This window comes from Natrix helvetica (genome assembly GCF_964273705.1).
Source record: "Natrix helvetica genome assembly, chromosome: Z".
Lineage (NCBI taxonomy): Eukaryota > Metazoa > Chordata > Lepidosauria > Squamata > Natricidae > Natrix > Natrix helvetica.
Genome location: NC_138554.1, coordinates 27,320,654 through 27,391,772, shown reverse-complemented (window position 1 = coordinate 27,391,772; position 71,119 = coordinate 27,320,654). Strand labels below are relative to the sequence as shown.

Here is a 71,119-nt window from a genome sequence, read left to right as displayed (position 1 = left end):
AGCCTCGCCCCCTTCACAAAAATAGACATGAAGAGGGTTTGGAAGGCCTGCAAAGTGCTCCTGGGGGCTGGAGAGGGCAAAAGTGAACAAAAAATGGGTTGTGTTTTGCTTGTTCCCCCCCCCCCACCCCCCAGAAGCACTCTATAAGCCGCCTAAAGGCTATGCATGCCCTTCTTTTGGCAAAAAAACGGGCCCTGTTTTTGGTTTTTGCTTGTTTTTGCGCCCCCAGAAGCACTGCAGGCCTCAAACACTACATGCTCCGTTTTTCATTAAAAAAATGTGGCGTGCAGAGGGTTTGGGAGATCTGCAGAGTGCAAAAACTTATTTTAAATTTACCTCTTCAAAATCTTGGTGCGTCTTATACTTTGAAAAATATGGTAGTTTTAATTGCCTTGGGAAGTAGTTACCTTCATTCACACATTGGGATTGTGACATCTGGAATCTTTAACCAATATGGATATTAAGATCGACAACACTGAACTGCAGCTCCAGTATACACTTGGGACAATAGGTTTAGAAAAATGTCAGCTATAAACTCAAAATCTCACTAAGTCAAAACTCAACCGATTTCATGTGTAATTTGAATTTTATTGCCATGGGGCCATTTGAGTCTTTTGCCCACCGAGTAGCCACTTCCTTAGCTGGCATGAGATCCTGGCATTCACACATAGCCATAGAGCACGGGCATCAAACTCGATCGTGTCATGTGACACATGACGTTTTTGCCTTTGCGGAACCAGGGTGGGTGTGGCCTGTGCGTGATATATCTGACTCGCGTCTGCCAGTTTGACACCTGCCATAGAGTGCCAAAATCATATTCTTCCCTCTAATTGTGCCCCATTTTCAAGGTTCTCTGTTTGCTTTTTCAAAACAAGATGTCCTTCTAATTTTTTCAAGTAATGGTTACTGAATGACGGGTGTGGCTTTTTTGTATAATTTTATTAAATTATTTTTTAAATTTTTTTTAAACCTGTAAATTGATACAAACTAATATGCTGTACAGTAAGAAAAAAAATAAAAGCTAAAAGTGCAAGAAAGAAAAGATACAAATAAGTATCTTCTAAAATTTACAATAGTTTTGAGTACAATGATAAATTTACCTCTTACTGGTTGCAATATAATTCTTTCTATATTCTAATTATCAGAATCATTAATCATATGTTCATTTCTGTTTCATACATAAGTCGAGAAGAAGTTTTCATTCACCAATAAACACATATTGTCTTTTCTTTAATCAAAAAAGTCAATATAGCCGTCTCAGCAAATTTTTATCACTTCAGCAACCTCCATTGGAAGAATAATGCTGAATGTTTCCATTTTTGGTTGTACATTTTGTTTTCTTATTATGTACAAAAACTAAAAAAGGTGTTTGGAGATGTAGTGATCAGATTCTTTAGGGTTGAATTCCGGGAGTTGAAGTCCACGCATCTTAAAAATGGCATAAACCCTATTCTAAAGTCAGCATCTTTCTGCTTGCAGCAAGCCTTTCTCAACCTTAGTCTCCACCAATTCTGTTGACTTAGTGAGTGAAACATTTTGAATTTGTGTCTTCTGGGTGCAAAATAACACTGATCTTTCAGTCTTATTAGAAGTCTTCTGAACTTGAAAAAATCTAAAATGGTCATGACATCCGGCCCTCTTAATTCCTGATAAATAGATGGGGAAGAAATGGAGGTAGTGACAGATTTTATTTTCCTGGGCTCCAAGATCACTGCAGATGGGGACTGCAGCCAAGAAATTAAGAGACACTCCTGGGGAGGAAAGCTATGGCAAATCTAGACAGCATACTAAAAAGCAGAGACATCATCCTGCCAACAATATAGTCAAGGCTATGGTTTTCCCAGTTGCAATGTATAGCTGTGAAAGTTGGACCATAAGAAAGGCTGAGCACCAAAGAACCGAGGCCTTTGAACTCTGGTGCTGGAGAAGACTCCTGTGAGTCCCTTGGACTGCAAGGTGATGTAACCGGTCAGTCCTAGAGGAGATCAACCCTGACTGCTCTTTAGAAGGCCAGATCCTGAAGATGAAACTCAGAAACTTTGGCCACCTAATGAGAAGGAAGGAATCACTGGAGAAGAGCCTGATGCTGGGAACGATTGAGGTCAAAAGAAGGAGGGGACAACAGAGAATGAGGTGGCTAGATGGAGCCATTGAATCAGTAGGCGTGAGCTTAAATGGACTCCAGAGGATGGTAGAGGACAGGAAGACCTGGAGGAAGGTTGTCCATGGGGTCGCAATGGGTCGGATCGACTTCGCAACAAACAACAATAAAATGGTCAGTACAGAACATTTCTGGCAAAGTCAAAAAAGCTGTTTCAAACTCAACAGCTATCTCGGGTCCAAAACATTTTAAATTTCAAATGGTTGTGTGCACTTGACAGTTCCACTTTTGGTTTGCATGGGCAATTGGTAAAATGAGACAAATGGCAGATGTTCCATAACATATAATAGCTATCAACAGAGCATTTCCTGCAGATGGCTAGAGAGGATGACGTTGGTTCTTATCTGCCATATTTGGAGGACCAATAGTTTGTGGACATTATGGAGTTAAATGGGGGAAAAGGTACAACAGAATTCCAAATGCATAGGGTCCAAATTATCGTGAGGAGAATAAATTGAATCCTTTGATAATAAATAGCAATAGCACTTAAACTTAAATACCATTTCTACAGCCACTCTAAGTGTTTTATAGAGTCAGCATATTTCCCACAACAATTTGGGTCCTCATTTTACTGACTGGATGGAAAGTTGAGTCGACCTTGAGCCGGTCGGGATTGAACTGCTTGTAGTGAGCTGAGTTAGCCTGCAATACTGCATTCTAACCACTGTGCTCTTGATAAACAGAAAAATATGAAAAACATACATACTTGAGAATCAACTCATATGAAATGTTTTTGATTCTTGGCAATCAAATGATGAGAAATGCTCTGGAATATAGTTTGACTCTATCTGGAGGAATATCAGTGTCGACTTCCATTCTAAAGAAACTAGAATCTCATAGGACAGCGATGGCGAACCTTTTTTGGCTCGTGTGCCACAAGTGGGGGGAGCGCGGGGGGGTTGTGTGCAGGCGTGCCGCACTCATAATGCAAAGCGCGATCCCCAGTGCGCATGCGCGCACAATGCCCCTCCATGTTTACATGCTTTTTTCGCCCTTCCCAGGCTCCAGAGGCTTTATAGGAGCCTGGGGAGGGTGAAAAGAGCCCCCCCCAAGGCCCTCCGGAGGCTTCAGGGACCGTCCGGACGGTCCCTGAAGCCTTCGGAGCGCTTAAAACCACCCTCTGAGCAAACCAGAAGTGACTTCCGGGTTGCTCGGAGGGTCATTTTAAGCGTTCCGAAGGCTTTAGGGAAGCCTCCGGATGTTCCCTGAAGCCTCTGGGGGGCGGGGGGCTTTTTCCGCCCTCCCCAGGCTCCTATAAAGCCTCTGGAGCCTGGGGATGGCGAAAAATAGCTTTTAAAAAGGTGAACTCAGCTGGCCAGCGCGCGCATGCGCGCTGGCCAGCTGACAGGGTAGCACCTCGCGTGCCCTGACAAATGGCTCTGTGTGCCACTTGTGGCACCCATGCCATAGGTTCGCCATCACTGTCATAGGATGAAGCAGCCTGCCTTAATCTGTGGCCTTCAGGTGTTTTGGACTTCACCTTCCATATTCTACCATCTAACACAATTGCTGGGAATTATAGAAAGTGAACAGATCTGGAAACTACCAAGTTGCAGAAAAGAATAGAATAAGCCAATAAGGTTGAAATGCCAGTCATGTTAATGAATGACTTCTCCTTAGCAGGTTTTCTGCCTTAGTGAATTGCTTCCCACTTACCCCCAATAAAGTGCTGAAACTGCACCTTACTGGGCTGTGTTTGCACTCTTTCCTCCACCCTCCCCATCTTTCCAGCTTGTTCCCATACGCAATGGGATAAACGCCAGATGCTACATTCTCAAAGGTGGCACTGTGCCCTTCAGACTGAGCTGGTGGCATGCTGCATTGTGGGGTTCGTTTAATGCACCGGAGGGTATTAACCCTCTGGAGCCCCCAAGTGACAACCCAGAAATCCTCATCTTCCAAGACAGTCCCCGAAACCGCTTCAAAGAAACCCCAATCTTCTTCTAATTCACTGAACCTGGATGATGGGAAGGTTTTCCGCCTCAAGACCAAATGGGAACTCAGTCGTGGACTGCTGGTCTTCTTTCTCTGTTCTTCTCCATGGCTGGTGCAGAAAGCACCAAAGGTGAGATTTTGACTCCTGATCTAACTCATAACCCATTTTGTCTCAATTGTCATCTATAATCTTGGGTTTCTATGATGTGAGGTTGGAAGGATGTACCAGAGAATTATTTTAATGATCTTATCAGGAAATCAGTTTAAATGATAAACATGTAATTGGTTTATTAAGTTTTGGAAGTCCCCTTGTTATCTCCACCTGAGCATGACCCTGGAATTTGCCCCCAATGACTTAAACCGAGTGCCCTATTGATTGGGGATGTGATAAGAGTTTTTAGAATAAATTGTAATTCGTAGTAATTTGTGCAAAGTAAGTAATAAATTATTTGTGACACTTGCACAAATGACTAAAGATGGTTATGACAACTTCTTGCATAGATTGCAGGTTAATAATTGGTGTTAAAGACTGACAAACGGCAATTGGAAGACTTTTTTTGGTGGACTAAAGTCCATTTTCCAGATGCACAAATTATATCCTTTTTGGGATAAATTATCTGTAGTAATTAATTTGTTAACAGTTAATCTATAGTCCATCTGTTAACTTTTTAGGTGTCTCAAGATGGACTGCGCCATTGAGCCTACAAAAATCCAGATAATCACTAGATGGAGGAAAAGGGATATAGAAAACTCTCTTTGTTTCCATCATCTGGATTTTTTTCAGGCCAAATCTGGTAGCCTTATTCAGGGTTCTTTTTCCAAGTAAATACAGCTTCACATTTGGAAATTTCCCATACAGCCTCTATTTCTCTTTTCCCTCCAAGCTCCTTTCTTTCACTCGGCGCATTCTGGGACGTCGTCTCTGGACCTCTGCACTTCGTCTTACTTTGTATGGGCAGTTTGTGGCTGGTGAGACCCACAAAGAGATCAAAGAAACACTGCAAAGACTCCAACACTTGGGGGTCCGGCCTCTCCTTGCTGTCCCCATAGAAGAAGATGTAGGAGAGGAAAAAGAAGGGTAAGTATAGGTGGAGGAAGAGATGATAGTTAGTCTAGCAGTAGAGGAGTTTTTGTACAGATGGAAAAAGATAAGGCAAAGTGGTCTGCCAATTCTTGACCATAATCTTATTTCAATTTTATTACAGATGTGCTTTTCACTACAACCTGAGCTTTAATAGTTGCTTGCAAAATAAATAACAATTGAGGTGATAAACATAAATCACTTTAGACAGCAATCTTAATCTACCTAACAGTAGAGGTTATTCTAGAAAACAAATTGGAGAACAGAGAAATTGTACCTAGAAGAATACATATCTGCAGAAAGAGAGTAAATTCAGGGATTGGGAGAACTTTTTATGTGATCCTAATTTTGGATTTATTTTAGAATCTTTAGGATCCTGTTTTGGTCATGGGAGTTGTACACACAGCAGCTCCAAATTTTTGTACAGTATAAAGGCAAAGCATTTTGATTCAACTTCTTTTTAAAAAGTTGTACTGGTAGATGTAGTAGCCTTCCCTTTATTCCCCCCAATATTTACGGGTATTATAACTATTTTAGTAATAAATAAAGAGTGAATCTCATTTCCCATGTTATACCATTCTTCATCCATCATCATCTTCTGGATTTGCTAACTGGCAGATAATGGTAGATGTTTTCCAATTCATCTGGTGGACATTAGAGTGGGGGAAGGTTGCTTTACAGTACAAAAAAATTATCTACCTGGCAGTTTGTGGGTTGTAAATCATTGAGGGGGTGTTTTATGGAGATACGGAGAGCTCACACATCTTCTGAAAAGGTGAAAAGAGTCACACAAGTTTTGAGCTTAAGAAGGGAAACATGATTCATACATCCTCTTCCGGTGCTTCCAGTATGTATTAAGACCATACAGAGATATCTACAACCTTGGCTTTCTGTTTGAGGAAGTGGTTATCAGTGTTAAGAGTAATTTCTCACACTTTAACTACTGTAAGCTTTGATGTAATGCACGGAACCCTGTTACTCAAAACTAGAAAAAAATGAGAATAATTAATTTTTTCTGAGTCTAGAGAAAAGAAAGTCCAACAAGTCCAATTGACCAGCTGAATAAAGCCTGTTTTTTGGGCAGGAATATCCTTACCTTCCTCCAGCAATTTTGATTTTTGCTGGGAGATTTGAAAACTCTGTTGAATTTTCCTGGTTAAGTATTACTCATAATCTCATCATTAATTAATATAAATCAGCTCTCTCATCATAAACCAGACTCCCCTAGCCTGTTTCCTTCTCTAGGTCATAAGGATTCTTCAGAGTTCCTAGTCAGTATATCCCCGAGGACAGTTACTTTGGTGTGATGGTTAAGGCATCAGGCTAGAAACTGGGAGACCATGAATTCTAGTTCCATCTTAGGCACAATGCCAGCTGATTGACCTTGAGTCAATCCTTAACTCAGCCCTAAAAAAAGCAAGGCAATGGAAAACCATTTCTGAAATCTTGCCAAAAAACCCCCACAGAAACCTCTTGAGGACAAATAAATAAATAAATAAATAATCAGCAAGATGGCCATGGGTGAACTTTATCTCCCAGAATTCCCCAGTCAGTGTGGGAATTCTGGGAACTGAAGTCCACCCATCTTAAACTTGACATCACCCAAGTAGATGGAATATTCCATCACATACTAGCATAGCAATCATATGAAACCAAATCCAGAGAAAAGGATGGCATTAGATAGATAAGAGTTGGTGAGCAAGCAGCAGAAATACCAAAAGCCAGATCTGAAAGGGTTCCAGTGCTACCCTTCTGCTCTCTCCTCACCAGGGAAGGGTGGTATGACAAGAATGCCCACTCCATGATTACCTGCCTGGATCTCTCAGTGGGGGGTGCCCCCAATCCCATGATGCAACTGAAGGTGACAGCCCTGATGGCAGCTGAACTCTGTGTGAGTATTTTGGGATGCCTCAAGCAGTAGCATATTGAGAGCATGGAGTTAGTTTATACTTTGAAGACAATATTAACACAATTAGTTTTGGCATGCAAACACCAACCCAAGTTGGCAATACCAACCCCTCCCAGCTCCCAGCAAAACAATCTAAAATGAAAGAGAAGCTATAAATACTACCTACTCCATTGAGCACTCAGTGCTAAGCAAGGTGGAACATGATTCCCAAATGTGGATTGGCTGATGTGGCCAATTTAGTCATACCTGCTGTGGCCCAGTTGGCTAAGGAGGCACCATCACTATTATGAAGCCAAGACCCTGCTCTTTTGATGGAAGGGCGCACGGGATATTAAGTATTTCTTCCATAAAAAGTGGATGGAGGCATTGTATTCCCCCAAAATGTGATCTTTGACTCAGTTACCTTGCCAGCAGAAAGGATTAAGGGCTGAATGGGTAAAGTATATTAAGGCAGTGTTTCTCAACCTTAACAAGCTTAAGACACAAGGACTTGACATGTGCATGTGCATGTGACAAGTTTGTGTGTCTTAAAATTGACAAACGTCATGATGGATTCATTTCTTTTTTTTTTAAACTGGTCAAACTAAATTCAGCACTTCAGGAAAAATAACCCTATAGTCCTCACTTATTGGAACTGTCATTATGTGATATAGTCATTAAGCAAGTGACCATGATGGACTTAACAATGTCATTTCCCATTCTGTTATTAATTGAATCATTGTGGGTTGTTAAGTGAGGCATCACATGACCATGACTTGCAATTTTACTGCTGGCTTCTCCTTTGATTCTGCTTGTTGAAAGTCAGATGTGAAGCACTTAAATGTCAATCATGTGTCTGTGGGGACATCTGCAATAGTCATAAAAGAGAGAACTGATTGTTAAAGTTATTTTTTTAGCACCATTGTAAGTTTGAATGGCTGGTCAATAAGGCAGTTGATGAGCAAGGTCTACCTCCAATCCAGCACAAGTCAGTTCTCATATAGTAACTACCTGAGGCAGACATCGTTCACAAATACAGTGGTATTAAATGCTAGTAAAAAATAATTTCCCAATCACTTAAGTTCAAATATCTGTGTCTAACAATGTCAGAGAGTCACACTGGAGCTGCTGCAAGAAATAATTTTATATAAATGAGACACCAGTAAACAGTGGTCATAGCAGCAAATCTTAGTGTCATGGTTCACTTAGTGAGTATTTTGTCCACTGACCATTTTTCTGAAATAAAATTTGACTACTAAAAAGAAGAGGATGTAAGTGTGCTAGATTTCAGCTTATGGTAAGAAGATTTAAGTGAAAAATTTGCAAAGCTATAATACAGGTAGTCCACAATATGCAATAGTTTGCTTGTGATCGGTTTAGTTATTGTTTAGTGCTGGTCCCTACTGCCCACTAGTGGGCGTTCCAGCTTTCATGGTGGGCAGTAGGGATTTGCTGTAACTCTGCTTTATAAATTTTATAAAGTAAAGTTATTTTCCTACTTTATAAATCACCATTATTGTGGAACCGGTGGGCGGTTAGAAAATTTAACTACTAACAGAGATACAAAAGTGGGCAGTAGGTATAAAAAAGTTGACTACCCCTGGTTTAGTGAATGGTTGTAACCGTTCAAAATTACAAAGACACTGAAAAAAGTGACTTATGTTGTTTTTCACATTTACTACCATTGCAACACATCCATAAACAGGTCTCCAAATTTGGACCCTTGGCAAATGGCTCATATTTATGTCCTGGGATGATGTGATCACTCTTTGTGACCAGACAAGCAGAGTCAAGAGGAAGACAGATTCACTTAAGAACCATGCTACTAACTTAATAATTGGCAAGAAAGTTTGTAAAATGGGACAAAACTCACTTAACAAATGTCTCAGCAACAGAAGTTTTGGGCTGTCTTGTGGTCATAAATCGAGGGCTACCTATATTTCCTTGACTATAAAAAAAGTCATCATTTTGGTTCCTAATTCTGCAGTATGAGATGAGAATGAAGACAAGTACTCTGATCTTATTTAGCATAGATTTATTCTCTCTCTCTTCACAGAAAACAATTACCCTCTGTTTACAAAACAAGGAGGGAATATCGGATCTCAGCATCGAAAAAGTCATGGCTGCCATGTCAGGACATGTGAGCAGATCCCATTTCATGTTTTCTTATCTGTTTCCCTGTTTGCTTTGATTCCATCCTTTTCACTCTCTCTATGGACAAAGAGTTGTTTTTTAAATGTATATGTTGTCTGTTCTCTTCCATTACCAGGAAATGTCCTTCAGCTGCTTGTCCCAAGAAGAAAACCAGCATTTCCAAAAATCATTGAGGCGCCTGAATTCTGTAGCACAGGTACCAAGCCAACTAAAGTTTCACCCATGACATTTACATTGGTTTAGACCGTGAGGTTATGAAAATATAACTCGTTCTGACAACAGTATTAAAGCTTTTATGAGCTGTGGTGGTGCAGTGGTTAGAATGCAGTACTACAGGCCACTTCTGCTGACTGAAGTTCGGCAGTTTGTTTCTCACCAGCTCAAGATTGATTCAGCCTTTCATTCTTCCGAGGTTGGTAAAATGAGAAGCCAGGTTATTAGGGGCAATATGCTGACTCTGTAAACCGCTTAGAGAGAGCTGTGAATCAGTATATAAGTCTAAGTGCTATTGCTATTAAATTGCAAAGTCATAACCTGAGTTGTCAACAACAGATCCAATATTGAAGCCCAATAATTGAGCTATGCACAATTGATTGTTTTAACTCAGCTGTTGTCCTTTGGACAGAAGCTTATATGTTCCTTGCCAAACATTAACAATCAAAACCAATCCTTGGCCTTACCATTAGATGGAATGAGCCTCCATAGTGGCATTTTAAAAATGGCAACCAGGACTCATGATCAGTCCTGTCCCTTCAGTATGTTTGTTGCACTTGATTTTTTGAATCCCTTTGCCCTTCTCTCTTTTGTGCAAAAGACTAAAAAAAAACTGTCCAGTTTTTTATTTGTTTATCCTGATTGAGAAAGGTGATTGGGAGATTGTCTTTTTCAGTTGCCAAAATTTTTCAGTTGTGGGATATTGGCCCTATTCCATTCCTTGAGGTGCAGAGTGTCATTCTTCCCAAGATCATATAAAAACCCAGATTCAGAAGCAAGACAAAAAAAAGTTGGTAATATTTTGAATGCACAGAAGAAGTATAGAATAGAACAGAAGGGAAGAGAAGAGAAGAGTACAGAACAGAATAGAATAGAATTTTTTATTGGCCAAGTGTCATTAGACAACAAGGAATTTGTTTTTGGTGCATATGTTCTCAGTGCCCATAAAAAGACAATATACATTCATCAAGAATCATAAGGTACTTAATGATACTCATAGGGTACAAATAAGAAATCAGGAAACAATCAATATTAATTTAAATAGTAAGGATACAAGCAACAAAGTTACAGCCCTGCAATCATAAGTGGGATGAGATGGGTGATAGGAATGATGAGAAGAATAATAGTAATAGTAATGCAGCCTTAGTGAATGGCTTGACAGTGGTGAGGGAATTATTTGTTTAGCAGAGTGATGGCGTTTGGGAAAAATACTGTTCTTGTGTCTAGTTGTCTTGGTGTGCAGTGCTCTATAGCATCGTTTTGAGGGTAGGATTTGAAACAATTTATGTCCAGGATGCGTGGAGTCTGTGAATATTTTCACGGCCCTCTTTTTGACTCATGCAGTATAAAGGTCCTCAATGGAAGGCAGGTTGGCAGTAATTGTTCTGTAATTCAGTAATTCTGCAGTTCTGATTATCCTCTGAAGTCTCTGTCTGTCTTGTTAGGTTGCAGAACCAAACCAGACAGTTATAGAAGTGCAGATGACAGACTCAATAATTCCTCTGTAGAATCACAAAGGATTGCAGTTGCAATAAGAAATTAGAGAACTTCTGGTTTGAACAGGATGAGGCGTATGGCTGACATGGGCCCTTTCCTCACTATTGAATTCTTTCTCATTCTTGAGTCAGCAAAGAGCTCTCCAGCATAAAATTTGCTCCCCCGTTGGTGATCTTTATTCTGCATCTATCACCTTTTCTTTGGGTTGCTGCCACATATCCTGATGACATGGGTGTAAGTCATGGGTGTTCATGGGTGTGAAGGGAAATGGTGTTGCCCTCTTGCTTTCTGAATGTCATCAGCTGGTGGGAAACCATCCAGAAATCAGGATGGGCTGGATTAAACTTGGGGAGATAGCAAGGCTTCACAGATGGTTGGTTTTATCACATATGTTAGAGAAGGGAACCGCATAGGAAAAGATGCAGAGATGGCTGCCTTTTTCAGCATGAAGAAGAAGAAATACTACCATCCAGTCTAGCCAGAATGGCCAATGTCATTCTGACAGCTGTAATCCAAAATATTTGCAGGGCATACTGTAATTACCTGTCTGTGTTTTAGACATTACCAGGTTTACCAGCTAATCAAATATGCCTTTACAGTTACTTAGCAAGCAGAAATAGGTAAAGGAAAATTAGGTGAAGATCAAGAATACTGTATTTGGGCGGCATAAAAACCAGATTACCATTAGATGGGAGCAAAGAGACAATTTTTTGTAGCTTTGTCAGAAACAAGGATGAAAGTCCCCTACCAAAGTATAGCCCAGGTTTTAACCAAGTGCATTTAGAAATTCTAAACTCTTCTTACACCATATATTTGATTCTTTTGGCTGCTGCTTGAAGATATCCATCTGCAACATAATGTTCCACATCTCTATAGTTGGGAGAAAATGCCTTACAGAGGTCTATTTTCACTGTTGGACTTTGCAAAGGGACCTTCAGGAATCTGTAGTTCTTTACTATACAATAAAATATTCTTAAATCTCAGTAGGTTTCTGGGGGATTGAATGGAACTAAGTAAAATCTTCAGCAACCCCAGTATCTGAAGGCCAGATAATCAATCACATGTCTTCTGTATGAATCATGTGGCATTTCTTCTCTCCATATAGTATGCTGTAGAAAAAGGAGTCCGTGTTCTGGTAGATGCAGAATACACGTACATCAATCCTGCCTTGACATTAGTCACCATTGCAATGATGGCTACTTGGAATACCGAAAAACCTTGGATTTGGAATACATATCAAGCATATCTCAAGGTGGGTCTATTCTGGGGTGGGCTGCTACAGGTTCGCCCAGGTTCAGGAGAAACCGTAGCTAACATTATGGCTGCTTTGGAGAACCTCCAAATCCCACCTCTAGATGACCCCTCCCGTCCCTTCCCAAGAATCTCCACGTGGTCTGTTTTGGATGCGAGGTAAGTGCAGGGCTCGCACGGAGGCAGGGGGAGGGGGGAAAATGGGCCTCCTGGAAGTTCCGGAAGACCAGAAACAGGCCCATTTCCAGACTCCAGAGGGCCTCTGGAGGCTGGGAGAGGCAGTTTTCGCCCTCCCAGAGGCTCAAGGAAAACCTCCGGAGCCTGGGGAAGGAGAAAATGCCACCACCACCCCCGCAGTGGTGCAGGAGGCCAAGTAGGCCAATCATGGCCATGCCCACACAGCAGCCGGTCGAGAACCTGTTGCTGAAATTTTTGAAGCCCATCCCAGGGTCTATTCCTAGAATCTCTCCTCCTTTGTATTTTGTTCATCACACTACCTGGGAATTCAAAAAAAAAAATAATGCACTTTTCATCAGAACAATTAAGTGGTGCTAGGGCACTTTAAAAAAACATTCCATAGCAGTTGTTTTGTTTGTTGACCTAGTTTTGTTTTCCTCCAGGACACTTTGGAGCGCCTGAAGCAAGATGTGGCCCTTGCAGGACGCTTGGGGGTATGCTTTGGAGTGAAGCTGGTCCGGGGGGCTTATCTGAACCAAGAACGGAAATTGGCAAAGGAAAAGGGGTACCCTGATCCTGTACAGCCAAGCTGGGAAGCTACCAATGAAAGGTGAGGATTTTTTTTCATTCGAACATTTCTTTTCTTTTGAGCCTTGGTTATGTCAGGCTGTGTGCTACTTGTAGGATTTCTGTTGGGAATCTCCTCCTTTAGTAACATTCCCTCCTCCCCCCCTTTTTTTCATTTTCCTTGGCAAACAGTTACCGCCGTTGTCTGGATTTTGGCTTGGACCAAGTATCTCAAGTCAAGGAAAGATTTGAGATGATTGTGGCTACACACAATGAAGCCTCTGTGACACATGCTGTACAAAGGTATAGTAGTGAAAAAGAGGTGAGGAGGAATGGTGTAACAACACATCTACAAATAAAACATCTACAAAAATATATTGAGTGGAAAAGTGCTGAGAAGAGCAATTAAGACGATTAAAGGCCTGGAGACTAAAACATATGAAGAACATATGTTGCAGGGTTTGGGGGTTGGCTAGTCTAAAGAAAAGAAGGACTAAGGGGGACATGATAGCAGGATTCCAGTATTTGAGAAGCTGCCATAAAGAGGAGGGAGTCCATTTATTTTTCAAAGCACCAGAGAGCATGACAAAAAAAAACAATGGATGGAAACAAATCAAGGGGAGAAGCAACCTAGAATTAAGGAGAAACTTCTTAACAGTGAGAACAATCAATCAGTGGAATAGCTTGCCTTCAGAAGTTGTGGGTGCTTCATCACTTGAGGTTTTTAAGAAGAGACTGGAGAGTCATTTGTCTGAAGTGGTATAGGGTCTCCTGCTTGAGCAGGGAGCTGGACTAGAAGGCCTCTGAGGTCCCTTCCAGCTCAATTCCAATTGATTGATTGGTTTATTGATGTTGCATGATTCTGTGAACAAGTCCTTTCTACTTCCTTAAATGATTTGTACTAGAAATTGCATGCACAAGTTGCAAACTGAAAAACTGAAAGCCAAGAGGAAGAGAAGAAATAAGGCAATAAGTTGTGAACCCTGAAAAAATTCATTTAGATCACTGGTTCAAGTCATATGCCCTCCAGATTTCTGAACGTCAACCTTGTTTAGTCAGTAGTGACATTGCTCAGAATTCTGGGAATTTATCCATATAGCTGAAGACTGACAAGGCATTCATCTTCCAGGACTTTAGGGGCTGTCACAGAAAGAGGGGATTGATTTATTGTTCAAAGCATCAGAACCAATGGGTGGAAATTTGTTAAAGAAAGATTTAACTTGAAAGTAAGAATACATTTTCTGACAGTGAGAATAATTAATCATAGCCTGCCTCCCAGAGTTGGGGATGCTCCATTATTAGATGTTTTGAAAAACAAACTGGACAATCATTTGGCCAGGATGGTACAAGGTCTCCTGCCTTTAGCAGAGGGTTGGACCAGAAGCAACAAACTTTGTGCTCAAGGATTGACATGTTTTCCAATTTAACACAACTGAGAGAGAAAGGTCAAAATAACCAGAGGCTGAAAAATATTAGTGTGCATGTAAAGGCAAATAGTCATTTGCTCTCCTCAAACGTGTGAGAAATTAGGGCAAAAAAAAAAATGAAACTGATATTTATGGTTATGTGATTTGCATAAAGTAGCAGAGGGAGCCTAGAGCCCTCAAGATTTTGTTGAGTCACAATTCTCAGAATCTGTCACTTTGGGCCATACTAGCTGAGATACTGAGGGTTGACATTCAGCAACATGAGAATTAGTTTGGTCTAGTAGTGGTTAAGGCTCTGACCTAGAAACCAGAAACTTTGGGTTCTAGGCTAGCCTTAGGCATGAAAGCTGACTGGGTGACTTTGGGCTAGTCACTCTTTCCCAGCCTAACCCACCTTGAAAGATTGTTGTTGTGGGAAAAATAGGAGACAAGTGTATTAGATCTGTTTGCCATATACCAAACTGGCAGATTTTGGGATACCCATCTCCTTGGTAGAAGCCTGCCAATGAGCTTACTCCAGAATTGTCTTCTAGCTTGCATGTCTATAGGGATTCTCAGTCATCCAGGTCATGGTTGTCCCAAAGGTGCTTTTTCAAGAGCACTTTTGGGACTTGTGGCTTTCAGTTTATGCTATTCTACCATAAATTCATGCCCATCGTTGTCTGTGTTTGTTTTGTCTTCTTAAGGATGTCACAGATGGGCATCAACAAAAATGCTGGACCCATTAGCTTTGGGCAGCTGCTGGGTATGTGTGACCAAGTGTCCTTGGCACTAGGTGAGTATTGTTCCATGCTCTTCATGACTTTTTCCTTTCTTCCTGTGATATATTCACCTCCTTTCTCTAATTTGGTTTTCACCCTCCGGCCAAGTGTAGGTCAAGCAGGTTTTGCCATCTACAAATCTATCCCCTATGGATCTATAGAAGAGGTTATACCTTACCTGATACGGCGTGCTCATGAAAACCAGAGTGTGCTGCTCGGGATTCGAAAAGAACGGGATCTGCTTCGCTTGGAGCTATGGAGGCGGATTTTAAGGAGGCCCTGATGGAATTTGCATGTACTAAAGACCATCCCTTTTTTTTCTAGAATCCTGGTTGCTTCCAAATCAGGATCTAACAGGAGGCTAAGATATTGTGTTGTTACCTTTGTTAAACTTCCTGTGCTTTCTACTGGGGTTTCCACTCCTTTTTCTATTACAGAAGATCCATTTAAAAAAGAAAGATGGAATAAGTATCTAGCGTTTTATTTGTTGTAAGTGTCAAGTCTATTCCTGGTTGCCTCAAATTTCTTAATTGCAGTTCTTTAATAATACTCTAAAAAGTATTGATTTTGGAAAGCCTTGATGATCTACTACAGTGGTTCTCAACCTCTTCTTCACCATGGACCCCCTTTAAATATCTTTTGTGGCCACATACCATGATCATGTACCATCAAGACTCAAGATTTAAATCATAACATTTCTTCAAGCCTTCATGGACCACCTGTGATGACATTGCAGCCCCCCCCCCCCACCCCATCCCAGGAGTCCACAAACCCAGATTGAGAACCACTGATCTACTCCAAATCCCAGATGGGTTTCTATAGGTTAGCTTATATTAGCTTGGTGTTTTAGCTCCTTCTCTCTTTTCTTCTTCAAAAGAATTTTCAATATTGACTGAAGATTATTGGCTTATAACTAAGTTTGCCAGCTAAGGAAGCTCTTAGTGATGGCAATCAATTGTGGAGTGATTGGTGGAGGTTCAGTGCCCTGATACTTTTAAATAAGATTGTAAAGATTAATATTAAGATTATGCAACTCAACTGCACGTTTCCTTCCTAACAATTACTGTTTGCAGTACTGAGTGCTCATCTTAGACATAGCAATTCAGTGTTTGCACCAGAGATGGAAATAGCCTGCTTGCAATCATTCTGCAAGCATCCATTTTCCACCTTCCAAGGTTGGAATTGAGGTTGAGTTTCAGGTGAATTTTTAATCATCAGTGACACAATCAAGTTCATTGGAAGCAATCCACACCAGAGAGGGAGTGGGAATAATTTGCCTTATCTTTCTGTTCTTCCCGTTTTTTTCCAAATGCAAAACCTTCCACAAATTTTACAGTGCTATAGAATGCATATTATACCATCTGATAGAATGCAATTTGTCAAGGCACGCCTTGTTCCCTTGTCTTCTTGATTCTAGGATTGACTCAAAATAACAGAATAACCAAGTTGGAAAGAACCTTGGAGATCTTCTAGTCCAACCCCTTGCTTGAGCAGGAGACCCTATATTATTCCAGAAAAGTTGCTGTCCAGTCTCTTCTTAAAAGCCTCCAGTGATGAAGTACCCATAACTTCTGAAGGCAAGCTGTTTCACTGGTTTAGTCATTCAGTTAGGAAATTTCTCCTTACTTCTAGTTTGCCTCTCCAGTTTCTATCCATTGTTTCTTCTCTTTCCTTCTGGCACTTTGGAAAAAGGTTGTCCCCCTCTTCTGGGTGGCAGCCCCTCAAATATTGGAACACTGCTATCATGTCACCCTTAATCCTTCTTTTCACTACACTAGACATACCCAATTCCTGCAACCATTCTTCTTATGTTAAAACCTCCAATCACCTAATCACATTTGGGTGGACTCCTCATTTTATATCTGCCATCTGATTTTAGCAGTTTGCTTGGTCACCCTACACAGTGATGCAGTTGCAGTAGAGATTTAATGTGTTGTTATGTTTGACAGCAGCTTTCTGCTGTTTCCTAACTAATGTGTGTTGTAGCTTGAATATGTGTTGACCTGTTTAAGCAAGGCAGAATGAGGGGGGCGGGGAAGAAGAGGGTTGTGCCCTTATATAATGGATTTAATGAAGTTTAGGTATTAACAAACTAGATCTCCACACATACAGGCAGCACTAAACTGGATTAGATCCAGCTGTTTTTCTAAAAATGGTTAAAGACAGTAATCAGGACAAATGGGATTTTTCTCTTGCCAGTGGGCTACAATGAAAAAACGTGATGTAGGAAGAACTGGGTGCCACAGCAGGGCTGTATTAAAATTATGTTGACCAAGTTCCTTTTCTGAAAACCTGTAACTGTGTTTTGAAATCTAAGGGGAGATAAATAGAAGAATTGAAAGTGGGCTTTGAGGATGCCAATGAAAAAATCCTTCCTTTATTGGGCATCCCTCATTATCTGGGAATGACAGTGAGATGATGGCTAAGCTTAAAAGCAAGAATTTAGGAGCATTCCTGTTCTAGGGACAGGCATTACCTTGGCTTACCCTTGATATCATCAGCTTCTCTTCTGGACCTCCCTCATAATTTGATGGGATGGAAAAGAGGGGTGGCAGCAGCTGTTTTGGTTTCCACAGCTCTTAATCTCAAAAAGGTGATTGATGGAAGCCAGCCAGCCTGGAGCTGTAATCCTTGGAATAGGCCGGGTTAAACAAGGTCCTGGGAATATCAGAAGGCCCACATGCTTTTCCTGGGCAATGACACTCAAATACAGATGCTCAGGTTCTCAGCAGAGTTTTTCAAAAGTTTCCATATTTTTCAAGTTACACGAACTGTCTGTTCTCCGTTTAATTTCTTCATTACTGTCGTTATGTTTTCCTTCAGGGCAATGGATCAAAAGCAAAACCATTTTGGTCAGGGTCACGTTTGAGTTGTTGGACAATGTTCCCGACCTCTGCAAATGTCAACTGATAATTGTGGTGGTTGGATTGTTAGAAATGCGCCACTCACAGCCTGAGAGAATTCTGTATAAGGAAGATTTTATTGTACATTAGTTGGGAGGATAGAAGACCGATCTGATGAAAGATAACGAGAAAAGGAAACCCTGAATTCTGCCAAGTTTTGCAAAGCAAGGACTGAAGAAGAATCTTTTTTTGAGGGAGTTGCACATTTTTTTAAATAGATGTAGGTACATGGCAGTGATGTTGAAATACCATTTTTATAGGAATCAGGAAGGATACTAATAGAAAATGATTGTATGACATTTAGTGAAGGTTTAAAACCCCCATTTTAGGATGCACTTCTGAAAATCGGTGTTTTCTTTAAACTTCCTTGTGAGTCCAATCACACCCGGCTAATAAAGAATTCTATTCTATTCTATTCTATTCTATTCTATTCTATTCTATTCTACTCTACTCTTATTCCTATTCCTATTCCTATTCTACTCTTCTCCTATTCTATTCTACTCTACTCCTATTCCTATTCTATTCTACTCTACTCTTATTCCTATTCCTAGTCTATTCCTATTTCTATTCTATTCTATTCTTAAGCAATGTAATTTTAAGTTACAAAAAGGGTTTGGGGTTATATATGGATTTCAAGTTGTTTATCCATGATTTGGGAAGAACTTAAGAAATCTACTTGTTCCCTCCCCCAATCTCTTGTATACACTGAATTATTTAACCTCACTTCCCAGTTTAGACAAGGTCTTTTGTTCATATTATACAGCTCAAGACAGATTAGGTTGGACTGAGAGAGCGTGACAGCCAGAATCACCTGTTAACTTCCCATGGCCAAGAGTAGATGACTCTGGGTCTCTCCAGTCCTTGGGCCCATCCATGCTTACGATTAACTGAAGATATTCTACTGATCATTTTTAGAGAACATGTTTCCACAATGGTGCCTTTATCTCATCTCCAACTTCCTGGGAAGGCATTTGTCTTTGGCAATGCCAATTTATCAGTAGTGTTTTGCTTCTTCTGAACCAAGTCATCTTGTAAGAACATCCTATGATGACTTCTTAATGAAGTGCCATGGGTTGGTTCTACCTAGTTCCTATCAGCCCCTCTCAGATTCTGCAAACACAACCTTGGGCTCCTTTCCATTATGTTCCGTGAACATTTTGACTGGGTTGGAAGGGGAGATCAGATACATGGCTTCCACAGAAGCACCTGCCTACTGATACCTGACCAGTATTTCACAAAGCACCAGCCAGATATTACATAGGCTTCTTATATAAACAGATTTAGCATTCTTCTGCAATAAAATAGTTTCTGTTTTTACTATGCATTTTGCAATCCCAAAGAAAAGTGATGCATCTTTAATTTAAAAAAAACAGGACTATCACTGTCTATAATCAAGCTAGAAATGCGAGCTGGGTTTTCCTAGCTGTGGGTTGCTGGTTCTGTTCCAAATAAATGCCTTACAGGTTTTCCACAGCTCCTGCCAACAAGGGTTCTTACACAGCCTTGGTTCCTCATTTCTTTGAGGAATGAAGACCTTTTGCATCTCCAAAATCATCTTGTGTATTCAATGGGATGCTTGTAGGGGCTGTTAGCAATTGCCAAATGCTGCCAGCACTGCCATTTAGAGATAGTTGGCAGCTGAAATGAAATGGAGAAGAATTCTGCAAGTTTGCCCTTTCCCAAGAAAGAGGAAGATGAGTAGACCTGTATCCAAAAATAGCTTGGATGATAAACTGCTGGAATGGACAATGGTTGAACTAGGAATAATCTCCTTTGATGTGCCCTGCAAGCTTCCCTCCTCTTAAACTCATATGCTTCTTCTATCCCACTGATCTGTCCTCTGAGATATTTTTGGACACTACTTTACAGGTCTTCTGGAATATTAATAAAGCTATGTCCAAAAATAACTTGGTTGACAAGTTGGTGAGATGAACAGGCCCAGAATAAAGCCGGGGGGAAGCTCTCTCACTACTTCATCCTACACTTCTACTTCATCTCATTAACCTTTCAGGTGGCCATTTTTTAACACAGTTCTCCTGGTCTTCTGGAAATCAGATAATTCAAAAATTATGGAGGGAACATCTCCATTTGAGAAATCTGTCATTTGGGAAATTCAAAAGGTGGCTACTCTGTCAGGCACCTGCCCACTTTCTTAAACTTGCCTCTTTGGATTTTAAACACAGGATTTGGTGTCCACCCCAGCCCTCTCTGGTTGGTGACATTGAGTGGAAAATAAAGGTAGGATTTTCACAAGCCGCCTTATTGAAGCAGACTAAAATATGACTATAGGGTACACCAAATTGTGCAAGCATACTTTTTGTTTTGTTTTTGAAACTCAAGAACTAAAAGAATGCACATTTATTTATTTATTTTTAAAGTGCGGTGTGTATTTTCACTCCTTGAAAGTAGAGGAAGTCCGATGATTGCATCAGCGTGACATCAGCCAGACAAATTCTGTAAGGGAAATATCATGAGAGATAATATTAGTACACTTACAATAACAATGGTTGTTTTAATGTCAAACCCTTACTCCATCCATGAAGTTTGCTTAATGATCTCAACTGGTTTCGGTCTCTGATGTGAACATAACTGTCAGGAATGTGACAATAGGGGAATTAAAGCAACTAAGGTCTCCCTTTTTGCAGTTGTTAAGGAATATAAAGCTGATCTAAACTAAATTTATGATGTTGCCTGATTAGGTACAGATCAAATTTCCTTTGATCATATTATAAAACTATGGAAATGGCAAATGCACAGAACCTTCATCTTTTTTTTAAAACAAAATTTTATTGATTTTTAAGAAAAATAAACAAGGTACAGAGCCTTCATCTTAAGGTCTTAAGATGTGATCTTCTGATTTTCTACCAGAAGAGGCTAATCTTTCCAAACTGCTGACCTCAACTCGTATCATCCCTCAATCAGCAGTCAGTTCAAAAGTTTTTTTCCCCCCCTCTTCCTCTCTAGTTCAGATCTCTGGTAATAAATATCTTCTTGGTATAAATCAGTACAATTATAATGCAAAGGGGGATTGGAGTGCCACTAGAATGTTCCTGTTTCTGACATTTTAAAGATGGAACACACAGAAATATACAGCTTAATAGGAAATATTACTATAATATTTACCTTAGTCATTCAAACTTCAAAAATCTGCTCTGGGTGGGAGGAAATTGCAGCCGAGCTCCAATCTCCATGAAATTGGAACAACGCAATAAATAAATTTCTAAATCTATTATCTAAACCCATTTAAGCCTGTATCTTGTCACTCTGTGCTTCTAAATCCTATCTCTCTAGAGCTTTAATACTTTAATCTCTTTCCATGATTTCCCTAAGCCTGTAATCTCTTTCCATCAGTCTTATATTGCTAGATATCACCTTCAAAATCCACAGTCCCGTCTCCATTAACGTCAGCATCCTTCACCATATCGTTAATCTCTTGAGGGGTCATCGTCTCACTCATCAACCTTTGCATGGTTTGACGCAGCTCAGTCAAGGTGATCTTGCCATCCCCATTTGTGTCAAACTGGAAAGAAAACCCAGAATTATTCAGACTATCCATGCATATTTTCTATACTAGAACCAAAAGGAGGATTAGCTGTGGACCAATGTAGTAATGGCATTTGAGAGAGCAATCACTACAGCTGTGGTCTGATATCTAAGGGGTTGCCACAAAGAAGAGTGAGTCAACCTATTCTCCAAAGCACCTGAAGGTAGGACGAGAAGCAATGGATGGAAATAATCAAGGAGAGAAGTAATTTAGAACTGAGGAGAAATTTCCTGACAGTTAGAACAATTAATCAGTGAAACAACTTGCCTCTAGAAGTTATGAATTTTGTAAGAGATAGGACAACCCTCTGTCTGAGCAGAGGGTTAGACTAGAAGACCTCCAAGGTCCCTTCCAACTCTGTTATTCTATTCTATTTCTGGAACATATTAAACATTCCAGTGCAGGAATTGCTCCCTGCCAGATGCCATAAACTGACGATGATCACCTACCACTTTATATTAACAGTAGGACTGTTTGATGTGATTTAGAAAGAACACAGCTTTCTTACATATGTGACAAGACAGATGCTAAGTGGAAATAGATGCCTTGGTCTTAGCTGGACAAGCATTAATTTCTAAACCTCCACTTTCCATAGGTGACATTACAGATTTAATTATCAAGATTCTGGTAGGCCTGATAATTTTTTTTTTCCTTAGAGCATTTGCACTCTCCAAGCATGGACTACAAATATCACCATTTAGCTAGCATGATCCTTCTCCGTGCTGAATGAGACATGTTTACATTTTGCAAATTTAATTTCAACAGCAGGGCCTCCAAGATGACTTTCCATGGCTGGCTGGGGATTTCTGGGAGCTGATGTCCATACACTTTCAAACAGTTAAGGTTGAGAAACATTGTTCCAGTTGGGTTCCTCCAGATGTCCTGGAAGTGCAATTTTCAGAATTCTCTTTCAGACTTTTGAAAGGGAATGTTGGGATGAGCAATTTTATTGAGGAAGAGAGAAGGAAGTTAAGCTTCTCCATATCCATGATCTCCATGGGCATCACATCTATCCAGATAGCCAATGGAGTGTGCTATTATCTAGTCTAAGAGGCAGCACAAAATATACCAGAACTAATTTGCTTGGTACACCTAACCAATTGCTATTTGTTCTTGTTAACAAGGCAGTTTGTTAACAGGGCAATTAATATACAGAGATTAAAAGACTCCTGAACTGATGGGACAAAAATGCCTAATAATCCCTTTTCAAATGTTGGACTGGATAAGATGCTAAGCTTAGATAGCTAGCTGGAAGCTGGCTTTAGCCAGTGCCACCACAGCTGTGAACACATCCCTAGCTGAACTTGGGGGGGGGGGGATGGCCCATTTCAGGCAGCACAGTCCCTTATAGCACAGTCCCTTATGTAGTCACATAATTGCCTGTACCAAAGGCAGCTTCTATTGCCCCATTCTGTGGATCAAATCCTGGGAGAAAAGTTTCAGGAAACTTCACCTCTATATGGAAGCCATAATCCATACAACCTGCTGACAAGCTACATTTGGGGGAGGGGGAGACGACAACTGCTAAAATTGTTGAAGACACCCTTCCCACTTCGGTCAATGCTGCCACCCTGTGCAATTTATCACATCCCACCTACCAACACAGATTTCAGGGCATCCGGGAGGGAAAGTAAATATGACATCCACATTTGTCAGGCACTATCCACCACAAGAGACTTGGTAGGTTAGAGCACGCTCACGTCAGTCAAAAGCAACTAAATGAGCTGGGCATATCATCCCTCTTCTATGTCATCAGCTCCATCTCCCCTATGGGAGACATTAATTTCATATAGGATCAGAAATTATCCTCAGCAATGGTTTGGGGAGACTACTGCTACATCATGTAGATCTGTTCTTAAAAGGGGTGTTTTAGATATGCCCTGAACTTTAGTCTGACTCCTATGTTTATGTCTATAGAAATAAATACATTAGGAGATGTTAGCTCCACTATGTATACCCGACCTAGAAAATAACTTGAAAGGGGATTCAAAATATCAAATCTGCTATAGTAATGGCAACTTGTAAGTCTGATTGTGCTTTATCCCCCCACCCACACACCCCCCTAAATGAAGATAAAGGTAAAGGTTCCCCTCACCCATACATGCTAGTTGTTCCCGACTCTAGAAGGCACTGCTCAACTCCATTTCAAAGCCGAAGAGTCAGCGCTGTCAGACGACGTCTCCGTGGTCATGTGGCTGACAAGACTAAACACCAAAGGCACACGGAACGCTGTTACCTTCCCACCAAAGTGCTTCCTATTTTTCTACTTGCATTTTTACGTGCTTTCGAAGTGTTAGGTTGGCAGAAGCTGGGACAAGTAACGGGAGCTCACTCCGTTACATGGCGTTAGGGATTCAAACCGCCGACCTTTCTGATCGACAAGCTCAGCATCTTAGCCACTGAGCCACCACGTCTCTACAATAAACAAAGCCCAAATAGAGGGTCACAAACAAGGAACTAAGGGACGTAAACAAGGTTGAAGTGGGCTTGAATTATTCATCTCTCTGGGAATGGATCTGATTTCTCTCTGTCAAGGTCATTTTCTTTACTCTCTACAAGAGGCAGTCTCCTACAGAAAACCAGACAGGCAGTAACTATGGCTAAGGGTAGATTGTCCTTACATTTTGTTTGTACAACCATAAGAAGATGCTGCTCTGGGTGAAGTTTTGCTCAGATCAAGAAATTAGGAAATAAGCTTAAAATAAGGAGTGCCCATCTAATCTACCTTTCCTTTCTGGATCTAACTCCTGTGTCCTGCCATCTGTTTTTACCTCCTTGAAGACATCTCTCATCTCTTGAACGCCAATCATGCCTGCTGTTTCTGCCAGCAATTTTGGGGCCATCAACTCTACAAAGTCATCAAAAGCTACGTGTCCCCCAACTGCAACGAGAAAAAGTGACATTTACTGCTTAAAGTGGATTGTTTTTTTAAAAAACACCACCAACAAGAGCACCTGGATATCTTGCTTTCTACTTCAGTTCCTTGATTAGAAGCTTTTTCAGAATATATAGGAGAAAATAATAGGAAACAGATCAATTCTGAATCCTCCCACTTCCTAAGTGAGCCCCAACCATCTTGTTAATAATTTAGTTTTGGATTTGGTAAACACCTGGATCAGAGACCATATGAGATCATTTCTATCAGAAAGAGGAATGGCATAATTATAATAAATGCACTTTATTTTTGAAATAATGTTGAAATAATCCAACTATCGTTGAAAGAACTCAGAAGAAGTTTCCCATTATCATTCCTTAAAAAACTGGAGAATGGGATCCTGGGGCAAGAAAGAATTAATATAAGCCCTTGGACTTGCTATGGTCTTTATAAAAATTTTTTCCCCTTAGCCATTATTTTATTGTGGGAACAAAATGGAGGGAACTTTCTTCCCAATGCAAATAATTGTTTCAGAAGAGAAGACTTGTAGTATAGTAAAAGAGAATCTCTCCTTTCTTCTGTAATCATCCCTTTCAGCAGCTGATCTTTGCTCATTTAAAAAAAGGTCCAAATTAAACAGGATGTATAAACATCCTGTGTAATTTATCCCTGAAGGGCAATCACTGGCCAGGGTTGTTTAGTAGATCCAAAACAGACTCTTCAGTCTTAACCAATTTACACCATGTTTTCCAAAAGCCGATAGTAACCTCCCTAAAAAAAACCTTCAGCTTCCTCCAACCCCCCACCCCCCAAAGTAGGAGCTTTCCGTCAGAGACAACTGCACACAAAGATAAGACAATGATTGGGAACTCATAGATCTCCAACAGTGGTTGAAGTTTACTTCCCATCACTCAGCATTGGCTACAATTGATACGAGTTGGAGTCCAGAGATATCTGGAGAGTCCCAGACCTAGGTTTCCCTCACTCTTCCCAACAAGCACTTACGATTCATGTTGATCTGTTGAGACAGCTCTATGAGTTCCATCTCGGTTGGCATGTACCCCATTGTTCTCATGAGGTTACCCAGATCTTTGCAGCTGATATATCCATCTTTGTCCTTGTCAAACTCCTGAAAGGCTTCACAGAGTTCTGTTTTTGCACGATGATGATGATGATGATAAAGAATCAAATAAAATCATAGCTGGGTTTTCATAACATGCTTGAGTAATTTAAGTTTCAGAGTGTTCTGGGAACTCAGCTCTTAGCATGATATGTATACCAGATCACCACATAAACCATAATATGATTTGCATTCTTGGTCATATCATTTGTGTTTTGTTAACCTGGATTTAGTATTTATCTTGGAGCCATTTTGGAGCAGAATGACACAGAAACATCATTAATTGATTGACTGTTAAACAAGCAAGCATGTTTTAACAACCTAGTCCATGAATCTCATTGTTTTAAATACTGTTAATAATGTGCTTTTGCTTCATGCATTCTATGTCCATTTTCAAATTAGAGACCTCCCACTGAAGCTACATTTACTGAGAAAATTGAATTAATGCTGACTTTACTTTTATAAGTTAGACTTCAAATAGTAGGTCCAGAAAGATACTTTCTTCACCATCCCTCTTCGTGAATTCATTTCAGCACATAATTGATATTTGTCTTTTTTAATAGTCTCCAGGAGAGTTCTGAGAGCACCCTTTCTCAAGGAAGATTATCTGCTACTGATGTCTCTTCAATCTTTCCTAACCTTCCAAAGGATTTCAGCATATCTTGGCGCACTAGTTTAATATATTAGTCAGAATCATATATGTGTACAAACAGAAGTTTGCACTTACCTTCAATTTCATCTCCACTCAGTTCACGTTGCTGTAACAAAACAAAAACAAAAAAAGCAGAAAGACATTCACTGCAATAGAGGGACAAAAACAAGGAACTCAGAAGCCAAGACTGATGATTTCAAACCTAGAAGAAAACTGCTTCCTTTTGGGGGGGAATTGGAGAAATCAAGGACCTAGTCACCATAATTCTACACTTAACTCTCCATCCAACTGACCCCAACCATAACAACTCAACTAGAGCGTTTTTGTTGTTGTGGGCCAATGGAAAATATTGCACTGAATGACAAGAAATCAGCAGTATTCCAAAATAGCAGGTTAAAATCCAAATAACTATCAGGAGATGGAAAAGCTAAAGCCATTGGACTTTCTGATTCACTGGATCCTTCCTCAATGAGATGAATAAATGCAATGGAGAGCAAGTCTTATAGATAGTTCAGGTATCTGCAAGCTACTGATTATGGATCAGGCTGCGATAGACTATGGATGCTTTATTAAGAAAATAAAGAAGGTTATTTGAGAAAACAGCCTAAACCAAGATGCTTACAACAGAGGTCAAAAAGATTCAGCTTTTTCTTGTAAACTTTGCTAGTGATTGGAACAAGCCCTCCAACTAGAAAATCAAAGAGAAGTTGGAAGATAAGCATCACTTCACATGAACCAAACTTATATTTCTATCATCTCCATTGTTTGTAAACCCTATGTGATTTGCCACAAGTGGAGATAAAACCATTAGCAATCATGTCTTTTTCAACTGCCTTTCCCTCTCTATGTACATATGTACATGTATTTACTTTTCTTCTGTCGTGTTCTCATCATATGCTAAATTAAATCTAATTAATCAATTAACAATAACTTGTAAAATACAATTATCTTAGTCAACCTTCTCCTACTTACAGTATTGTCTTCCCACTGTTGAATTACAGTACAGTTGAATTACAACACCCATCATTCTGGGCAAATTGGTTGGGCTCAATACATTTTTAAAAGGTTGGGGAATGTTTCTTTAGATTTCTTTTGAAGAAAACCCAGACATCTATCTATCTCTCTCCCACCACCATTTCATACCTCTACTGTCTTCTGCCTAATTTGGACCTGTGATCCATTCCTATTGCACATCCTGAATTAAAAACAAAATACCTTCCTATGGCAGGGAGTGAAACCTGGGAATATTACAATCCTGCCCTGGACCACTTTTGATTAATTTCGCTTTCACTGAAAAAAAAACCCACAGAAGTCCAGTTCAATGTATTTTCCCTAACCTGTAGGGCTACCCCACCAATTCCCATGACCCAGTCCCCACTGGTTGACCCATACCCTCTGCTTGTCAGCAATGTTCTTGCGCAAGAAGATGCAAGCTGGTCCCAGGCCGTTCTGCATGGTACAGAGAGATGCGTGTCCCAGTCCAGTCGTCAAGTCCCCAGCCAGTCTGCCTGGCACCCAATCTTCAGCAGCAGGGAAAAAGGGCTCTTTGGAAGAGGCTGATTTATAGAGGGAGAAAGAGATCATCTCTCCTTCATTTCCGACCCCTCCTCCATCCAGGCCTTTTTTGTTCTTCTCCAGGCTGTGACATCTGTAGAATAAATCTCTCCTCCTTTGCCCAGATTAACATTGGCCACGTGGTGAAAATTGGCAGCCTGGACCCGCTTGGCTTCTCAGGAAGTATGGAAGAGACAGAAGCTTCCAGAACATTAAAATGGTGTAGAAAAGGATAGATAGTCGGTGTGTGTAGTAATTAAGCCATCAGGCTAAAAACTGGATGAGCATGTGTTCCAGTCCTGGCTTAGGCAGAAATACAGCTGGGTAGGCCAGTCATTCTCTATCAGCCCTGGAAAGGAGGCAATGGCAAATTATTGCTAAGAAAACTGTGGCGACTAGTCCAGACAGTCATGAGGAATCAACAATGTCTTGAGAGCACACATCCCCCCAAATACATACTTAAAACTCCACCACAGTATAAACTATTTTTTTAAAAGTGTAGCTGTAAAAACATAGAAAACCTCCACACTCTCCAAATCTCAGAGGACATAATCACATCAAACCTTTATTGTCAATGCACAACATGTGTACAATGAAATTGAATGAGCCTCCCTTGGTGTAGCCCCCCCTCACCGCCCCAAAAGACAAAATACATCTCAATAATTCAATAAATGAAATAAATAGAATTCCTAAACCCAAATAAGTAATAACTAACACACATTCCCATGTATCTATATGTATGTAACATTATATTATATTATCAATATGAACATGTTGCTTGTTGTGCTGACCCTGCGAGTCTATCATATTAAACCTAATTGTGGTATTATGTTGTGTTCAGAAGCTATTTTTCAGCCTATTTGTTCAGCTGGCTATGCTTCTATATCTCCTGTCTGGTGGTAGGAGAATAAAGAAGTGCTGACCAGGGTGTGAATCATCCCTGAGGATTTTTCAAAACTGCATTCAGTTTTGGTCGCCACGATGTAAAAAAGATGTGGAGACTCTGGAAAGAGTGCAGAGAAGAGCAACAAGGATGATTAGGGGACTGGAGGCTAAAACATATGAGGAATGGTTGCAGGAACTAGGTATGTCTAGTTTAATGAAAAGAAGGACTAGGGGAGGCTTGATAGCTGTTAGATATTTGTTCTAACTACAGTGGTTTCCACCAAGGTCCTCTGTTCCGGCAGGAACAGAGGTTTAATCCTATTGGTCGAAGGGTCTGACAGCTCCCTATAAAAGGGCTGCTGTCAGACTCAACCTTCACTGGATTGTTCTCACTTGTTGTACTTAATAAAGAGCTGTTGTTACCGTTAAGCCTGTGTGTGCCTATCCATTACCCAATCTAACAATAGCAGTGTTCCAATATCTCAGGGGTTGCCACAAAGAAGAGGGAGTCAAACTATTCTCCAAATCACCTGAGGGTAGAACAAGAAGCAATGGGTGGAAATTAATCAAGGAGAGAAGCAACTTAGAACTGAAGAGAAATTTCCTGACAGAACAATTAATCAGTGGAACAGCTTGCCTCCAGAAATTGTGACTGCCCCAACAATGGAAGTCTTTAAGAAGGCGTTGGATAGCCATTTGTCTGAAATGGTATAGGGTTTCCTGCTTAGGCAGGGGGTTGGGCTAGAAGACCTCCAAGGTCCCTTCCAACTCTGCTATTGTATTGTATTATTGTATCCTCACTCTGTTGAGGCACTCTGGCGATTTCATCCAGTGGTTTCAAGGGACAGCCCATAATTTTTTGTGCTGTGCTCATCACCCTCATTAATGCCTTTCTGTCTGCAGCTGTCAAGCCAACATATCATACCATAACACAATATGTAAGGACACTTTCTGTCATAGACCAGTAAAAGGAAGTAATCAGCTGTTGTTCCAGCTGATTTTTCCGAAAGACCCTAAGGAAATGAAGTCTCTGTTGAGCCTTCCTGATCACCTGCATCGTGTTATTTTTCCAGGTGAGATCTTGGCTAAGGTGGACTCCCAGAAATTTGAAAGAGGAGATCTTCTCCACACAGCCCCCCTTGGTGTAAAGTTGGGCAGATTTCTCTCTATGCTTCTGGAAGTCTAATACCATCTTCTTTGTCTTGCTGGTGTTTAGATGCAAGTTGTTTTATGAGCACCATGTGGATAACCTCTGGACTTCTTCCCTGTATACTGATTTGTCTCCTTCTCTAATAAGATCCAGTATGGTGGTATCATCTGCAAACTTTATTATCACGTTAGATGGATCGGAAGATATGCAATTGTACGTGTACAACAAGAACAGGTAGGGACTGAACACACAGCCCTGAGGAGAGCCAGTGCTGAGCTTCAGGGAGGAGGATGTGAAAGACCCAGCTCTCACTATTTGTGACCGGTCCATCAGAAAGTCTTTAATCCAATCACAGGTGAGAGAGGGGGAATTCAAGTCAGTCAACTTTTCGATAATGATATCTGGCAAAATGGTGTCAAAAGCCGAGCTGTAATAAATAGGGTTTGTCCACTTGGCATATAAATACATGGCCCTTAGCCATAAAAAGTCTGCCCACACTGTGCTAACATAAATACTGCTATGGTAGGCTACACCTGAATTGGCTCTAATTTGTAGAGTCATTTGAACCTTGAGAACTTCAGAGCAGTCATGACCTAAATCAACCCCTAAGTGTGCTTCTTAAAATTGGAGAAAAGGTGGCGGCAACTCTAAGGTTTCTTGCCTGAGCAGGGTCTCAGCAGAGAAGACCTCCAAGGTCCCTTCCCACTCTTATTATTCTGTAAAGTTATCTCGTTATCTCAAGGGAGATGAGCGCAGTCTCTGATACTCACCATCTTGCCCAGGACATACACACACACATCAGCTACACAAATGTAGGAGAAGACAAAGGAGAAGACAGCAGGTTGTGGATCCAGCTACTGAGCCTCTTCATCTTTCCTTGACAGCTGTCATAGTAACCAGGTAGATTCTTCCTTCTCCTTCATTGGTTGCTAGGAGCTGGAGTAGAACTAAAGAGAGAGGAAGAGAGAGAAAGGCTGGTGCAGGGATGAGGGGCAGAAGACTTTATAGGCAGTTGGGAGTGTGGGACATGGGGATAATGGGATGGGAAGAACTTTGCATAGCTGGCAAGTGGTTGACTTGGAATTAAAGACATGGATGGGGGAAAGGGCTCTTGGATCAATCACCTGGGAGGTCAGGGAATGTAAAGAAGGGTGGTAGCCATTTGGTGCCACATTATATTTGCTCACCTAACTCGGTATTTTATCCTAAATGTAGCGGCACTGAATGTTCTCAGGAGAGATCTGTGGTTTAAAAGGCGACTCAGAGGGCTCCTGAACGCAACAAGCATGCTCCAAGGCTGAACTGTTCAATCTCCCCCAGAATGTTGGGAATCTGTTGAGAAAATAGGAATGTAAAAACCCAGCAAAATGTCTAACTCCCCTCTTGTCCTTCTCCTTGAAGATCTGAACCCCCCCAGGCCATGCAGTCTGGACGCCGGGGGCGCTTGTCCGTTGCAGGGCCAAGCACCCAACCCCAAGATACCATTACCAACAGCCCCTCCATATCTGGTGATCTTCGGCTACTCCACACAATGTAGGTAACTACGTGAAGGAGGTGATGATGATGTTTTCTATCTCCCCATCAACGGATGGTTTCTAGCTGGCTGAGACCAGGTCAAAGTGCTGGTTGTTTAAAGCTTTGGATAGGTGGGGGTGTCCCTCAGAGGTGGGTTCTTACAGGTTCGGCCGAACAGGTAGTAACTTGGCAGCCTGGGTCACTGAACCAGCAGTGACCAATGCTTGTCATGCCCCCAAACCGGATCCCCTAGGGAGCCGCCATCTTGTTTTTCAGTTCTGTGTATGCGCTGAACAATTTTCAGTGGAAAAATGTATTTATTTTTTCATTTTTTAATGTTTTGCGCATGCACAGACCTTTTTATTTGCAAATATGCACATGTGGGTAGCAAAATGTTTGAGACACCGCACCGGCAGCAATGCTGCCAGCAACCCACCCCTGGGGTCCCTATGTAAGGAGCATCCTTTCCCGTACAAAACTGTTTAACCCTGGCTCACATGTTTCAGCAGAGATCAGGCTGATGCTGCTCTAAGCCAGCATTTTTAGAAGCAACTGTAAAAAACATCCCTTCCTGGCAATGCCTACAGCTATGAAATGTCAAGGCTTTTCAGTTTGACCTTGATGCATTGTTAGATTTCTGGCTACCTTCTGCCTGACTTCCTGATTTATTCTTTTGGTAATTATCGCTGGGCTATTATTTTGTTTACTGTTCGGCTTTATATTTGAATCCTTTAAAAAAATTATGACGTATTTGTCTGGTATGAAGACCTTGCAAATATGTTGGATTTTCAACCTCCGTAATTTGAAATGGAAAGTTCCTGGATTTTAGCATTGCTATTATCATCAGCCACAAAAGAGGAAAGCTACTAAATGCGAATATTTTTGGTCATCCTTCCCAAACAGAGACTGTGGAGATCAGCTTCTCTGCTGTCAGTTCAATAACGATGGGACCAGAGTTGCAGCAGGATTGCGTACTGGAGCCATTAAGGTTAGTGTCAGGCAGGGAAAGTTCCAGAAACTAGGGCTGTCCCCAGAGGGGCAATCAAAAAGTCAAGAACACAGCCACATTCATGCAATTGAAGCTCTGCCTCTTTTTCATATATGACACATATAGGTTACATATATGTGTGTGTGAGAGAGATCTCAACTGCATAGCTGCAGCTCAAAAATGGAAGTACACTTCCATCGCCACAATGGAAGAATGGCTGCAAAAGTTGATGGAGTAAGCAGACTGCTTTGATAAAAGAAAAAAAAACATAAGTACTTTTGTTTCTACTTGGAAACTATTTCTGGACTTTCTGCTTGAGATGGTAAGAAATGAAACTTTGATTTTGGGTTTTACCAATTAGATCGATTTGTTGATATAGAAACGGCTAGTTTATACTACTATGTAAAAAGTAAAAAGTTGAGGTTTGATGTTACTATCTTAGTTTACTGCACCAAGGGAGTCAGAAGTCAATGTCTTTTTCTTTTTTCCCCCCTTCTTTTCTGCACTCTTCACAGCTGCCTTCCTAACTGTACACACACACACACACACACACACACCACCTACAAACAGGTGCCATGCTATCTTTGGCCTCCATGTTTAGCGGCCTTACCTTACCTGGCTCCCTCTCCAAAGTGTGCTACATACTCCAAGAGGCTGGTTCAATTTCCATCTGAAAAGCAACAGGCTTGAAAGACTGGTAGAGTTTTTGAATACCCACCTCTGCCTGCTGGAAATCAAAAGCAGAGGGTGAGCAGCATTAGAGATTGCAAAATTCTTTTTTGGCATCTGATCCATCATCACAGATTTTCAGCAAGCTCAAAGCATTCTGCACAACGCTTGCTTCAAAATAAAATCACGAGTACATCAAAGCATTACAGAACTAAAGAAAGGATAATTTACAACAACACAGGAGCTCATGTGATGAATTGGTTATAATGTTGGACTAGGAGTGGGGAAAATTAGATGCAAGTTTATTCTGATGTATGGAAACCCACCAGATGACTTGGGGCCAGCGCCTTCCTCTCAATCACCTCAAAGGGGTTCACAATGAAGAGAGAACCTCTCATATGCCACTTAGATATTCTAAAGGAGTTTATAAATATAACCAATTATACTAATCAGAGATTTGCAATGTTAAATATATTTAGCAGAGAGTAAAACCACCAAACTCCAAAGGACTTGCACCTAAGTACCCTGTTTTCTCGAAAATAAGACCTCCCCGGATAATAAGCCCAATCAGGCTTTTGAGCGTATGCACTAAAATAAGGCTTTCCCCGAAAATAAGCCCTCCCTATTGCAACACAGCAGTGCACCTCAAAAATAATAAGCCCTCCCCGAAAATAAGGCCAAGTGCTTATTTGGGGGGGTCAAAAGAAAATAAGACCCTCTCTTATTTTCGGGGAAACACGGTAGATCCACACAGAACTGCAATGAATGGTGATTTGATGGACTCATGTTATCATTACAATTAGCTCTCCAAAAGTATACAGATAGTCCTTGATTTACGATCATAATTGAGCCCAAAGTTTCTGTTGCTAAGTAAGACATTTGTTAAGTGAGTTTTGCTCCATTTTATGACTTTTCTTGCCACAGTTGTTAAGTGAATCACTGAGGTTGTTAAGTTAGTAACACTGTTACTAAGTGACTATTAGCCATTTCTTGTAAATTGTTAACCTCCTGTCGTCCTGATATCTCTTCTCTCCTGTGCCCAGTTTATTCTCGCCTGCCCCCAAGGTTTAGTTCTGATATATTTTTTTCTCCTCTCCTGTGCTTAAGGTTTTTTCTGTCAATGATGGATCACTTCATCACATTCTTGCTGATAATGAAACAACAACCCTAGGACTTCCCACTACCTCACTGCACTTTATGCCCCGTGGACCTGCCCACAATGGAGATGTCTTACTTACCACTTGTGAGTAACATTTTTCTGATATGATGAAGTTTTATTGCAACTTCTTGGCCCACAGTATTCATTTTTTGTTTGTTTGGAGCATGCACGGTTCTGAATATTATTAAGCCTTCTAATAAACTCAATGTTAAATTTATTGAAAAGAAGGACTATGGGTGACATGACAACAGTGTTCCAATATCTCAGGGGCTGCCACAAAGAAGAGGGAGCCAACCTATTCTCCAAAGCACCTGAGGGTAGAACAAGAAGCAATGGGTGGAAACTAATCAAGGAGAGAAGCAACTTAGAACTGAGGAGAAATTTCCTGGCAGTTAGAACAATTAATCAGTGGAACAACTTGCCTCCAGAATTTGTAAATGCTCCAACACTGGAAGTTTTTAAGACGAGATTGGACAACCATTTGCCTGAAATGGTTCATGCCTAAGCAGGGGGTTGGACTAGAAGACCTCCAAGGTCACTTCCAACTCTGTTATTCTGTTATTTGGTTTAGCGTGATATGAGAATGGAACTATTTAGCATTGCCATTTTTTTGATCGTCAAATTGTGGATGCATCCCTAAGCATTGACACCTATTGAAAACCTATTGCACATTTGATGTTTTGCAAAGTTGTTCAAGTCAGAAAATGACTCTTCCTTAGTTGTGCTCCATTTTGACTTCTGCTGCCGTATGAAAAAGAATGTTCTCTATCTACGGTTGAATAATATCATTACATCTCTGAGCTCTCTCCCAACCATAGATTCTGGCGGGAAAGTGAAACTATGGCATGTCTCTACTCACACCTGCCTGTCCACCATCACAGAAGATCGCCAAACCCTCGCATCCTGTTTTAATCCTTCCGGCTCCAAGTTTCTCACAAGTGGAGCAGGACCTGGAATTTACATGTATGACACTCAGACCTTGAATAAAGTGCAAAATTTTCAGCCCAGGTACACTATTAAGTTTTTGATATTAGCTCTTGAGAGGGTCAGAAATTGTAAGAAGCACCGTATTTTTCAGAGTGTAAGACGCACCTTTTTCCCTCAAAAAAGAGAGTGAAAATTTGGGTGCGTCTTATACACTGAATACAGCATTTTTGGCCTCCTGAAACCCCACCCCCTTTGCAAAAATGGACAGGCAGAGGGCTTGGGAGGCTTCCAGAGTGCTCCTGGGGGCTGGGGAAGGTAAAAACGAGTAAAAAACAGGCCGTTTCTTGCTCGTTTCTGCCCCCCCCTCCCGGAGACCCCAGGAGCACTCTATAAGCCTCCTAAAGGTTATGCATGCCTTTTTTTTTTTTGACAAAAAACGGACCGTTTTTGGGAGATCTGCAGAGTGCAAAAACCTTTTTTAAAAAATTTGCCTCTTCAAAATCTTGGTGAGTCTTATACTTCGGTGCGTCTTATACTCCAAAAAATAAGGTAAATGATGGGCTCAACTTAGTAGGAAATTTTGTGGATGGTTTTCAGCTTTTAAATGCAATTGTAATGGGCAGAAGTAACAGGAGGAAGAGCTCCAACCAAGACAACAGTCAGATAAAAGAAAATATTTGTAGCTGTTATTGTTGGTTTGGTTCCCCGAGGTCGCTGTTTGGCTTCTGAACATTTTGTCACTCGGTTAGGTAATGTCATCAGCAAAACGTTGGTTGAAGTTTCTCATTTCACTTCTCCTCTGCTTTTAAATGGTCTTGTGTGGTTATGTGGTTGGTTGGCTGTGTGGTTGACAGGTCACATGACACAAAGATCACGTGGGTGGGAAGTCGTGCTGGTTGGAGGCCATGTGAGGCCATGTGATCGATTGGTCATGGCATTCAAAGGTCACCTAGAGGTCAAAGGAACTCTGAGTTTGGGCTAGAACGGAAATCCGGGTCTCAGACAAGATTCTCTGTAGACCACATGAAGATAAAGGGAGGGAGGGAGCAAGCTCATTCAAATTTGCAAAATTGTGTTACTACAGCCTATGATAAAAAGAGTATTTGCATGCATAACTTAGGTTTCCTGATCTGGACTACCTCAGAGAACTGACTATATCCATCTTTTTCCTCCAGCGATTCCCCAACTGTGATGGACGGGCATATGTCCCGAGTCTATGCTTTGACCTTCTTCCCAGAAAACAATGAACACTTCATTTCTGGAGGATGGGATGACACAGTGCAGGTGAAACTCTGGGACTCAGGCAGGAACATGGGTTGTGCTGCTGAGCAGTTATGGGGTTGAGAATTGGCTTACGGAAATTTCAGGATCCAGTACAGAAAATGGCCCATGAAAAATAATGTTTTCTATTTACAGGGCATACCTTAAAAGGAAAAGCTGCCTGGGAATAATTTTCACTTCATCCATCCCAGCTTTTCTATTTGGAGGTGGGGGGGGGGCTGCTGGTAGTGTCTTATCCTGCAAATATCAGAGTTACTGTAGAGCCCCAGGTTTGAACAACCCAAAACCTCAGCCAGGCTGACCACTATTTTGCACAAATGCAAGGAGAAAATATGCAAAATACCCATTGGTTCTGCTCCATCTTCATTCATGATGGTTTGATTCAGTGGTCACTAATTGGTGGTCCGTGGATCACTGGTGGCCCGCAAGAAAATTGTGGTGGTCCGCAGAAAAATTATTTGCATTTTTTATATTGCACTAAATACTATTGATCTTTTTTTTAAAAAAAAATCATACTAGTGGTCCACAGGATTTAAAATTATGAACTTAGGGGTCCCTGAGATCCGAAAGGTTGGTGACTCCTGGTTTGATTCAAAATAGGAAGATTGGGGTGGAGCTTAATAGCACTTACTTATATACCATTTCATGGTGCTCTACAGTTTTCTCTATTTACAGAGTCAACATATTGCCCCCAACAATTCAAGTTTTACCGACCTTGGAAAAATGGAAAGCTGAATCAACCTTGACCTAGTCAGGATCAAACTCCTGGCAGTCAGCAAAATTAGCCTGCAATACTGCATTCTAACCACTGTGCCACCACAGCTATTAATATCCCCATCTCCACCCCCAGCCTCTTTTTAAAAATTAGTCACTTGTCTCTATAATGGGGGGGGGGGAGGAGAGAATGTATGGAATTGTTTTAAGGAAAAGGGTAGGTTCCCCCCGCCCCATTCCATGTTTAAAAGGTCCAAAGGTGTGGACTATGGGAGTGCAACTTTGGGGAATCTTAAAAATATTTTTTAAATTTGATTTTCGAAGGGCATCAGGTCAAGATTACAGACAGGTGGGTAGCAATGTGGTGGCATCTCTGGAGGGGATGAGGCTGGATTTTTTGGCCATTTGGAGGGTAGGATTTGAATTGGTCAGGTGGCTTCCAACAGATGTGTAACACTATTAAAAGAAAAAGGTGGGGTTTTTTAATTTTTAATCATGTAGTCCAAAATAGGTAATTTAGCTGTAAGGTTTAGGTTTGCCAACTTGGTAGGAAGATCTCTGCAGGCCACAGGGAGTTTTGGGCTTTGGGCAGCCTAGGAATAAAATAAAATAAAAAACCAAAAGGATGGATGTATACGTATTTTATAGATTGTGTAATTTGTCTCAAGAGACCTACCTTAAAATGCATCCCGGAATCATAAGTGTCATTAATCATTAATCAAACCTCTCTCCACGAAATTGGTCCTTAGTGCGCAAAAGGTTGGGGGCCACTGCTATAGTTGATAGATCAGGCAAGAGAAATGTTATCAAGTGGGCCTTGGAGAGTGTGAAGTTATCTAACAACATTTTTCCCTGCCTTTTTTCCTTCTAGTTTTGGAACACACAATTTCCACATTCACAACGGTAGGCCTAAATATCTCCCCTACTTCTCCATTCAGTACTCTTACTTCATCCTTTGGGGACTTCTCCACCCTCCTTGCTCCTCCATCTTCCATTTCTCCTTCTTTCTTTCTTTCTCTCTCTCTCCCTCTCTCTCTCTCTCTCTCTCTCTCTCTCTTTCTTTCTTTCTTTCTCTAAGCTATTGTTTCTTCTCCTGTAGCTTCTGTTCTCACATGTTTCCCTCCTTTGCTCTGCCCTTCTCACAGGCGTATCTCTGGGCCCCATATCTGTGGGGATGCTCTGTCAATAGACAAAACGGGCTCACAGATTTTGACGGGATCCTGGAGGCGGCATAGCACCCTGCAGGTAAGAGTGGTAAAAAGACATCTCTGAAGCTCCAAAGTTGAGTTAGAGCAATATTTCCTTGTGCAGAGTGAAACAAATTTGCAGGGAATGCTCCCAGATCACTTTTCTATTGTTGCATTATATAGTAAAACATATATGTGCAGGAACTCGAGTTTGACTCTACTGCTCGGGATAAATGAGATGTGATATAATATGAATCATTCAAATGTTCCTTTAAACAACAGATGCGTCATATACTTACTGTATACATATTTCAGGTAACTCTATAAGCCCTATAAAATTCATGAATGAGCAATACATTCATTGCAGTGATGGGATTCAATTTTTTTTTACTACCGGTTCTGTGGGTGTGGCTAGGGGTATCATGTGTCTGAGAGGGAGTGGCCAAGTAGACATCACTTACGGCCATGCCCACTCAGTCACATGACCCTTCCCACCAAGCCACCCCCAAAGAAAAAGGTAGGAAAAAATTTCTACCTACCTACCTATTTTCGGTGCATGCAAAATTACCTGGCAGTAATGCCGGCAACAGCACACCTCTGGGAGATCCGTGCAACTGGTAAAGGGAGAGCAGGTGGCAAGCAGGCGGTGACTCTGGGGCAAGGCTAGAGCCAGGGAATGGCACATTCTCCGACCCGCCTGAGGCGGGCGATTGCTCCAGGACCTCAGGGAATGGCAAATCCTTGGTGCCCCTGACCCAAGGTGAAGAGCGAGCAGGCAGCATGCTTACTTACCTTTGGTGAGCTGAGCTGAGCAGACAAGGCATGGAGGCGACTGGCAAGGCGGGTAGCTGAGCCACATCGCGAAGCAAAGGCAACATATATAGGGCTGGGATGGGCGGAGCGAGCATCAAGCTGGCTGGCAAGGCAAGCAAGCAGCGACCGGGTGGGCAGGGTGAGCAAGCAGTGACCGGGTGGGTGGGGTGACTGACTGGCAACCGGGCGTGGGGTTTGGTCAAGCAGAAGTCGCTACCAGTTTGGCGATACAGGCCAAATTTCCCCTACCGGCTCACCAAATCGAGTGCAAACCAGCTGAATACCACCTCTGATTCATTGGATTTAAATATCACACTAAGATTGGTTAGAGATTTAAAACTTGCCATTTTGCTTTGTCAGACATGATTTATTACTTAGCATTATAGGTAAATAGGCTTGCAATAAGGATGAATATATGTAGCTTGGGTGAAGGATGAGGGCAAAGGTTCATTCTCCGGGCTTGTGGTTGATTTCTGAATGTTTCACTTGAGGCAACCCACATCTGACCCATCACAAGACCTTCACCTGACATGACCTTCACCTGATGTGACCTCCCCATCACAAGACCTACTGATCACACCTGAAGCCCGTATAAACAGAAGAACACTGACACTGTCATCCCCTAAATTCCGCTGCAGATGTTACCTAGCCTGGTAATGAAATGTTCAGAAACCAACCCACAAAACGTTTCTCTGAGAAACCATAGGTTTAAAATCTGGAAATACAATCTAGAAACCATCCACTGAAATACAAATAAATATTTTTGTCTCTACCCTAGATTTGGGATGCTGAATCATGTGGCAAGATAATGGACGTTCCAGAAGATTTTCGGGGTCACTCACAGGTTGAAGAACTATTTCTCATTATTCCCAAAACTCAGACGAAACCAGCATTTCCCAATGTCTGGTGTCTCCAGAAGTGTTGGGTCATTTCGCATAAACTCTAACCAGCAAGGAGAAGAGTGAAATTAACCCATCATACATTTTTCAATAGGGCTCCTTTCTGAAAACAGCTACCAAACCACCAAATTTATAAGACGCATAAAACCCCTTCTCTTATCTTCTCACTGCAAAATCCATTTGGATTTAATATTTAGAATAGAATAGAATTATTTATTGGCCAAGTGTTATTGGACAGACAAGGAATTTGTCTTTAGTACATATGCGTACATAAGGAGAGTAAAATGCATTAAGCAAGAGTAAAAGAAACAACACTTAGTGGTAGTCATAGGTTACTAATAAGCTATCAAATCAAACTAGTAAACACATAAAGCTATGCAAGTTGAAAGATACAAGCAGCATGGTTATAGTCATAAGTGGGAAGAGATAGATACTAGGAAGGAAGCGAAGAATAAGAGATAGATAGATGATAGATAGATAGATAGATAGATAGATAGATAGATAGATAGATAGATAGATAGACAGACAGACAGACAGAAAGAAAGAAAGAAAGAAAGAAAGAAAGAAAGAAAGAAAGAAAGAAAGAAAGAAAGAAAGAATTCTTTATTGGCCAAGTGTGATTGGACACACAAGGAATTTGCCTTTGGTGCATATGCTCTAGGCATACATAAGGAGAGTAAAATACATTAATCAAGAGTAAAAGAAACAACACTTAGTCATAGTCATAGGTTACTAATAAGCTATCAAATTGTACTAGTATACACATAAAGCTATGTCAGTTGAAAGATACAAGCAGCATGGTTATAATCATAAGTGGGAAGAGATAGATACTAGGAAGGAAGCGAAGAATAAGAGAGAGAGAGAGAGACAGACAGACAGACAGAATTCTTTATTGACCAAATGTGATTGGACACACAAGGAATTTGTCTTTGGTGCATATGCTCTCAGCGTACATAAGGAGAGTAAAACACATTTATCAAGAATAAAAAGATACAACACTTAGTGATAGTCAAGGTTACTAATAAGCTATCAAATCATACTAGGAAACAAATAAAAACAATATAAATTGAAAGATATAAGCAACAGTGACGTGCGGTGAAGTTTATGGCTGGTGAGGCACTGATGTCATCAAATGATCATCATGAAGGGAGGACTGTGACAACTTTGATCTTTGCAAGCGTGCAAGCAAAATACCACAGGATCACGCTGGCGGGGACAGCAACTCCTTCCACTGTGCTGCGGAGAAGAGCCACGCTGTGCAGGAGGCTCTTCAGCGCTAGCCTCAGATTAGCGCGAGCCGCTCAGGAATTGAGGGGAATGGGACCGCATGTGCAGGAGGCTCCTCAGCGCTAGCCTCAGATCAGCGCGAGCCGCAGTCCCATTCCCCTCCTTCCTGAGCCAACATGAAGGGGACCACGGCTCGCACTGATGAGGCTAGCACTGAGGAGCCTCCTGCACACGCGGTCCCATTCCCCTCCTTCCTGAGCGGCCCGCGCTGATCTGAGGCTAGCGCTGAGGAGCCTCCTGCACAGCGTGTCTCTTCTCCCCAGCGGAAGGAGTTGCTGTCCCTGCCACCGTGATCCTGGGGTATTTTGCTTGCACTCTTGCAAAGATCAAAGTTGTCACAGTCCTCCCTTTTTTAGAGGCTTTTTTAAGCCTCACCTCAGCACTCGCCTTTTCCCTTTTACATTTTTTTTCCTTTCATGAGAGCTGTGAGGCTCTGTCTCCCCCCGCCTCCCCTGACTGCACTTCACTGGTAAGCAACATGGTTATAGTCATAAGTGGGTAGAGATAGATACTAGGAAGGAAGAGAAGAATAATAGTAATATAGTCTTAGTAAATTATTTGACAATATTGTGGGAATTACAGTGGTTGTTTAGCAGAGTGATGGTATATGGGGCGGGGAGGAACTGTCTTTGTGTCTAGTAGTTCTGGTATTCAGTTCCCTATAATGTCGTTTGGAGGGTAGAAGTTGAAACAATTTATGTCCAGGATGTGAGGGAGTCTGTAGATATTTTCACAGCCATCTTTTTGACTCGTACAGTATACAGGTATACAGTATACATTATGAAGTATTTTTTTCTGTCATTCTAATTATCCATTGAAGTTGAATTTCCACCTTAAACCTTTCCAACCCTGTAATCTGACATCATTACCTTTCTTCCACAAGGCTGTTCATTTTGCCTCAGCCGTGGTGCAAGGCCAAGTTCTCTGAATTTGGAGCTCTCATAGCCCATTTCCTCTTCAGAGGGAACTGTCCTCTTATCCTTTCTCCTGGCTTTTGGACTTCAGCAGCCGTTATAGTTCTTGTAATGGGAATCGTGGCTTAATGGCTTTCCATCCTGGCCTTATTTTCCTGGAGAAATGAGGATGGATAAATGGTCACTGTCCAATCAATTTTTCTCCTCCTCTGAAAAACAAACCAGACCAGACTGCTGTTTTATGATTGCATGCCCAACAATGTGAAATCACAGCTGCCAGCTCTCTAGCTGGTTTTGGCTGCTTACACATCAAGTTCTTCCCAAAAACCTAGGGCAGGGGTGTCCAAACGTGGGAACTTTAAGACTTGTGGACTTCAACTCCCAGAATTCCCCAGCCAGCATAGCTGGCTGGGGCATTCTAGGAGTTGAAGTCCACAAGTCTTAAAGTTTCCACATTTGCACACCCCTGACCTAGGGCATTGCAATGTATCAACATAATCAGTGGTGGGTTGCCAATTTTTTAACTACCGGTTTGGGCGCACTCGTGCATGTGTGTTTGTAATGTTTCTGCACATGCGCAGAAGCGTCCAGGTGAGTGGGTGGAGCCTCCCACCGCTGCTACTACCGGTTTGCCTGACCCATCCTGAACCAGGACCAACCCACCTCTGAACATAGTATATGGTATATACTATGTACCTCCAAGCAGTATGGCCTTTTGAAATTGACAGATGGAAATTTGCCAATGTGCAGATTTTCCAAGGGCCATCCAAGATTTTTGAATATAGCACCCAGCATGTCTATAAACCACTGGGATCACCACGACTGTTTCATAACATAATCTTTCAATTGGAGTGTGGGTAGATTCGGTATTTTCTACTGCTGGTTCTCAGTCCTGCAATATCAAGGGGGCTGAAGATATTTGCAAGAAAACTCTTTTCCAGGATTGGGGAGTAAAAGTGAGAATGCCTCATTTTAACAGCCTTGGTTTCTTCTGTCTGTCGCCCCATCATGTAGCCTTGTTCACTTATTTAGATTGTGTATCAGTGTGATTTTAAGGGAACACATCTGCCAACTGAAAGCTGATCATTCTTGGCAAAAAAAATGGTAATAGGGTTCTTTTTTGATTAGTTTAATGAAGGGCTTTCTCTTGCCTTCCCCTCAGTTATATACTTGCCACTTCCTTGGCACTGACTACATTATAGCTGGTGGAAGTCGGAACAACTTGTGTCGACTCGTTGACAGAAGAATTCTCATGGTAAGGTAGCTTTGCTAATCCTTGCAGGAAAGGGCTTGGCTTTGTAATAGGGTGGGTGTTTCAGGGTGGCTTAGTGGCTAAGACGCTGAGCTTGTCAATCAGAAAGGCCGGCAGTTCAGTGGTTTGAATCCCTAGCGCCGCGTAACGGGTGAGTGAGCTCCCATTACTTGTCCCAGCTTCTGCCAACCTAGTAGTTTGAAAGCATGTAAAAATGCAAGTAGAAAAATAGGAACCACTTGGTAGGAAGGTAACAGCATTCCGTGCGCCTTCAGTGTTTAGTCGTGCCGGCCACATGACCACGGAGACGTCTTCGGACAGCGCTGGCTCTCTGGCTTTGAAATGGAGATGAGCCCTGCCCCCTAGAGTCGGGAATGACTAGCAGATATGTGCGACTGGAACTTTTTTTTTGCACCCTGTGATTAGTCTCCAGGAACTTGAGGACCACACAACATGGACTTTGTGGTATCCACATCATGGAGTTTGTTGTATTGTTATTAACTAATATAATTATTTTGTATTGTATTTTAATTTATTTTTCTCCCTTTTAAAATTGTGATAAAGGTTTATCAAACCATTGCAGACTGGAATGTAGGAAAACTTTTTATTCTATTGCTGTGTGGATAGATTGATGGTTTCTAACATTCCTAAATTGAAAAAATAAATTCCCCAGGCCAGGATAGGATGGGATCATGTTTGACTTAATAGGATGTTCTGGAGTTTGTTAACGCTAATTGGTATCTTATTTGTCTCTTTGTGAACTCCAAACAACCTTTTTTCTCATTAACATCTTAAATTTTATACCCTTTGTTACCAGAACTCATTTAAATGGACATGGATGTAACATGTTTGACTACACGTAGTTGATTTATTGTGCAAAGGAGAGCTTTCATCCTGTCCAACTTTCCTCTTGCATTTTTTTTATGTGTTAATTATAAAATGGAATGTAGGCTAAGGATCTGGGTTCCCTCTTTGAATGAGAGGCTCCCCTTTAATCAGAATGTTCTGAATAAATTGTAATTTAATGATAGTCTGGTCTTGGCCTGTCTCATTGGAAAATATGCACGCCAAGGCACCAATCTAAAAGGTTATATTTGGCCTTCAAACTCCAAAGAAAAGAAACATGTAGTGGTAGCAGCTGATTTCTGCCCTCTTTCTTTTGTTCAGTAGAGGAGAGCTTGTCAATCAAAGAAAATGGCAGAGGCTAGTGTGTGTGTGTGTGTGTGTGTGTGTGTACATATATGTCTGTCTGTCTGTCTGTCTGTCTGTCTGTCCATCTGTCTGTTTCTTTGAGCTCAGCAACTTTAAGATATATGGACTTCAATTCACAGAATTCCCCAGCCAGCATGGGGACTTCAATTCACAGGATTCCTCAGATAATTCTGGGAGTTGAAATCCACATATCTTAAAAGTTGCCAGGCCTGAAAAATAGTTTATTAAAGGCTCTTCTAATTTCAATTTTCTTCTTTTTTCCAGAGCACAGGGGTACTTAATGACCTGCCTGGAGGTGTTTATAGCACCCACATCAGCTGTCGTGGAGTCCTAGCTGCAACTTCCAACAACTTCCTGTATCTTGCACAGACTCCAGTTAAACCTTGAAGCCTTCCTTTATCATTGCGAGGAACTCTTGCTACCACCTGAAGGATATCACCAATGCCTTTGATCATCACGACTTACTTTCCTAGGATCCCAGATGTCAGTCAAAATCATGCAAAATCAGTCACCCTGTATGTCTGCCACCTCCCCATCATTATCTGTTTCTCTGGACAAACAGAATCATGGTCTGTCCATAGAGACTCCTGCTTGATTGGATGTGCTCCATTTCATCATGCTGTGCTGATGTTAATCCCTTCTTGCCATTATCCTCTGGAGATATTGTTCTGCTGGAATCACCTCATCATGGTTTGCTTCAATCATCTCATCACAGTTTGTTTCAATCATCTCATCATGCTTTGCTTTTGCGGAGACGTTTTGTTTTGATCTTGGACCCAATGCTCTGGGACTCTCACCACATGCAATCTTCCGTGCAAGAAATCTTAAAATGTACATCTTGTTTCCTGGGACTGGGACTAACTAGGTTAGTTCTGCAGCTGATATTCCATCTATTGCTGCTGGCAATCCCAACATGCTTTGCTGTTTCAAACCTTTGCTTGACCACATCTGTCCTACACTTAAATTGACAGTGCCTGTTCTGAGGACCATGTGGGGTTTGAAATGCTTCCCAGAGCCCCAGTTTGCAGAAAATACCATCATCCTCTGAACAGCTTTCTAATCCAACCGCTGGAGGGAAAAGGCGTCCAGTATTTCTGCCTTAAGTTTCCATCCTGGCTCAGGGGGGTTAAGCTTTCTACGTCACTTCTTTCTCTCTTTTCATAGCCACCTCCTAGGGTGGCTGCCCTAAAAACAGCCTGCCTTGGTGCCAAAATAAAACATCTTGGCTGAGCCCTTGTGTGTGTCTAGTAATCCTGGGTCTCTGGTGAGGAAAATGGGATCTGCTTGAACAGGAATGCAACAGAGGGGAACTAAGGCTTCTGGATTCCTTGACATGGTTAAGGATTTCATTCCTGGGGCTAAGTCATTGAATATGTGAAACAATAATATGGATAAATAACAGAATTGGAAGGAAACTTTGAAGTCTTCTAGTCCAACCCTATGCTCAAGCAGGAGAGTTGCTGTCTAGCCTGTTCTCCAGTGATGGAGTATCCGCAATCTCTGAAGGCAAGCCGTTCCACTGGTTAATTGTTCTCACTTTATGAAGCGGTACTAGCACTTCCCGTGATCTTGATTCTATCCCTCTGTTAATGCAACCTAGGATTGTGTTGGCTTTTTTGACTGCTGCTGCACATTGCTGGCTCATATTTAAGTGACTTTCCTCCAAGGTCCCTTTCACAGTTACTGCTAATCTGTATGTTTCATCTAATCTGTAGCTATACATTTGATTTTTCTTGCCTAGGTGCTAAAGTCTACTTTCCTCTATGTTGAATTTCATTTTGTTAGATAGGGCACAAAGTGCATTTCCCTCACCACTGGGCAATCAAAGCACCCATCAATACCTTGGAAATTAGAGAGAAGGTTTTCCAGAACAAAGGAGTTATCTGATACTGAGATACTGAGATTTTGGGTGCTAAGAACATGGATGCAGGCCTAGGCAGGACTTAAATGCCGAAGGCCTGGTAGGAGAAGGGCCGCGTTTCAGGAGGCTGCTTAGAGGCCGGGGGGGGGGGGGAGTTTGCTGGGAACTGGCATGAGGCTTTAACATCAGGCTTGGCAGGGGAGTTTTTACCTCCTGCCAGCTGCCTCCATGACTGCACCATTTACCCCCCCTGCTGACTCTTGGACTAACAATTGCCCCTGTTTTCCATCTGTGCGCGCCCTGGAGGATTACCTCCCTATCTTCGTCTGATTGACCATCTGCCCCTTGCCCATTATCAAGCAATAATCCACCTATCCCTCGCCACCCACCATTGACCACCCACTAGCCCCCACCTATTGACTGGCACCTGACCAGCTTATTACCATCACTACCCCCCTCTCATCTAGGACTGGACAATTTTCTTTGCACCGGAACCCGGCTTTTTCAATTTTATTGGACTATGGCTTATTGGCCAGAACACCTGCAGCACAGAGCCTAGGCCCTGATGAATTTTTAAATAACATATGTACTCAAGGTTAGACCTAATCCTACTGCGGGAGTCCCCCCTCTCGCAGGTATGGCCCTCCGCCCTCTCAAGGGCCCACCTTGATGACGGATTTATTAATCCCGAGAGGTGGAGGAAGCGGAGACTTAGGGGTTTTTTAATTAAATGTTTTTTAAATACTTTTAGGGGTTTAGGGGTTGGGGGGCGGGTGGGTCAGATCAGGAGCGATGACAGAGCCAGGTCACCAGGTGGGGTCACGAGCGGAAGGAGCGGAGAGGAGGAGGGGGGGAGGATATCATTCCCATACGGGGCTCCTTGATTCCAACAGTCGTAGGGAGGGGCAGATACGAGGACAGATTAACAACTCGCAGTCGGTTGGGAGACCGTGAGTGCTGGTTGCACCCGGTCGCTTGTACCAACCCCCGCGTTCTAGGTGGTCAGGACCTGCAGGCCCAGGGCCTGAGGCTGTTGCTATGCAATGCGAGGTCCGTTGTCAATAAGGCCCCCCTCATTCATGATCTAATTTTGGAGGGGGAGCCGGACCTCGCGGGAATAACGGAAACCTGGTTGGGCCACGAGGGAGGTTTACCCCTCGTGGAAATGTGCCCACCAGGTTACCAAGCATTTCACCAGCCCCTGGCCCGGGGAAGGGGCGGTGGGGTAGCAGTGATTATCCGGGAGGACTTAGAGTCGAGGGAGTCCACTGTGCCACAGACGTCCGGCTGTGAATCCCTTGTTGTGAAATGGGGCCCTGGGAGGCAGTTGGGCCTGCTGATAGTATACCTGGCTCCCCGCCATACATCAGCGACCCTGCCTGAGCTCCTCGAGCTGATCGCATCGGTGGCGGTTGAGACCCCCAAACTTTTAGTGATGGGGGATTTTAACCTGCCATCGGTGGGAGAAGCATCAGAGGGGGTTCGGGAGTTCATGGCTTCCATGATAGCCATGGACCTGACTCAAGTGATTCAGGGCCCGACACACGAGGGAGGTCACACCTTGGACCTTGTTTTTGTCTCTGGCCAGTGGTTGAGTGATCTGGGAGGAGTGAACTTAACCATCACTCCCCTGTCATGGTCAGATCACTCACTCCTCCGACTTGACTTCCCTGGTGCTACCCCCCGCTGCGGGGAGGCGGAACCGGAAAGCACTAGATGGTTCCGCCCCAGGCGCCTGATGGAACCAGATAGGTTCCAAACGGAGCTTGGGCCACCTCCTGCAGCCCTGACCCGCCCTCGGGTAGAGGACCTGGTGGCCGCGTGGAACAATGCGACTACCGGGGCCTTGAACCGGGTGGCGCCTTTGCGGCCTCTCCGGCGGCAACGATCCACCCTGGCTCCTTGGTTTACTGAGGAGCTAAGGGTGATGAAGCACCGCAAGAGATGCCTAGAGAGTCGTTGGAGATCCTCCCAATCCGAATTTGACCGAGCACAAGTACGAGCCCATTTAAGGACGTACCTAGTGGCATTGAGAACGGCCAAACGCCAATATTGCTCCGCTCTCATTGCATCCGCAGAGAACCGCCCTGCTGCCCTGTTTCGGGTGTCCCGCTCCCTCTTGTTTCAGAGGCCACGGGAGGCCCCTTTACAGGGAAGGGCAGAGGAATTTGGGAAATATCTGCAGGATAAAGTCGCTCAAATCCGGAAGGATTGGGTCCCCTTCAGTGGCCCAGTCGAGACGTCCGTGGCGAGTCTTGAGAAACCTTTCTGGGAGGAGTTTGACTTGGTTGTCATCGAGGATTTGGACAGATTGCATGGACGACTGCGACCTACCACATGTTTACTGGACCCGTGTCCCTCCTGGCTTGTACTGGCATCCTGGGAGGTTACACGTGACTGGCTCCTGGGCCTAGTGAACGCTTCGTTGGGTGAGGGATCTCTTCCGGCCGCCTTGAAAGAGGCGGTGGTGAGACCCTTGCTCAAGAAGCCTTCCCTGGACCCTACGGAGCTGGCCAATTATTGTCCTGTCTCCAACCTTCCCTTTCTGGTGAAGGTTGTAGAGAGTGTGGTGGCTTCTCAGTTCCCACGACATCTGGAGGAGAATGATTATCTAGACCCGCGCCAGTCCGGCTTTCGCCCCGGGCACAGCACAGAGACGGCCTTGGTCGCGTTGGTAGATGATCTCTGGAGGGCCAGAGATAGGGGTTGCTCCTCTATCCTGGTCCTATTAGACCTCTCAGCGGCTTTTGATACCATCGACCATGGTATCCTGTTGCACCGACTGGAGGGGTTGGGGGTCCGGGGCACCGTTTTGCGGTGGTTCGGCTCCTACCTTTCTGGCCGGACGCAACGTGTGTTGGCAGGGGAGCAGAGGTCGACCCTAAGCCCCCTTACTTGTGGGGTGCCACAGGGGTCGGTCCTCTCGCCACTCCTGTTCAACACATACATGAAGCCGCTGGGCGAGATCATCCGTGGTTTCGGGGTGGGATATCATCTGTACGCTGATGATACTCAGCTGTACATTTCCACCCCGAACCACCCCAACGAGGCCGTGGAAATGATGTCCCGGTGTGTGGAAGCCGTACGGATCTGGATGGATGACAACCGACTCAAGCTCAACCCTTCCAAGACGGAGTGGCTGTGGGTTCCGGCCCCCCGGTTCAACCAGTTAATTCCATCTCTGGCCATTGGGGGCATTCAACTCACCCCCGTGGAGCGGGCGCACAATTTGGGCGTCCTCCTAGATGCCAGGCTGTCCATGGATGACCATGTGACAGCCGTGGCCAGGGGGGCGTTCCACCAGGTTCGCCTGGTGCGCCAATTGCGCCCCCTATTGGACCGGGACGCCCTACGCACAGTCACCCATGCGCTGGTGACGTCTCACCTGGACTACTGCAACGCTCTCTACATGGGGCTTCCCTTGAAATGCATTCGGAGACTGCAGTTGGTCCAGAATGCGGCCGCGCGGGTGATTATGGGGAGTACTAGGTACTCCCATGTGACACCTCTCCTGCGCGAGCTGCACTGGCTTCCTGTGGTCTATCGGGTGCGTTTCAAGGTCTTGATTACGATCTTTAAAGCGCTCCATGGCTCAGGACCTAGTTACCTGCGGGATCGTATTCTTCCCCATACATCCCTACGACCCATCCGCTCGCACAGAGAGGGACTTCTCCAGGTGCCGTCCACCAGACAGTGCCGAGGGGCAGCGCCTAGGAGCAGAGCCTTCTCTGTGGCGGGCCCAGCCCTGTGGAATGACCTCCCTCCGGATATTAGGACCACCACTGACCTCCACTCCTTCCGTATAAAGCTCAAGACCCACCTATTCCAAATAGCTGGCCTGGCTCAACCATAACTTCTTAACGCTCCTGACGGGTTTTTTAATTTGGTAATTTTATTTAATGGGATTTTAAATTGTTTTTTAATTGTCTTCACTTATTAGTCTACCTCCTCCATGCACATGTATATGTCTTTGTTTCTTATGTATGTATGTTGTCTTTATATGTATTTTATTTGCTTTGATTGTACGCCGCCCCGAGTCCTTCGGGAGAGGGTTGCGGCTAATCAAATAAAATTATTATTATTATTATTAAATGAGAGAAACTCTGGACTAAAACACTCTCCTGCTTTCTAGGCCAGTACCTCAATTGTCATATCAAACTGTCTGGTTTGCCAGTAGACGATCAATCTGATCTCTGTAGATTACATTTCAATTGATGGAGGAGTTGATTTCCCCTTCCATATGGAAATAACCCACACTCCAGAAAACCTTTTTAGTTTCAATAGTATTGAAATGCTGATATACAAGAAGTCTTTGAATTATGGCCCTTTACTTAGCAACTCTTCAGTTAGAATGACTGCTGAATAAAGACAATGGCCATTGCAGCATCCCTACAGTCGCATAATTGTGGTTATGGCACTTGTCAGCCACTGTGCATTTATGATGGTTGCATTATCCTGTGAGCATGGGATTGCCATCTTCCTAACTGGCTTCTGACAAGCAAAGTCAATGGGAAAACTGACAGGAGGTCACGTGTCATAGTCATGCTTGGTTAATAATTGTGGGTGATATGCTTAATGACTGCAGTCATATGATATCTCGTTTAATGGCCACAGCAGAAAAGGCCTTAAAATCAGGTGCGGTCATATGATGCCTCACTTAATAATCACACTGTTTAATGATAAATTTTCTAGTACCTATTATGGTCATAAGTTGAGGACTATCTGTATTACATTCATTTCACTGTCCAAAGGCTCATAAGGAAGTCAGGGAATCTTTTTTTAAAAGGGCTTATTTAGATTTCTAATTGTAAAATTGAATTAAGAAAATAGGTGAGAAAGCCCAACCCACCCACTGCATCTTTGGCTACAGATCGAGATTGCAAGAGCTCCTGGGGAACACAGTTCATACAACAGGAGAGGAAGAGAATATTTGACATCTGTTGGCATACTTTGCATGGTGCAAGTATTAGGCAACTTATGGCCACGTTCACTGTGCCATTCCATTCTCAGTTGGGTTGCATAGCAAAAGGGCTTGGCAAGTTGGTTGAACAATGGTGGGGGGAGGGTAGGAAATATTAAAAAGGGTCGCAGTGGTTCAATTTAAACATGATTTTGGAGGAAATAATGAGTGGTAAAATGAACAAGAGATTCCCCAAACACAGTAAAGATAAACAATGGAATTAAAAAGGAGGCACACCGGGTTTAGTTACCACTTCTTAATTGAGGCAGAGATTGAATATTTCAAAACTGTTGCATTTTATAGCTTTGTTTTATTTTATTTAAAAAATGTAGGGTGCCCCAGTGAAGCTGCTGTTGTTTAGATTCAGGAACATAAAGCATTCTGGTTTTGGAGAGGAGGTGTGAACAATTTGTTCCTTATAGATCTTCCATGCTGGAGACTTCCTGTTTTCTCTTTCAAGCAGCTTTTTGCAGCAACTGCCCTGTCTCCTTTTGTCCCATTTACTGCTGCTTCAGCATTTTTCATGCCAGTCAATGCCCTGACTAATCCAGAGTCCAAGCAAAGTCAAAGTCCAGTGGTAAGCTCTGACAAATGAAACCTTGCCAATGGACATTGTTATGCAAGTTTATTCATACAGGCTGGCTCAAGTGTCCTGTAGCCTGGGGTGTTTTATAAGAATGGACCTGCCACCTCTTTGGTCTGGTAAACAGCCCAGTGTTTAAAGATCCAGGTGTTGCCTTTAATCTCAGGCATCCAAGGTGGCATGGATGACAAGAAAGTCTTCTCTAAATCTGTGAGAGAGACATTAATTTTGCAAAGTAGCCTTTTCGTGCTTCCCCCCACTATATCACAAGAACTTCAGGCAAAGTGAAAATGTGTTTATTGGGGGGTGGGGTTTCTAATTGTAAAATTGATGCATCAGAAAGCAACAAGACATTGATTAGATGAGAGAAAAGACAGCACATCCTTAAAATACTTTGCATCTTCCCCTTTCCCATCCAGGCTTGTTGCTTTAACACTTGCCAACACCACAGAACTCCAAATACACTCCCTATTGTTCAGTTCATGAATAGGCACATTTTTTTTTTGAAAAAGAGCTCTGGCTAAAAAGCCAAACTGAAGAGCCAGTTTGATCTAGTGGTTAAGGCAGCAGGCTAGAAAATGGGAGATTGCGAATTCTTCTCTCTCCTTAGGTATGAAAGCCTTCTGGGTGAATTGGGCCAGTCACTCTATCTCAACCCAAGTTAGTTCACAGGAATGTTATTGTGAGAGGAGCATTAGTTATTTTTCTATCCTGTCATTATTTTTACAAATAGCTCAAGGCAGTAAATATACTGCCCTGAGTTCTTTGTAAAAGTAATAATTGTGGGGCTACAAATAAAAAAATGAGAAAGCATGATTGCCTGAACTTCAAAAGGAGGCACAGATGCCATGCTAAAATATGAACATCACCTTGTAATGCCTCTGCCTGTGTTACCTGCAATTTTAGGCTTCACTATTAGCTTTTTAATAAAGGTGATGCACCTAAATATATTTACGATAATTTGTTTTTAATAAGAGCACTGCTGGCATTCTTGTGTCAGAATAGGAATGGATGCTGAATTTGTTTGCTGCTTATAAAAGCAAGGCAGAATACAGCTACAATTTATTTTGAAAGCAGCAGTTTTCAATCTATTGAAAGTTTTCAGCTTATGCCTTCCCAGGAATTGAGGATATTAGATATGGGAATGGCTTCTCAAACAGACCCCTGCTCCCAAGCCAGGCGATAGAGAGAGTCAGCTGCAGAGACCATCCTGTCTCGGTATTCCAGTTCCATGTGATTTCCAGATGGGATGTCTTGGAGACCATATGTAAGGCCCCAGCAGCAAGCTGCGATCACCCCTGTGGAGTCACTGTCTCCTGGAGGACAAGAGAAACATACAAAAAAAAGAGAGAGAGAGAGATTATGAGTGGCTGTGATGACTCCCCTGGATGCTTCCCCAGATATCTCTCCAGATGCCAGCTCAGAGAAGGATGTGCCAGTAGCAGAGAGCTATGAGTCAGGAGTGAAGGAGCTGAGCACAGGGGAAAAACTGGACAAGTAGCCGGCTGAGTTAGAGACAGGAGAGGCTTTGGGTAGAGAGGGCATCCAGCTGGTTGATGGGAGATGAAGAACTACCTCCTCCTCTAGATCAGAGAACATATAGGCCTGAGAGGAGGCAGGCATAAAGAAGGTCAGCCAGACTACTCATGAGGATTACTCACCCCTCTTGATGAACTGCACCAAGAAGCAGTTATTTAGCTCAGTAAGGGAAGCGAAATGATGCTGGGAACAACGTGTCCATTTCTTTGCTGTGTGTTCTTGCCTTGCCTTTGTCTTTCCCCTGGGGGTTTGTCTTTGCCTTGCCTTTGCCTCGGGGACTTGGCTTTGCCTGTGGACTTGCCTTGCCTTTGCCTTGAGGACTAGTGTTGGCTTCTGTGGGACTCTTTGGGATTGAGCTGGTGCTGGCACAAGGGATACAGGCTTGGAAGCCTTAATAAAGACTCCTAACACCTGTGGTGTGTGTGTGTGTTTGGGACAGCACATTGTCAGCTAGTTCTAGGGTCAAGCATTTTACAGGGGAGGTTTTCACTCACCACCATGGAACATGGACCGTCCACAGAGCTGCTCCCAGCTGCTCCCAGCACCCAGGAGGGCATCATAGGCAATCATGGGGGCATCGTGGCCGCTGCGCCCAGCCCACCCATCCAGGCTGAAGGTTTTGTAGATGGCATCCCGCTCGGCAGGACCGTAGGCAGGAGGAAATCGAACTGGGCCCCGACCATTGATGAGACCCCGTTCTGAGAGGTACCTAAATGTGGGATAATTAAAGTTACATTTATTTATTCTAGTTATATGGCTGTCCAGCTCGCAAATAGGGATTCTGGGAGGGTGGCATAGGGATAAAAAAACTAAGTAAACAATATAGCATGAACAGTAAACATAATCAGATCTTCCCCCAAAGTGCTTTTTTCAAAAGGCATCTGGACTTTTTTTGGGGGGGGGTTGTTTTGTTTTTTGTTTTTGCCAGCAGAAGAAGCCCCTGGAATTCTAGCAAATTCCTTGACCTCTGCTACAGATTCTCCACAGTTCTAGAAACCTCCCTGGGAAAGGGGAGGTTTTGGAAGTCAACCCTTTTGCTCCCCTGATTAGCCGGATGCTCTCGGATTGCTTCTTGAAGTAATTGGGTGAATCCCTGGCTGGGGTAGGGCAACCATGTAAGGCAGGGGTGTCCAAACCTGGAAACTTTAAAACTTGTGGACTTCAACTCCCAGAATTCCCCAGCCAGCCATGCTGGCTGGGGAATTCTGGGAGTTGAAGTCCACAAGTCTTAAAGTTCCCATGTTTGGACACCCCTGATGTAAGGTCACTGTGGAAGAACCAGCTGTTCAAAACGGACAATAAATGGTGCCACCATTTCTTAGACACTCGCTTTTCTGCATAATTTACCTTTCATGCTAAAAGAGGCTTCCTCTGGCCCCACTTGCCTTTTGAAAAAGCACTTTTGGACAACCACGACCTGGATAAATGAGAATCTCCATAGACATAAACTGAGCCTCAAATCATTCTCAGGTGGACTCTTTGGTCCAACTTTAACCTCGGGTCCAATACTTGGGGGGGGACGGGACGACGAACAGGTGGAAGGCTAACAGGTTCAGAGACCTCTGGAATTTGGGGGAGGGATATGCTGCTCCAAAGAGCAAGTGTTTTTCAGGCAGAGAAGGCACACTTCCTTTTTTAAAAAAAAAAAAGATTTATTTTTTATTTTTGGTTAAACAGACAAACACAGCACACACAAAAATCAGCTTCCGTTACATATTGTAGAAGTGTGTCGATTGGTTATAAATAACTTTTGTGCATCTCTTCCACAGTCATTACTTACAGTTCATATCACATTGTATATTTTAAATTTAAAATCTTTATATATCTTACTATCAACATCCCACAATTCTCATTTGACTATAACTGTTTTAACGTCCTTTTGCATGAAATAATCCAAAATTAAAAACACAAACACATAATGACATTTCATTAATTATTTCTAATATCATCCAATAACATTACACCTTTATAACATGTTCTAAGTAAGAATTAATTATGTTTGATAACAAAATTTCTAATCCTCTTTTCCAAGTCACTGTTTACTATCTGTATCCCAATTCCTTTTATTGAGCCAGTACATATATATATTGTTAACTATATCCCTTATCATTTCATTGTTATTATTATAATTGTTATTTATTAATAGAAATTCATTCGCTAATTATATCAGGTTCCTCTCATCAAACCAACACATGTGTGTACCTTGTTATCATTATCAATTATTTATTCAACATATCACTCTAAAGATTACTAAATTACTAATCACTAATCATATTGTAGAAGTGTGTCGATTGGTTACAAATAACTTTCATGCATGTCTTCCACAGTCATTACTTATAATTCAAATCACATTATATATTTTAAATAAAAAATCTTTATATATCTTACTATCAACATACAATGCTTCTCATTTGACTATGGTTGTTTTAACATCGTTTTGCATGAAATAGTCCAAAATTAAAAACACAACCACATCGTAGCATTTCATTAATTATTTCTAATATCATCCAATAACATTACCCCTTTATAGCATGTTCTAAGTAAAAATTAATTATGTTTGATAACAAGGTTTCTAATCCTCCTTTCCAAATCGCTGTTTACAATTTATATCCCAATTCCTTTTATTAAACCAGTACATATATATATATATATATATATATATATATATATATATATATATATATATATATATATATATATATATATATATATATATATATATATAGTTAACTATATCCCTTGTCATTTCATTGTTATTGTTATAGTTATTATTTATTGACAGAAATTCATTTGCTAATTATATCAAATTTCCTCTCATCAAACCAATACATGTATGTACCTTATTATCCTTATCAATCATTTAACATAGCACTCTAGAGATTACTAAATTACTAATCACTAATTACTAAAATTAACTAATTTTTTATTATCAACTTTCATATATCAGCCTGTATCCTTCCAGTAATAATACAGTCTTATTTGTTTTGTCATTTGTGGAATTGATCATCTATTTATTTCCTTAATAAATTTTTTGTGGACTTCTCTCTGCACCTTATTGTTTGTAGCATCATTTAAGTAATCTCGATGCCCTCCATCTGCTATTTTAATCATCTTGTCTTTGGTTGTCAATAGTGCTTCTGAGAAGTTTTCTCTCCTTAAATCCATTGTTTTTTCTCTTTTTTCTTCTTCCATGCCTTGAAATCTGGGGTAGAGTTCCTATCAATCTAATTCCCTTTTCCATACTCCTCTTTTCCCACTTTCAACCACGTTCATTCCACTGGTAAAGTAATCAGTTGTCTTGTCTTTGTAATCATTTTCACCTTCAATTTTGGGGCTCTGACCCCATCATTTTTTTGCTGTTATAAACTCTAATTTTTCCATCTTCTTCTTGATTCTCTCTGTTATTTCTAATAAATTTTGAATTCCAGCCAGGATGTTTTGCAAAGTTAATGTTTCTTTTGAATATTGTGCCATTTTGGCAAGCTGGTAGATACTGCCACTCTGGCTTTCAAGGCTTCTTATATTAAATTAGCTTAAATACAAATTCATTTATGATCTTCAAAAAAGAAGGTTCTGTATCTTTTTCTCTCCCACTGCCAGTAAGACTCTCAAAGTACACCTGTATAAAAGAAGGTTCTGTTTCTTTTTCTCTCCCACTGCCAGTAAGACTCTCAAAGTGCACCTGTATAAACAATTCGTGCCCTTGCTTCTTATCACTTTCTCTAAACAAGTTGCAGAGCCTCGAGATACAAAGTCGGTGAGATCAAAAGGAAAAGGGAAAGTGCATTGTTTCAAAACTCAAGCCTCCAGCCTCCAAGTGGCAGTATTGCTTCCCACTCTCTAAAGTTATTTCAAACGTAAAAAAAACAGAGTTCTTAAATGGAATGAATAGCAAGAAATAAAAGTCCTTGTTGAAATAAAGAAGAAGACTTTAATCCATAGATTAAAAAATAAAAATAAAAAATAGAAGAGAAACTGATCCATTCTCTTTTTTTTAAAAAAAAAAGTTGTGAGTACTTCAATAAACAAAGTAGAATTACAAAGAAAAAGAAACACACTATCCAAAGCAATCCAATATAGGTTAATTTCGCCGCTTGTTTTCTTCTGCTTTCGGATTTAATTTATCTTAAAAAAAAATTTGGGCAGTCTTTTCCAAAACAGTAAAGTTTTCTCACCAGATGAACACACTTTCTCTTTCCGCTTCCCTTTTGTTCCGGAGCTGTCCCAACTTCATCAGCCTGGGGCTGGACTTTTTGTCGCCAGCTTGAAGAACTTCTCTTGGATTGATCAGGGACTTTGTGGTGTCCCTGAGATCAGCAAGACGTATGCTTCCTGTTCACCATCTCTACGGGACGGTTTAGGTCTGATTGGACCATCCAGCGGCAAAAGTATCAGCAGTGGTCTTGGGGCATCGAGACCGCACGTCTGTATCGTCGTGACATTGGCTCCTCCCTCGAGAAGGCACACTTCCTGACTCCCATTAAATGACTTTGTTTCCTAGAAGGACATATACTCACCCTGCTGGATCCCAGGGGACAGATAGAGATAACTGCAGACAGGATTTAGAAGGAATTTTTAGTTGGTAACCAGCACCTTGAATTGTACCTGAAACCGTATCATCCATCCATCCATCCATCCATCCATCCATCCATCCATCCATCTACCACATTTTTGAATCGCATTTGCCCTCTTCTATGGCTTTCAGTTGTAATAAAAAACCGTGCATTCCTTGTTCCCTCTCCTGCCCCAAATACTTACCATTCCCACTTCTCTTGGAAATAGGACCAAGCTGCTACATTGGCTTCCATCTCAATCCCAGCAGCCTGGATGTATTCCAGGGCAAGGGGCAGAGTCTTCAGCAACCCAGATCCCCAGAGCTCAAGGGGCAGTCCCTGGACAGCATATGCAGTGAAGAGAGCCGAAGCCAGAGATCCCAGATAACCTAAACAGAGGAAGTAGAGAAAGGGCGTGTCTTTCATGACTCTGTAGTCCACCCCCTCCTTTTTTTTTCTTTTTGATTGAATTACTGAAATTTATCCCAAGCTTCCAAAGTTAAGGCCTGTATAACAACCTTGTTCAATGCCCAGCCAAACATGCAACACAAAAATAAAATAAAATGGGTGAGATAAAATATGAACATAACAAGAAACTCTGTAATAAAAGGGTAACATAGGGTACTATGATCGATTATGTGCTATCAAATTGTTTTCCACTTCTAGCGACCACATAGATAAGAGCATGTGAATGAGAGTTGGCTTTGACAATGGGTGTGTTGTGAGGCTTCACAAAAATTTCTAGCACCAAAAGAGTAAGGAGAGACAAGGAAACAGACAATATAGCTAAGCTCATCCCCAAAGGATTTTCATAGGACAAGAAATTTCATAAAAACTACACTATGTGTACTACAAGTGTAAACAGTGCATCTAAAATATTACAATCTATGAAATAAAATAAAAGGCAAAGGTTCCCCTCGCACATATGTGCTAGTCATTCCCGACTCTAGGGAGCAGTGCACATCTCTGTTTCAAAGCCAAAGAGCCAGCGCTGTCCAAAGACATCTCCATGGTCATGTGGCTGGCATGACTAAACGCCATAGGTGCATGGAACGCTGTTACCTTCCTACCAAAGGTGGTTCCTATTTTTCTACATGCATTTTCTACATGCTTTCGAACTGCTAGGTTGGCAGAAGCTGGGACAAGTAACGGGAGCTCACTCTGTTATGTGGCACTAGGGATTTGAACCATCGAACTGCCGACCTCTGATCGACAAGCTCAACATCTTAGCCACTGAGCCACCGTGTTCCCACTATGAATACATATTGCCTAAAACAAGAAAACTGAGACATAAAGCTAAATTGATAATTCTGATCTGTAACTATAATAAAAACTGATTGATTGAAAGTTGAATTGATGAATAAAACAGAAGCATTTATTCCTGAGACCAAATTTGCCTTATTTTCATTGTGGCAACACAGAGTTTGGCTACTGCACAAGTGAAGACGGGTTTAGAATCGCTAAAAGATGATTCACATAGAAATTGTCTGGTTTTTCCTAGGATTTTACATATTAGGAATACAACCAAACAGAATTTTTCCAATAATAATTTGGGGGAAAATGGCTTGGCCCTATTTATTTAAGAAATCCCATTCAGATTACATCGAGGAAAATAGATAGGAAATGTATGTATTATACAGTATTTGTGATGTCATCAATGCAATAACAATCACTCGTATTTAGCAACTCCAAACATCAGAAAACATCAACAGCACAACAACAGGTCCTTCATCTACACCTCAAAAAAGCCAACTGTACTGCTTCAAGCTCTACCACCATATCCTGTTACATGGAAAGAAGCCTGCTCAACCTGTGTTAGTACTGCAGGCCCAACCCTGGGACAATTTTTCTGTATTGTAGAAAATCTGCCAATATAAATATAACCTTATTTTGTTTTGTTTTTGCTTTTCTTAAGCCTTGAGATCAGTCAGTCATGCAACAATGGCCCCATATATCCCTTTACCTGTGGGGTGGTGATGCGTCATTCTTCCACTTTCTATGCTGACTTTGATCAAGGTGTTGAGATTAGAAGGCTGAGGATATCTGGAAGAGATATTGGTTGAGAATCAGGATGATCTTGTGTTGACCTTTGATCATTCTGCTATTGCTACTTTGCACGAATTTTCTTCTCCAACATGTATTACCTCAGCCCAATGCACATGGATCTCATAGCTGCACCACAACCAGTTGCGTTAGAGTTGAAGGGAATGTTATATCCACCTGGCTCTCCTGGACGTAGCTGAGATGTTCCTAGAAGCAGATGGGGGGGGGGGGTAATAGCACACTGATATCTTTATTGGGCAAATGACTTTGGATTTTCAGTTAGACATCCTTTGTCCTGGACATTGTACTAGTTTACAAAACAAAACAATAAAGGTTTTGATCTAAAGTGGAAGATTTGTGTATGGCCAAAGAAACTTGACTACTTTGAAATAATAGAAAATACTTGTAGCTCGGGTTTTAGATTTTGGCAGTGGTTTGCTCTCCAAGATTGTTAGTTTCTGAACATTTCATTACCAGACTAGGTAATATCAGCAGCAGGATTGTCTTGTCCTGTTCTCTTTAGCTTATAAATGTCTTGTGTGCCATTGAGGTCAATTGATCGCATGATTGGTTGTTTGTTTGGACCTACATTTAAATTCTGAGAAGCTGATTGGTTCTCTTATTGATTAGTCAGTTGAATGGTCTGGTTTCTTATGTATTCATATAAGCATATTGATATAGATCAGGGGTGTCCAACTTAATTGCATTGCGAATCAGATTGTGATGTATCACGTTTTTTGCCTTTGTGGAGCCGGTGTGTGTGTGTGGCCTACACAGGCCATATCCGGCCTGTGGGCGGCCAATTTGACAGGTCTGATGTAGATCCAGCATATCAATACATAAAAAAACCAGACCATTCGAACGACCAATCAAAAAGAGACTGTCACTCTCTCTGTAAAGAAATTTAGAGCTAACCTTGGAGAAGGGGAAGGAATAGGCAAGCTATAAGGAAAGAGAGGAGGAATGAATTTTTAAGGTAGAAAAGAAGAGGAAAGTGTAAGAAATTCAAAATAAACCCACAAGGTCACGTAAAAGATTCTTTCTCAACCTTGGCAACTTTTAAGATATCTCGACTTCAGTTTCAACAATTCATTAACCAGACATGTTGTTGAATTCCAGGAGTTGAAGTCTAAACATCTTAAAGTGGCCAAGGTTGAGAAACACTGCGGTAGAGAGAAACACTGATAGGTTTCAAGATTCTGTTATTCTATTTTACTACAATATATTTGCTGTGTAACTTTAGGGTGTTACTCACTCTTTGTGTAAAGAAATGTAGAGCTAAAGTTGGGAACGGGAAGGAATGGGCAAGCTAGCAGGGAAAGAAAGGAGGAATGAATTTTTAAGGCAGAAAACAAAAGGAAAGTGTGAGAAATTCAAAATAAACCCAGCTGAATTTTGTTTTGCCACAAGATCACGTAGAGCACTCCTTCTCAATCTTGGAAACCTTGGAAACTTTAAGATATCTGAACTTCAGTTTCAACAATTCACTAACCAGACATGTTGTTGAATTCCAGGAGTTGAAGTCAAAACATCTTAAAGTGGCCAAGGTTGAGAAACACAGAGATAGAGAGAAACACTGATAGGTTTCAAGATGCTATTATTCTATTTTACTACAATAAAGAGCTTCCGCTGGAATTTCGAACATGCCTTTTTAAAAATTAGACTAACTCAAAGAGCTGCTAGTCTTGTAACTTTACTGCAACATAATGTATAGTGGAACTTACAATGTGAAGATCGTAAGTGTGGTCTGTCTGTCAGGATTGAACTTTCCAAGTTGTTAAGCGAATCCTGTTTTCCACATTGAGTTGGCTTATTGGAAGCCAGCTGGGAAAGTCATGCATGGCAAGCACATGACACTGGGATGCTGCAACCATTGTAAATACATGCTGATTGCCAAGTGCTTGAATTTTGATCATGTGACTGTGAGGATGCTGTGATGGTCATAAGCGTGAGGACCAGTCATAAGTGACCTCCTAATTTTGAACAGTCATTAAATGAATGGTTATGAGTCAAGGACTATCTGTACTTAAAACCTGCAAAAATAAACATATGGTGTATTACCCAGAATACTGGTGGGCCCAGGTTTTCTTCCCTCCATATCTTTCATGGCTTCTACATAGCATCTTGCCAGCTCCTGGAACAAGGGCTCCCCAGTCTTCCCTATGCAAAAAAAGAGAGGAAACACAAGAGAACCATTTTTATTTTTAAATCTGAGACTCTGCTGAGGACTTGCCTTGATGCAGTTTATCATCAATAGAAGCTTTCTCAAATTTCCTATAAGCAGGGATCTTCTGAAGGATCCCTTTCCCTGTAATATTTCTCTTGTTGACAATGCAGATTGTAGAGGTAAAACTTGTAGGGCAACCAAACTTTACCGCCTCCAATTGAGAAAGGTTGCTGAGAAAAACATTTGTGTTATCACTGCTAAAAATATGAGCCTTCACACTTCAGCACCGTCTTGAATCACCCACCTCAAGAGTGTGAGTACCCTAAAATGAGCTACACAAAGGCACAAATGTCAAGAAAGGCAGCTATATAAAACTGAACAAAGAACTAAAAAAATGAAATCATACTATAATCCCAAAATCTAAACTCAGAAGGCTTGTAGCACTAGTTGCAAGCCAGTACCCTAGGATGTCTGCTTAAGTCCTATGACCCAGATACTCCAGTTCATCTCAGGTAGCTACTGTTCCTCTTGACCATGCCCATTTTGACTAATTGGTAACAGTACAGAAGTAGTCTGCCACTATTATCTTCTGACTTCTAGTCATCTAGGTCAGTGGTCACCAACCTTTGCAGCTTTGCAGCCCAGGGGGGACTGGGCTGTGCGAGGGGTGGGCTGACAAGAACATGTGCTCAGCTTGACTTGCATAAGCAGCGAGCCAGTGCATACACACATGGACACACAGCATGACCGCAAGTCGAGCTGCATGCACGCACCTATGTGTGCCGGCCTGGTTGCGAATAGGCCTCAGCCCAGCAGTGGGCTGCAGCCCTGGGATTAGTGACCCCTGATCTAGTCACTGTTTCTTAACCTCAGCAACTTTAAGAAGGGTGGCTGGAGAATTATGTGAATTGAAGTCCACCCATGCAAAGTAGCTGAAGTTAAGAAACGCTAATCTAGGCTGTAACCCTGGTATTTCCTGCTATTCGCCTAGCTGAATACTAACCAGCTTATATCCTCCTTAGTTTTTTCAACATCAGGCAAGGAATTAAAATGGTGATCTATTGCCACTGCTGGTTAAAAAGCTGGAGTTGCTAGTATTAGATAAGTCCTGCAGGGATTCGAAGATAAGAGACAGATGCACCTGGGAACATTTTAGCAATAAATTGTATAAACCACCAACTCTTATAAAGTGCCATGAGATAAGTATTATTTGGGGGCGGGGAAAACCAAAATTTGCAAAATAAGACTACAAGGCTTCTCATTGCTTCCAACTACTCACCTGTAGCAAGGGCCTCGGCAGTCGCCAGGTGCAGCACAGTGTCATCACTGACTGGCCAATCAGGAAGAACTACATGGATCTTGCCAAGTCCCCCCATTTCCTGGAGCTCTTGGTGGATCTGGGGCCCCGAAGTACAATATTCCCAGCGCTGGTTGCGATATCCAAGGGCATCACCAGCTCCAGAAAGCACCATGGCTGCACAATAGGCTTCTTGGGAGGGAATACGGTAGCTACAGGAAAAAATATATTACAAAAGGCAGCACGCACGCACACACAAACACACACACACTGTAAAACCTTCCCATGCATGTGTTGAAAAACATTGAAATGTATTTAAAAAATATCCTTCTGAAATGTGCAACTTGTATTAATTCACTAGGATCTATTAGCTGAAGTTGCATATTTCAGCTTGTTTCTCCAACTAAAGTGGCCAGTCCTTAGGAAGGTACACATTTAGTGGAATTAGTATTTTGAAACCAGCATGTCATGATTGCACCAGGGTTAACCTGAAATCTGTACGCACAAAATAAAAATTATAATTTACAGAAAATAATAAATTTGCACAAAACAAAAATTATAATTTACATTAAAAGACTATGCTGTAATCTCAGTAGCACTTTATTCAGATTGACATTTTGTTAGCAGTTATAGATCAGAGTAATAAAACTGGAAAAGTTGCTATGTACAAGGAAGCTTAGACATGAACCGAAAGTGTGCTGTTTCTCTGAGGAATACAGGTAGTTCTTGACATACGACCACAACTTGGACCAGAATTTCCATTGCTAAGCAAGGCAGTTGTTAAATAAATTGCATCCAATTTTACAAAAAAAAATTTTTTTTTGCCATGGTTTGGTAAATCACAGCACTTGTTATGTGAATCATATGATTGTTAAGCAAATCCAGCTTTCCCCATTGACTTGCTTGGGAGGAGCCAGCTGAAAAGGTCACAAATAGTGGTCTCATGACCCTAGGATGTTGCAACCATTGTGAATACACACTAGTTGCCAAAAAATCCACATTCTGATCACATGATTGTAGGACTGCTGTGAAAATTATAAGTGCGAAGACATGTTGTGGGTCACCTTTTTCACTACCATTGTAAATCTGAACAGTTGCTAAACAAATGGCTCGAAGGCTACCTGTAGTAACTTTCCAGTAAGAATTTAACTAGCTAATTTTGTGGCTGATCTCTGAAAGCTGCATAAAAACACCCTCCAAATCAAGATCCTGTAACAAGCAAAACCACATTGTGGTATTTCTGCCAAAGAGTGCATCCATCAAACAACCAGCAGAGAAGCTCATTTTAAGGAAGGTTTTAGAATAATTTGAAATCTGGGAAGTTCGCAACTGTGATCCTAAGGAAACTTACACAAGAGAAAGCCCTCTGAAGAGCGTGGAGTTTTAAAAAAGAGCTCTGTTAGATTGGGTATTCTACCATTCTACTGATGTACAGCGCCGCTTTCAAAGGCTTAATAGGATGCCGCTGTATTACATCTATTACGATAGCAAGTTCCCTAAGCAAGAATGCTACCTGCTGGAGAAAGCGATCTGAAGCTAGTGATATTGCTGCGGTCTGGGAGCCGCGATATGAGCCGTTAGCGGATTCTCACGCCCTTTCTCCTAAAAGAACCGCGAAAGAACCGCATTGCAAAACAAAAAAAAAAAGGTAAGGAAACGGAAGCCGAGGAACCAGATGAGAAGGTAAAAAAGGAGGATCTGGCGGACGACGTGCTCTTAAAGCAATTGCCCTGCAGGTGACTAAGAAAAGCCACAGGAATCGAACACATTTGCATGCTTATAGAATTCTTTATTGGCCAAGTGTGAACACAAGGATTTTGTCTTCAAGTGCATAAGCTCTCAGTGTACATACAAGCAACCAGTGATAAATCATAAGAATAAAATACAATCACAAGATACAACGCAGTGATTGTTATAGGATACTAAATAAGCAATCAACATAAATCAATGATTATTGATTGATTAATGATTAATGATTACTGATTATTAACAGGCGAAGTTGAGGGGGTGCGAACAACTGCTTACGAGCCATCCATGACTGCGGGGGGGGGGGGGGCGATCGCTCTGCCTTCGTCCGTCCGACTTTGAAAAACTACTCGCCAGGCGACGGGCTGATCCTACCCTCTCCACTCGTCCAATTGGAGGACTTTAAACAGAAAGAGTCTACAAATCCGTTCCCCCCTCCCATCCTCCGCAACCGTGTTGGGCCTGTCCGTCCCCCATACCCGCCCTCTGGCAGCGCTTTGCTGAGATTTCATGTCGCTGCCCGAAAGGTTTTTCTGTTTATAATTCATTGATTTTCGCATCATGTAAGATGGACGTGTAGAGAAGAAGCTCAGGGGGTCAGTTTGTTCAGGAGTCTCGCTACTTTGGCAACTTTAAGACTTGTGGACTTCAACTCCCAGAATTCCTCAGCAAAGCCGGCTGAGGAATTCTGGGAGTTGAAGTCCACAAGTCGAGGTTGGAGACCCCTGTCCTAACAGATCTCTAGGATTTCTAGATTCCACAGGCTGGTTGCAAAGGAAAGAGAGGCTAGATCGGTGTTCCTCAAACTGAGCACCTTTAAAGTAAAGGTAGCTCTCAACTTACAACAGTTCATTCAAAGTTAAAATGGCAATGAAAAAGGTGACATGGCCATTTTTCACACTGGCAACTGTTGTGGCATCTCCATAGATACGCAATCAAAATCCAGATACTTGGCAAATGGCTCGTGTTTTTGATGGTTGCAGTGTCCCAGGTCCATGTGGTTGCCATTTGAGACCTTCTCACAAGTCAATGGGGAAGCCAGACTCACGTCAACAACAGTGTTACTAATTTAACTACTGCGCTTAACTATGGCAAGAAAGGTGGTAGGGTGGGGCAAAACGCACTTAACAAATGTCTCGCTTACAAACAAATTTTGGCCTCAGTTACAGTCGTAAGTTGAGGACTTCCCAGTGGTGGGATTCAAATAGTTTAACAACCGGTTCTTTGCCCTAATGATTTCTTCCAACAACCAGCTCACTAAACTACTCAGAAACTTAACAACCGGTTTTCCCGAAATGGTGCGAACTGGCTGAATCCCACCACTGGGATTTCCTGTATGTAGATTTAAGCTTCCAGAATTCTCCAGCTGCCATGCTGGCTGAGGAATTCTGGGAGTTGAAGTCCACACTCCTTAAAGTGGCTGAGGTTGAAGTATATACTGGTTTTAGATCATCAGGAATGATTGGTGAGGCTTATTTAGATTGTGCTTCATGGAACTGCAGAATGCAGAGAGAATTTGGTAGAACTGTGGGATAATTCTCTTCAATGCAGCTGGTTTTCTATCACTAGAGGTTTGCCTCTTGATCAGGAGTTTGGGACTTTTATTTTTTTGTAATTAACAGGTCTTGTGGCCTGAAAATGTTTGAAAATTCTTAGTCTAGATTGCTCATCCCTCTTCATCATGGGTCTGTATTGGGGAGGAAAAATAAATAATCTTAATTTATGGCATGCTAACTCCTATATATGGCATTTAACTGCTGGATTCCAGTTAATTATACATATACAAAGTAGGGCCAGGTAGGGCAATTATTGTACACGGAGCAAAGGCTACTCACAAAAACCCTTAACCCTGCTGCACTAGTGTTTCTCAACCTTGGCAACTTTTAAGATGTCTGGATTTCAACCCCCAGAATTTTCTAATCAACATGATGGCTATGGAATTCTGGGAGCTGCTCCACATGGCTTATATTTGCCAACTTGAGAAACATTGGGCTAGCTAGACCATAAGAAGTTAAAACGTGGTACTGCTTCAAAGGAGAGTTTCATTTTCACAGCTTTCATCTGCCTTTTGGTTGTTTAGGTTTCAAAGGACATTCTCTGCTCCTAGTTTCAGCCCAATCTCCAGCATGGGTTTCTGCAGCATGTTTGCTATCTGCATACCCCCCCTCCCTGCCATAGAAACAGGGAGGGGGGGCATGGACATTTAAGATGTGGAAGCAAAGTGGCGTATAAAAATCCCATGAGAACTGGAAGGGAGGTTTGTACTCATGAATTATGACGATACTGAGTGGCATTGTTTATACTCCGTCAAGGTCAACCATCCCGAGACTCCAGATGCGAAAAAGATGTGAAGAGCTTTTCAATAACACCATACTGGACGCTGATTGAACTCTCAGTGCTGGACCCTAGGGGGAGGGTTTTGAATCAGATCTTGCTTTGCTTTCACTTTTATCATTTCAAACTTAGTAAGAAAAAATTCCTCTTCTCTAAATCAATGGAGCTGGGGGTTTTCTTTCTTTTGAACGGAGGCAGGCATGACACTAGTCTATTCACTCTATTCTTAACATAGAGGTCCACCGGAAACAATATATTAAGTCATAATATGTTTTGTGTTAATGTTGCAGCCATTGTGATTTGCAGACCGTAATTTATAGTTTAGCGTATTATGCAACCCAGCCAGTTACGACTTATAGAATTATAGTATTCAGTCACAGAAAGAATTGGCTGGTTCCAAACTCCACCCATTTAGCCAGCCTGTTTAACAATGATTTATTGAACCAGTCAAAATGACACTTTTCACTCAATGCTCCAACTCAAAAAGTTGCAGACTACATTTTGACAAAGTGTGTTGACGTATCTGAGTTTAGAGTAAACACTGTTAAGATTTACAGTAAGGGATTTGGGTACAATTTTGTAGGCAATCTCTTCTGCCTTAGCACATAATTGTTTTTCAGTCTTTAATGCCAGCATTGTTCATAATCTGTTGTCTCAATAATGTTATTGTTGTTTGTTTCCCATCCTAAGAATTGTGCCCTGAAATTTGAGGTATAATAGGAAAAAAGTCTTGCTCTCTGATAAGAGGTCATTTATCTCTTTCTACTGAGCAGCAGCAGTGTTTCACCATTTTATGCCTTATAAATGCTTTGGGCTGCAATTGCTATATTGAACCAGCTAGTATCACAATAAAAAGAATTGTAGCCCCAATCAGTCGAGATACAGCCTCAGTATAATGCAAATGATATTTTCTGCCTTATGAATCATTGCCTCAAGTGTTAAAAGGACAACTGGTGGGCAGCACCCCATAATCACCTCCCTTGACCAAAATTCAGGGAAGTCACCTGCTTCAAATACAGTCAACTTCTTTCTCCCGTCACTGTTCAGATCCCTGAGAACTCCTGTTATAAGGTTGCTACTTCGGTCTCTCTACACAGGGGTCTCCAAGCCCAGCAATGTTTAAGACCTGTAGACTTCAACTCCCACGCATGGCTGGCTGAGGAATTCTGGGAGTTGAAGTCCACAAGTCTTAAAAGTTGCCAAATAGACCCCACCCCCATCCCCATTCTATACCAATGTTTCTCAATCTAAGTAACTTTAAGATGTTAAGTTGAGAACTCCTCAGCCAGCATGTTCAGATGCAAATACTTTAATCATATGCAATATTTACCTACATAATTTAACCATTTTAAAAACTGGCTTAATATTGAAATGTGTTAAAAAAATATCCTGAAATAGTCTCCTTTCGAAATTACACCACTGAAAAATTGACGTCCCAGTTCTTACACTAACAGTATGCCTGTCATAGCATCCCCATGGTCATCTAATCAAAATTTGGATGCTTGACAGTCAGTATTTACAATGCTGGGAACATCTGTGGTCACGATTTGTGACTTCCCAACTGGTTTGCAACAAGGAACGTCAATGGGGGAAACCAGATTCACTTAACAACTGCAGAGATTCACTGTGGTAAAAAAAGGTAATAATATTGGGCATGATTCCTTTAATAACTGCCTGCTTAGCAACAGAACTAATCCCAATTATGGTCATAAATTAAGGATTTAGTCTCCTGGAAGTATGCAAACGTTGTGAGACAGTTTTTAAAAAGCCTGGCTATGCACATTCTAAATCCTCGTTTGGACTCCAATCTGGATTTCTGTACAGCTGATGATTTGTTAGCTACTGAAATCCTGTCACGGACCTATAATGGCTGCCGGTTTCCCTTTAATGGAATGGAGACAGGCAGATGAGTGGCTTTGAATCCAGTCTAAGTATGAGGCGGTGTAAAAATAGTTAGGGCAAGGGCTGTTGGGAAACAGCATTAGAACATTTTGTGGGAATCTGCCTGGCAAGCTCCCGAAGGTTTGCTCCAAGTTGTTTCAAAAGCGTTTGACATTTGATCTAGTTTGTTCAGGACACATGAACAGCCAAGGCTTTGGGGTGGGGAGAGCGGTGAAAATAAATGTTCTGAATTATTCTCAAAGTTTGTTGAATGCTATGGGGCACTCAAGAATGAATGCTGAGTGTTAAGACTACAGATCTACTTATTTATTACATTTATATGCCTTCCATCTCACTATCAAGTGACCGTTATTTAAAGGTAAGGGAAAATAGGAGCCATTTCTCCTGCATTCTGTCTTGAAAGGCCAAAGCTTGACGAATCAAATAAGTGCTTACTAAGGATTGGCAAAATCTACTGTTCCTCCTATGGATCATGTTGAGCTGGCTAATCTGGAGAGGCACCGGTGGGTTTCCAAAAAGAATGCATTGGCCACAAACCAGCTTGATTGGCTTGATCCAGAGAAGGAACTGAACTTTCCAGAATCCACTGGAGTATTCTGTTCCTTACATACAGGTAGTCCTTGACTTACAGCCACAGTTGAGGCCAAAATTTGCTAAGTAAGTTTATTTTTTAGTGAGTTTTGCCCCATTGTATGACCTTTCTTGACACAATTATTAAGTGAACCGCTGCAGTTGTTTAAGTTAGTAACAAGGAGGTTCAGTGAAATTGGCCATAAGTGCCAAGGAGCCATAAGTATGAAAAACATCGCAAGTAACTTTTTTCAGTGCCATTGTAACTTTGAGTGGTCACTAACCAAATTGTTGCAAGTCAAGAATTACCTGTAGTTGGTTTTGCACATCTCTTAATGCTCACCTTTTCCCCTCTAGATGACGAATACAAGAGTGCAAACAGTCCTACACCATAGAGCTATCATTGGTCCCAGAGTAACAAAAATCCTAACTGAGGAACTCAGGAATTGCTAATGAACTTTCATGATCCCTCAGCACAAAACGGCAGTAACTGGTGTTATCACTCCATAGACTGAGATCTACCCTTGGCCAGGATATCTGGAAGCAAAGTCTAGTTATCCAGTAATGATTAATATAGTGCTTTTCTCTTTTACATGACACAAATATAATACTTTTGGTCCTACCAAGAAATAATATTGAATAATAGTCTAGTTATTACAGGATTGGGGGAAAGAGGCTTTTTAAAATATAAAACACAGCACTCCGCCCTCCCTCCCTACCCTGGTTTCCAGCTCTCTGACCAAAAATATGCAAGCTCACTTCCCTATAGTACAAGTAGATCTCGACTTACAACAATTTGTTTACTGACCATTCAAAGTTGCATCATGGAAAAAATAGTCATGTTTTTCCCATTTTTAACCACTGCAGCATCTCCTTGGTGATGTGATCAAAATTCAGATGCTTGGCAAATGATTAATATTCATGATGATTGCGGTGTCCCTGGGTCACGTGA

The 71,119-nt window shown here is 41.8% G+C and overlaps 4 protein-coding genes across 4 annotated transcripts; 2 read left to right on the top strand and 2 right to left on the bottom strand.

Annotated features, from left to right (window-relative positions):
* The first annotated feature begins 3,909 nt into the window (after positions 1-3,909).
* Positions 3,910-15,570, top strand: PRODH2 (proline dehydrogenase 2). Its single transcript, XM_081971371.1, has 10 exons — positions 3,910-4,226; positions 4,981-5,174; positions 6,948-7,068; positions 9,122-9,205; positions 9,335-9,415; positions 12,035-12,181; positions 12,801-12,967; positions 13,117-13,227; positions 15,038-15,126; positions 15,226-15,570. Exons 1-10 carry the CDS (start codon positions 3,975-3,977, stop codon positions 15,393-15,395), a joined length of 1,416 nt encoding a protein of 471 aa, XP_081827497.1. The 5' UTR covers positions 3,910-3,974; the 3' UTR covers positions 15,396-15,570.
* A 4,523-nt stretch (positions 15,571-20,093) lies between these two features.
* Positions 20,094-28,453, bottom strand: LOC309401969 (calcium-binding protein 5-like). Its single transcript, XM_081971370.1, has 6 exons — positions 27,599-28,453; positions 26,282-26,312; positions 25,440-25,583; positions 24,331-24,440; positions 21,388-21,535; positions 20,094-20,469 (listed from the first exon to the last, which is right to left on the bottom strand). The coding sequence occupies exons 1-6, from the start codon at positions 27,788-27,790 to the stop codon at positions 20,444-20,446; spliced, it is 651 nt and encodes a 216-aa protein (XP_081827496.1). The 5' UTR covers positions 27,791-28,453; the 3' UTR covers positions 20,094-20,443.
* A 6,549-nt stretch (positions 28,454-35,002) lies between these two features.
* Positions 35,003-45,594, top strand: LOC309381692 (uncharacterized protein). The gene is made up of 7 exons (XM_081932978.1): positions 35,003-35,134; positions 36,229-36,337; positions 37,920-37,951; positions 38,194-38,293; positions 39,827-39,892; positions 43,311-43,403; positions 44,877-45,594. Exons 1-7 carry the CDS (start codon positions 35,088-35,090, stop codon positions 44,997-44,999), a joined length of 570 nt encoding a protein of 189 aa, XP_081789104.1. The 5' UTR covers positions 35,003-35,087; the 3' UTR covers positions 45,000-45,594.
* Positions 45,595-51,767: 6,173 nt separating this feature from the next.
* Positions 51,768-65,763, bottom strand: LOC309381576 (ADP-ribosylhydrolase ARH1-like). The gene is made up of 8 exons (XM_081932735.1): positions 65,641-65,763; positions 63,598-63,827; positions 62,213-62,311; positions 60,253-60,358; positions 60,072-60,151; positions 58,314-58,497; positions 54,050-54,264; positions 51,768-53,332 (listed from the first exon to the last, which is right to left on the bottom strand). The coding sequence occupies exons 1-8, from the start codon at positions 65,649-65,651 to the stop codon at positions 53,169-53,171; spliced, it is 1,089 nt and encodes a 362-aa protein (XP_081788861.1). The 5' UTR covers positions 65,652-65,763; the 3' UTR covers positions 51,768-53,168.
* Positions 65,764-71,119: the final 5,356 nt, after the last annotated feature.

Bases quoted from the DNA above. Each gene is read 5' to 3' on its own strand.
- PRODH2 (XM_081971371.1), top strand. From the start codon at position 3,975: ATGCTGCATTGTGGGGTTCGTTTAATGCACCGGAGGGTATTAACCCTC. The intron at 12,182-12,800 runs GTGGGTCTATTC...GTTTTCCTCCAG, and splicing joins CATATCAAGCATATCTCAAG to GACACTTTGGAGCGCCTGAA. The intron at 13,228-15,037 runs GTATAGTAGTGA...TGTCTTCTTAAG, and splicing joins GTGACACATGCTGTACAAAG to GATGTCACAGATGGGCATCA.
- LOC309381576 (XM_081932735.1), bottom strand. The intron at 62,312-63,597 runs GTGAGTAGTTGG...TTTTTTGCATAG, and splicing joins TGCCGAGGCCCTTGCTACAG to GGAAGACTGGGGAGCCCTTG. The intron at 60,152-60,252 runs GTAATACATGTT...TATCTCTTCCAG, and splicing joins TCCATGTGCATTGGGCTGAG to ATATCCTCAGCCTTCTAATC.
- LOC309401969 (XM_081971370.1), bottom strand. From the start codon at position 27,790: ATGATCTCTTTCTCCCTCTATAAATCAGCCTCTTCCAAAGAGCCCTTT. The intron at 26,313-27,598 runs GTATGGGTCAAC...GTTTTGTTACAG, and splicing joins ACATTGCTGACAAGCAGAGG to CAACGTGAACTGAGTGGAGA. The intron at 25,584-26,281 runs GTAAGTGCAAAC...GTGCAAAAACAG, and splicing joins GAGTGGAGATGAAATTGAAG to AACTCTGTGAAGCCTTTCAG.
- LOC309381692 (XM_081932978.1), top strand. From the start codon at position 35,088: ATGTATGACACTCAGACCTTGAATAAAGTGCAAAATTTTCAGCCCAG. The intron at 37,952-38,193 runs GTAGGCCTAAAT...CCCTTCTCACAG, and splicing joins CAATTTCCACATTCACAACG to GCGTATCTCTGGGCCCCATA. The intron at 43,404-44,876 runs GTAAGGTAGCTT...TCTTTTTTCCAG, and splicing joins TTGACAGAAGAATTCTCATG to AGCACAGGGGTACTTAATGA.